Here is a 63016-nt window from a genome sequence, read left to right on the forward strand (position 1 = left end):
CAACGAGTGGTTGTTGGATATGGAATTTATTTCACACGAGTAAGTTATTTTTTAAAGTTACAAAAGACACGAGCTCTAGCGAGTGTTTTTTGCAACTTTTAAAAAATAACTTACTCGTGTGAAATAAATTCCATATCCAACAATTTCGAGTCGTGTGACCTGTTTCTACCACAATAATATCGGCTTGAATCAACGGGAAACGTGGCCAAGTATAATTTCGCGTATGCCAATAAAGTGTACCGGTGACGTCCGGGACCCTGTGATGTGACGTCATTAGATTATTGATGACGTCAATAACAATTGCAGCTTGGGTCAAAGTTCACCGTGTTAGCCAATCAAAATGCGTACAGAGTTTATACCACGTGTGGTATAAACAGATTGTTAATCAACAGCTGTAATGATTAACTGATGGTCTGAGAGTTGAATAACACAGGGTATTGTGGTAGAAATCTGTTTACGTTATCTTTCGAAATTTTGTATTTAAAAAAAAAATGAAAATTCATGTATTCACATGAACAGCTAAATATATACACAACTGTGACTGTTAAAACTAACATAATCTGACACGTAACTGTGTAATGGTCTCTCGTCGGCGCCATACATATATATAGTAGGTACTGACTTGTTGAGTGAGTGTTTTGACTTGTGTAATAATCATAAATGATGTTTTCGTAAACTTTAATATAAATAGTTACATGAGTTAAAACTATGATACAAATATTTCATACTGGTAATGAATGTCTAAATATCGTTTTTAAGATAAACGCGGATACTTGCTAATCGTAAACGATCTTTAATTTCCATAACTATAGTTTTTTTTTTGCATTGTTGTATTGTTCACCCATGATCTTGCATGATGAATGATTTCATAGCGGTCGTATAAAACACCATCCCAAATGATCGACCATAATGAAAGAGGAGGGAATGCTTTTGTTGTTTACAGTCTATAAACACACCTGTTTTCACCCATATATTCTGATAGCAACAAGTGACATTCAAACCGCTCATAACCGGTCATTGCTACAGATAAGGGTTTAAACATTAGATTGACGCCTCAATGTATCCTTTCTATCAGGTATTGGTATACAACAAGTTTTCGTAGATCAGTGATCAAAGGGTGGTCCACACGGTAAGAACATATTATGCATATTTCAATACGTCGTTGTTTGCATACCACGTACTTGTTTATATTGTGACTGTCTGTGTGACTTGTTTAATTTACCTGTGGTAACTATTCATTGACAACTCAAATTGTTCAAACTTATTCGTCACTCGCAGCCAGGCATGGAGTATAATGTGAACATCTGATAAATAATTTGCACATGTGATTTATTTCTCGGTTGTTGTTAGTTTTCAGACAGGGTTAGGTGAATGCAGGCACTAACAGAGACATTGGCTTGTCCTGCCATAGGACTGACCATGAATAGAATAATATCCTACAACCGACAATTGATTCAGCCTAGGATATTGGACAGGAGCCTACACCCCAGGACCTTTTTCACAGGAAGCATATACAGTGCCGTTAATGGTCATGGAGTGTCACCTGACGTTCCAAGCAGTGCCCGAGTCGTCATTGGTGGGGGTGGAATTGTAGGGTCTTCTGTAGCCTTCCACCTGGCCGAGAGGGGGTGGACCGATGTCACTTTATTAGAGCAGGGCAGGTATGTATATATAACTTACCTTGTTGAGAGTGTCTGGTGGCGGGTATACATTGTCTACAATGTAGCTAACACTATGGAAAGTTGTACGGGATCTCCGACTCCTTTCAAGATTTTTTACAATGAAACAAAAGCCGTGCAATATTGGCGTACCGTTGTAAGATTGGCCATGTAAGATCACATACGGAACGGAATCGGGGGTCCCATACGTCTCTTTCTCACAAATCAATGACGCTACTTCTGTAAACAAATGATGTAACAATCCATACCTGCTAAGTAGCTAACAAAAGCAGATAACTCTGCATTACGAAAAGTTGGAATGTATTTTCATTAAAACAAGACAGGTATTAACAAACTGTTGACGCACATACCAGGTACTTACAACCCAACTCGATTTGGTTTCCCAGTTGTGTTATTGAGATGGAAAAATTCGAAGTAGATTTATGTCTACTTTATCACTGTGAAGTCCTGTATGGAAACTCCAGCAAGAATGTATAAACAAAACCCCCAAACGTCAATTTTCACGTATTTCTAGTGATCGTTATATAATCAAATATATTTCACCAAAATCGTTCCAAAGGGAACATCTCATAACGTCAGTATAGAACACTTGTTGAGATGACGTCACAATTTAATTTTGGCGTCATGGTTGTATATATTTGAAGTGCGAAGTTTGTGAATTAAGAAGTGAAAAGAGTCTACATGTTTCCTCATCATACCTTCTAAGAAGCCGAACAAATTGGAATCATAGAGACATGTTGGTTTATTTGTATTCAAATATATGTCTATTGTTTGTAACGCAATTAAGTGTGATTACATGATACTTAAATGGTCATTGCATTAAATTTGGATCAAATGCAAAATAATGAATGTCAGCTATATGAACTCATTTATAGATCAGCGTCTTCAGATACACGATATACAATAATTTGACCTATATGTCCGTATCGCCACGACACACAAGCCTAAGTAAATATAGCGTCGTCCTAGGCTTAATAGATAAACAAAGTTTTTATTTAGCTTGTGTTATCGCGTTCTGCTTAAGAATATGCACTACTTTCTATACCATATTTTCTGACGGAGTTATTCCCCTTTCATGTTTTCAACACCTTGATTGGATGTGTCATCAATCAATCAATCGTGTCCTGGAATATTTCGATTCGAGAAATATAATCTATAAATTATCCCGTAATATGTTTGATAAAGATAAAAGAAACCTCATGTACCCAAAAGGTAACATTTGTCACCAATGATCCGGGTGATCGTCAAACGAGAAATAGTGCTCTGACATTAGATGAAAATTTACAAGTTCCGAGGGCAAAATGGGATATGTGCATCGAGAGAGCAGATATCTAGGGTGTGAAATTATTTCTCAATAGTATATGTCTCCTTGAGTAAAACTCTTGTGACTGGAAGTAAGATGATATCGTTATACAGCATGTTGTTTTTTCACTAGAATTTCACATTAGCAAAACATTTCTAAATTTCATGATATTTCGATTACTGTGTTTCGATATTAATTATAATTCCTGTTATTACTACCTCTATAATGTATGTATAATATGTGATTAAGGGTCACATTCCATATTGTAATAAAACTTTAAAGCCAATACATTGTAATAAATGTGTATGAGAACTCTGACACTAGGTTAACGTGCGGGACGACATGGCACGCCGTGGGATTGGTAGGTCAGGTCCGAGACACCCTGTCGACTACCAAGCTGATGGGATACAGTAGACAGCTCTACAAAGAGCTGGACAAGGAGTATGGCGTGGGTACGTTATATATGATGTCTCTAAGATTAAATCATTGATATTCATTATCGCAATCTATTTGTTATGTTATGTCTCTGTTGTCTCCCGCCTTACACACACTATGCATGCAACGACTGTATCACTAAAGAAAAACTGTAGTAAGCACTAACCTATGTAAATTGATGTACATGTATATTGTTAAAGTCGACGAATCATAGTGAGAGAGCCGGTAAGTTAATGGATTATCAACTATACAGCCATGATAAAACAATAGATACATTTAACTTTTTGTTTATAACGATAACCCATTTTGATTGAGACAAAATTATGAGTTTAATGAAGCAAGCATCGTTTCTGTTTTACCATTAATTTTCTTATATACCGTATTTCTAATTCATTTGTTAAGATGACAATGTTTTCAAAGTTTGGAAATTCTATTATGTTTGAAGAAATTAATCTTCTCGCGCACTGCATTCCTGTGAATTATTTTCATTGTTTCAATATTGTCAATAAACGACAGAGAACAAATAGGCAGATGATTATTGTCCAAATTGCTAGTAATTTTGTAATTTTTTACTGAACAATTCCTTAGAAATGCTTTCCGTTACACTTTACAAAGAGCACAGTAAGCCTTAGATTTAGAATTAAGAAAATCCGTTCTATCACTAAAGGTGATGTAAAGTTATATGAGAGATAGGTTAAAATGGTTATCGTTCCCCCCTCTACAGGTCTGAAGGAATGTGGAAGTATCACCGTCGCTCAGACCCCGGACAGAATGACGCTGTTACGACGAAGCCATGCCATAGCCAAGTAATAACACTCACATTTATATACCTTTTTATTAGAAGTGTTTACTATCTGAATTTATTAGTGCCATAAAAACAATTAATTACAGCTTATATCTATCTTTTCTCGTACATTTATATACTTCCTCAGTCAAAACAAAGCGCAAAATACCAAAGATGACTTGTTGAAAGATTGCGCATTTCAATATATGATAAAAAGTGTTTATAATTGTGAATCTATTATACAGTAAAATTAATTAAATAAATAAATGAACAGAGGTTTTCATATTCCAAGGCATGACTCTATCTTTGTTTTACTTCCATATTGGTCACAGTATTTCCAAGCCTTCTCTTTTATTCCAGAGCTGCTGGTGTAGAATCTACTTTAGTGACAAAGTCTGAAATACAAAAGCTATGTAAATGGATTCGAACTGATGACATTCAGGTAAATTTTTACCTTAGTTTTCCGAAAGTTAATTAGTTAACACTTACCTCTACAAACTCCAACACAACAGAGAGTGATAACAAGTAATAATTTAAAGCGTTAATGAGAAATGTAATAACCAATATTAATGGATTGGAATCGGTAGTCAGCTTACACAAGCTATACAAATCGGTTATTGTGCATTGTGTATGTCAACTTACATACATATGTATGTCTATGTTTATTCGCTTTATACACCAGAGCTTGACGAAAGTTAATGAATTATCCTGAAAGCTTTTATAAATTCTGTTTAACTACGCATTATTTAGACAGAGAGATCTACCTACTATGTTTAAATTGATACTGGAGAAATTCAACAGACATCACCATGATTAAGAAGTGTTACTTGATTTTTTTTAACGTCATCGCTGTAGGGCGGGTTGTGGATTCCGGGAGATGGAGCTCTCACTGCGCCTGACCTAGCCATGGCTTATTCCAAGTCAGCCAAGTCAAAAGGTAATGTATAACTTCCATTCCCCGAAAATACAATGCTGATCAACCCTTCGTGATCTGAATGTCTTTGTGTTATACTGACCAGTAAGACCTTTTGGGAAGAACATCCTTTCATGGGTTCTTATTTTTAGAAGAAGTATCATTCGAACAATAATATCGTAAATGCATTAATTAGAAGGTAATGAAAATGTAACGTTGATGCAATACAATGATGGGCTTGTACGATATAATTACAACATTTACAACAGTTACAACTTCCTAATGACAGATATACCGAAATAACTAATATATTCAACATAGATATAAGATGCAATGCTCTTCCCAGGTGTACAAATCATAGAGGGGGTTAAAGTGAACAAAATTAACACACTCGATGGCATGGTGTCCGGTGTCCAAACCTCACACGGCGACATCAGCTGTGAATACTTCGTCAACTGCTCTGGACAGGTACGACACTTCATTGTACTACCATATGTTATAACATTTAAAATCAAATTTTCAAGCTAACACAATGTTGAGGTGTGCATGGAGTGGGCATATTGAACGAATGCCTTATCCACCTGTAAACATTGAATTACTATTACAGTGGGGTAGAAATCTCGGAAGAATGTCAAACCCGTCTGTAAACATTGAATTACTATTACTGTGGGGTAGAAATCTCAGACGAATGTCTGACTCGTCTGTAAACATTGAATTACTATTACAATGGGTGTAGAAATCTCGGACGAATGTCAAACCCGTCTGTAAACATTGAATTACTATTACTGTGGGGTAGAAATCTCAGACGAATGTCTGACCCGTCTGTAAACATTGAATTACTATTACTGTGGTGTAGAAATCTCAGACGAATGTCTGATCCGTCTGTAAACATTGAATTACTGTTACAATGGGGTAGAAATCACTGACGAATGTCAAACCCGTCTGTAAACATTGAATTACTTTTGCAGTGGAGTAAAAACCTTGGACAGATGTCTGAACCGTCTGTAAACATACCTCAACATCCACTGGAGCACTTCTACATCGTCAGTCAGCCAATAGAAGGCCTCGATAGGATGATGCCAGGTATTCAAACTGTTAACCATACAACATACAGGGTGGTCGGGTGGCACAGTGGTAACACACTTGCCTTTTTTTCTTAGGCGGCCGGGGTTCGATTTCCCGATCGGAAATGAAAAGGTATGGGGTCACCCGCCCGACCACGAGAGTTTTCCCCGGGTTTCCTCGCACAGTAGGACCCCTCGCGGGCTGATATTCGGGCCAACAAGCGTGATTAATATAAGTTGATATAACTTGTTTTGCAATTGTTGTAAAATAAATAAAGTTTACATTTTTGTGTCATCTTGAATTTGATAGAATCGTGATCAATGTTTGTATATAAATCGTTTACACATATATCTTTTAGCTGGAAATCAATATCGTAGTGTTGAAAAATAAATATATGCAAATTGAAGCGATATGATTATTCCAAATGAAAAGTCGAGTAAAACAAAAAAACACTATTTTATGCTTTTCTCATTTTATCTTGCTTCTTCTCAAGGAACATCTGGGTTGGAGTATATGTATACGTGTGAATATGAATTCCAAGAGAATTGCACAATTTAAAAATTGCACTTCTTGTTGCATATTTAGTGGTGAGAGACTATGATGGTTTGATTTACGCACGTGAATGGAGTGGCGGGATAATGACCGGAGGATTTGAACCTAAAGGCAAACCTGTGTTCGGGGAGACCATACCAGACAAATTTGAATTCCAGCTGTTGTCGGAGGATTGGGACCACTTTCGTATGTTTTGTTCATACAAGAATAATCACAGATGTATCTATTAAAATTAGCATCATGATGTTATAATTATCGATGAGATAATCGAGTAGGCATTAAACATTATGAAGCTAGTTTGAGATTATTTTTATTTGTAACGTAAATAACTACTGGTCAATATATTTGTTCATACATGTGGTACATATACCTGTATCTGTTTATAAGTTTATACTGATTTTTTTTTTTATATAATGACATTTTTGTTAGAGTTTGTCTTTACTTTTGTTCTGGTGTCTTGTCCATGTTCTGTCTGTTCCTGTAGCCATGCTTTCCCATTTTTTTTTATGTGAACAAGTCCAATATGTATTTTGTCTTCCAGAGGTACTGATGGACGGAATACTGAATAGATTTCCGATACTAGAGACAACACAGATACGACAATTTGTGAACGGTCCGGAATCCTTTACCCCAGACAATACGTGGAATGTGGGAGAATCTGCCGAGGTACAGAATTACTCGCCCTTATACTTAATTAATGCAAATTTATGTTGAATTGAGTTTTAGTTTTCTAATGACATGATTTAATTTACTAACGTCTGGTGGCACAGTTGTAACGCACTTGCCTTTCATTTAGGCGGCAGGGGTTCGATTCCCCGATCGGATGTGAAAAGGTATGGGGTCACCTGCCCGACTACGTGGGCTTTCCCCGGGTACTCCGGTTTCCTCCCACAGTAAGACCCCTCGCGCGTTTCCATCCAGGCCAACAAGAGTGATTAATATAAGTTGATATACATCTAATTTGTTTTGCAATTGTTATGAAATAATGTTTTAAAATTTACTATTTAATAAACTATAAAGCACTCCCGCGAACGTATGCACATATTTTGTTTTGTTTTTTGTTTGTGGATTGGTGGAAATTTAGATATTGCCAGATTTTGATGAAAGGTAGGTATCTATTGCTCAGGCCACCGTCAGAGGGATTTTATATAGACCTTGCCTTTTCTTCAATCCCATTGACTGTAAACATCTTTGTCAATAAAATTTGTTGAAATGAAATTTGGTATGTAGGTACATCATAGGACACGGTCACTCTCCTAACCTCACTTTCACATTTGAACAAAATGGGTGTCATTTTGTTGCCTCTGAGTCGATATCAGTGAAGATATTGCTCGAGTTTAAGGAAAATTGGTATATAGGGATTTTGAGAGATGCTGAACACAATTGTACGACTGCGGGGCGTTTGGGGGACTTCTGTAATGGCCCTTCATTACAAATAGCACTTGTTGTTATTATTCTTATTTCGTCCACTCTTCCGCCGGCGAAGTTTCCGACACTTTTCTCAAAGACCATAAGGCAGATTTTAATGAAACTTTACATGAGTGTTCGTGTATGACAAGCGGTGTTCGTGAACATTTGTTTTCGATTAGTCAAGCAGTCAGCTGGACAGAGACCTCTGATTGGTCGAAATTTAGATATTGTCGGATTTTTATGAAAAATGATATATACATGTAGGTGTAGTATGAAATCAGAAACAGTATTTGATATCAAATTCTCCATTTACGACTGCTGGGGTAGTTTGGGGGATACATGTTACAGTCCCCGTTACAATATATACTATAGTTCTGTCTTATTACAGGGGAGTTATTGCCTCATAAGCTCATGCTCATCTTCCTATATAGAGTTCATGTTTCGTATTTCATTTTGATAAACAGGATCTTGCACTCCCTTCACTCTGGTATAAAATTGACGACACCTGATTTTATCAGAGTAAAAAATTATCAGAATCATTTCATCTATCTCAAATGAAATGGGAACTCATATAAGACTCTATTTATTTGCTACATTTTAACATTATGGTATATATAGCCCTTGAGCGTTAACACTGTAGTAAAAAGTTCATGTGTGCTATCATTGTGGTTTATAAGTCTTTATATTTATATAATTCCTATCATATCATTGTTGCCTTCTGTAGATAACTATATACACTATAATAAGAGAACAAAGCAATTGCAAATTTGCGTGGTTAGTATAATCCATGTATGTATGTGCTGTACTGGAATGATAGATCCGACAGTTAACGTAAACCCTATCGAATCCAACACACGATCAATCCAATAACGGATTTTACTCTCTATATCTGTACGTCATGCTTGAATAGGTGAAGAACTATTTTGTGGCCACGGGAATGGGTTCCAATGGTATAGCTGGGTCGGGAGGACTAGGCCGACACATGGCGGAACTCATCACCGGGGAGCCTACCTCGGTTAATCTATCATCTGTTGACGTGAAAAGACACGCAACACAGCAGGCTGATATTCATTACCTTGCTGAAAGGTGTGCGGAAGTCATAGGTAAGATTTTACTTTCAAATCGTGCTATAATTATAATATCATTATCTAAAAGGTTATTTGGAAATTGTGTTTGTAGAAATTTTCGATATAACGTTAATGTTGAGGAAAATTCTGTGTAAGATTTGATTTCCTTGCTTTGTTTTTAAATGGATGCTTCCATCCTCTAAACTCCGGGGGTTATGTTTATGTATGATCACTGCGAACAAGAAATAACCGAGTCCTGAACCCTTCTATAGCGAAGTTGTGGATTCGCCTACATGTTCTTTGTGGGCACGTAGATAGATGATATTGATACATGTGTATGTGTTCTTTATTTTATTTATTCCCCTTTCCATAGGTCGTTACAGACTTCGTTATCCCGATGATCAGTACAGAACTGCCAGAGGACTTCTCGTTTCCCCTCTTCATTCAGAACTCATGGCAGCAGGGGCATGCTTTGGAGAAGACAGTGCCTATGAAAAGCCTTTATGGTTTTCGAAAAATAACGGTAACTATACTGTCTGGTATATTTGTGATGAGAAAACCATACAGCATTCATGCTTATTCTTATGGGTAGATTTTATGAAAAGCGTTTATTGGGTAGGAATTTGTCCGGTATATATTTGATACTTTTTTTTCCCTCCAAATAGCTTTTATTATATTCGTACATAATGTATTTTGCGATGTAGAAAAGTGCCGCTAAGTTAACTTTGCATATACTGATCTATGTGAAAACGTTGGTTCGCAAACATGTAGGCATTTAAATTACCATTGATTGCAGCAACGTTGTCAATGCGAGTCTTTCAGAGATAATCTTCCGTAAATGATTACAAAAGTCACTCATGCTTGAGCGCCTTTCAAACTAAACTAAAATATGTCGTTGAACATACATGTTCGTTCAGAAAACCCACGCCTACACAACACACGTATTTAACATTTTGAAGACTTGAGTTGCACGAGGTAGTTAATCGTTTTGTTTTATCGTTCCCAGATCCATACAATGCAGCTAGAGGTACGTTCGGGAAGCCCTCTTGGCTGGAGCCGGTGAGAGCTGAGTACATGGCTTGCAAAGCAGACGTGGGGGTGTTTGACGTCTCTTGCTTTACAAAGATTGAGATCAAGGTACATTTCAATCGTACGCTTTCATACAAGCCTATCTTGCGAACTGTACGTGTTTTTTTCCTGTTTTTTTTTCCCCGCAATAAAGTATACATGCATCATGGTCAAATGACCATATGGTCAACTTTGATATCATTCATGCAGTTTCTACAGTGTGAATTCAAACATTGCTATCTAATACTAGTTGGCCGAAACTATTAGCAAAGGCTAAATATACGTATACCAACATGCGCATATAAGAATTTCATTTCTTCATTCTATGTAAGGACCGTGAAGTATAATTTCATATACAGGACGATAATATCACATATCCTCATACTTTTATTAACATTCTTGTTCAGTGTGTTTGAACAAGTCAAAGAATTATGAATTGTAAAATAAATATTATCTTATCTGAAGTCACCAGGTTGTGAGGCTTTAGACGCTCTGCAGACGCTCGCGTGCAGCTCCATCTCTTCCAAGGAAGGGGAGGTTTCTAAGACAGGCATGCTCAACATTCATGGCGGCTTTGAGCTCATATGTGACGTTATCACAACAAGTAATAACAGGTACAATTATCCGCATGTTGTGTTATTGTAAATGCCTCTACACCCCTATTTATGTTGTTTTCTAATATTGATATATGTTTTAATTAATACATATAACAGGCTGTAAAATCAATTTAGTATAAGCTGCATACTATGTTAGCATTATCTATTAAAAAAGCCTATATCTCTATTAAAGATAAAAGATAACAAATTTATACTTTCAATTAATTATATTTCAGTTTTATTTTACTTTGCCCCTCAACCCAAAAAGTCCGATGCATCACGTGGATACGACGCCATATCCCCACAACCGTTGAAGTCAATGATATCAGTGAGAAATACGCTGCACTTCATCTGATAGGGGAAAATGCCATCAACATTTTATCAGATGTCACTGACGAAAAGATAACAATTAGTCCCCAATCTAGTTCACAGGTATTTATGTTATGTAAGAAAATATTAATCTGTAGACCAAACCCGAAGGAACTTGAGATTAAACGAAATGACATTAGATCAAAGTAATTAATGTACAGTCTTCAAAGTGAGAGCTAGTCTATTGACAACGGAAATCATGAGACGCAAATGAAATAGAGTCAGGATAAATTAACATCATGTTAGAATTTTCTAATGGCGGCTATCAAACTATATGTAGCTTAATATTGTCATCGATCTGTATGTTTCCCCTCGACACCATTCGGCATCTTCTCACAGAAATCATAATATTAGGAGTAAACCCGTGAAGATATCGAATCAAAGACGCATGGCAGTCAGAAAAATGACAAATAACCTCACTTTAGAAGTAAGAAGTTTCTCTGTCTTTCCTTATCATGTTGATCATGTTTTAAGTAACGATCGAGGTAAGCGCCTGCTGTGAAAGATTCTATATCAAATAACGATTGCAGATATTTCCGAAAGAAAGTAAGCTTGGGTGACTAAGCAAGATCTTCGATACCTTCTTCTGATAAGGTTTCCAACGTATTCAGTCTAAAACAAACACGAGAATAGCAAAGCTTTCCGCTTGCATTTTGTTGGTCTGCTGGACAGACTTATCATTGAAACTAAAGTGGATATTGTCTTTTCGGAAATTTAATCCGGAAGGAAAATGGGTCAAATCAAAGTGCACACAATTGTATGATACAGCTTTTTATAAGTTATTCAGCATGCACTTTTTGTCATTAAACAGTTACCAGGTATATCACATGATTAAGTCAACAGCTGACGATTTACTACATATGCTAACGTTTAGGTGCTAAGTATTGGTCAACTCAAGAACATCACAATACTACGACAGAATTTAGCCGGGGTGGCGGGGACCACTGTTCTTGTCCCTTCAGAGGTGAGTACGTTATGAGACAAACATATGTTATAGGTGGAATATGATTTGTCATTTGTCGTAGGGTTTTTAAATAATGTCTATGATATGAATTATAGGTGTCATAAATCGCAGTTTAATGGGGCTCTTTCACTTTTACGAATGCATATCCAATGGATGATGTATACTTTAAAAGAATTACAATGGATTGTTTCATTTTTGTAATAACTACGTTCCATTTTGCTGTATTTTCACTTTAATGAACTACAGAATCGGCAACTTATCTGCATACGCGACTAGTTTGGGGTCCACATTACCTCATGTAGAAAAAAAGAGGTTAAACATGCAAGCATATTTTGCCAAACATGTCGGCTATGTTACAAAGCACTTTCTTGATTATCAGCAAGCTTAGTTTTTCTTCAAGTAAGTACACGAATTTCATGTGGAGAACTCCACATTTATGATAAGTGTATTGTGGACACCCAGATATTTCAAATTCAAATTGAAACATGAAACCAATGCAGGATTCTCTAATATTTATCTGAAGTATGATATTATTGTTTAATTCATTCTGTCTGACGAAATTTGTTTAAGTATATGAAAGAGGAAAACGTCTCTAGTTCAATCGGTGCGGTTTTTTTTTAAATGACGTGGGTGTTATAGATTAAGACTACAATGTATGCATGTCAATGATGGGACACATCAAGTCATTTAGTTTTCCCTAACCTTCAAAGATGACAGAATTGTATATTTAAATACTACAGGGTTCATCAGAGGTTTATGGGATGCTAATGAACACGGGTGAGAGGTTCGGGATAAAAAACGCCGGCCATCATACCCTGCGTCTACTACAGACAGAGAACAATTGTCCCCAGTGGCTGAGAGATTTTACGTCACGTGACACACCATTGGTAACCGGTATGGCGGATATGGTTGGTTATCAGGTAAATGGCTATCAATGTCTGTTAATTTTGTTTTGCTGAATTGATTACTTCTTGTTATCTATGTGTAGCCAGTTGAATTCACATTTCTCCTCTATAATGTCTACTGCATTCATATGGCGCATTAACGCAGTTGATAGCGTGTCTCGCGATATTTATAGCTTTCAAGACATACACTCTGACTCATATATATAAAAAAAACTATTGGGACACCTATCTATGTATATATATATATACGTTTTGAAAATATTCTTATGTAAATTAAAAATTTTCGCGCATTTTGATACAGAAGATTCATAAAAGGACAAGAACAATTCTCGGATAGTTTTTTTCCCCGTTTTCAGTATATCTTATTTTCATTGCATATATCCATCCACATATGTGTGTCTTTTAAGCAATATTCACAGTTTGTGATGAGACATTTTCATCCATTGAATTTCAGAAGGAATCTTTCATCGGAAAGGAAGCAATAGTTAAAGCAAACAAGCCAAATGCCTGTATTGTATGTCTGGAATTACAAGACTTCAGTGTTGAGGAGGATTCTTGGGTATGGGGAGGGGAGCCAATTTACTGCGATGATACGATAGCCGGTTCCGTATCCTCCACTGGATTCGACTTTTCCAGTGATACAGTGTTATGTATGGGGAGTGTGTCGATACCTAGAGATAAGCTAAAGGATAGGTTATTCCAGGTAGATGTCAGTGGCAAATCGTATAAAGCTGTTTTGAAATGACAATTAGAAATTAAGAATATATAGAGGCCTCTTTAATGAGCCTCGTTATGAGGCCTCTTACGGATTTTGCAATAAATGGTATAAAGTGCCAATCTCGACCATACCAATCAATGAGTTTCCAATGGATCAACATTATTATTGAGATATGATGCATTTTATCTTTTTATCTTTCTTTCTATGGACCTTATTTATATAATTATCTCCATTATCTACACAAGAGCAAATGTGGTATAGCATAACATTACTTGCTACAAATCGTTTACCACGACTTAAGAAACGTCAATGGGAGATGTTCATCGTAGTAGCTTAACATAAGATATACAATCACTGTCTAAACAATCCGTGTGGTTCTACCGTTCACCAACGAGACTGACGTACAGACAGACAGGGGTCATCATAACTTTGGCACGGACACACAATTCTAGGTCTTGACGTCATCAAACAGATGAGTGATGATATCACAAAATGTTTCAAACCTTGTAAAACTACAGGCTCAGGTATATCTAAAATAACTGGACGAAAGTTAAATAACTATGCTCCTAACAATCAACTTCCTCTCCGTTTATGTCCATATATGACTTTTATATAATGTATGCTATGCTAACTGCAAAGACGTAATATCGGGTCGTTTTCGGAACTGAGATATACAGAGAAGTTATCATCAGTGTATTCAACAGTGACAATGTTAGTAACCACAGTGACCATGGAGGTGTTACATGTATCGGTTACTGATTACGGACATGTTGTACAGACCTCAGTTGTCGAGATTAATGACAAAAATGTTTTGAAGACTCGGATATTGTAGTTTCTTAAAATGTTCCAAATAGCTCAAAAAGGACGGTTGTGGAAGTGTGTTAAAGGTTTGTTGAAGTTTTCTGCATGGATCAGATATTGTGTTTATGGAATAATCCACTACAGGAGTTCAGATATGGTACTTCAGAAAGTATCCCAAATATCTTAGATTTAGTGGCAATAGTAAGGTCTGATCAATCGACACGTTGATGTTATGGAAGAAATAAGTAGCCTATCGGACAGCAGTTGATAATATTTCGTGTAAAGAAGTATGAAACGGTTTATTTCATCACCTGAAATATAGAACTAATGAAATACAAAATGTAACTGTAAAAATGTATTATTGTATGTACATTTATTATGATACATTGCCAAGAGCATGATTTCAAAGATTTACAGGAAATAACCTGTTTTATTTTTATTGACAGTACATGTACAATGTATTTTGTAACCTTTTACATGTATAATTGCCTCACATTTATTTGCAAGAATTTTGTTTTAAATAAAATAATGTAAAACTGATTATGCAATATGTATCATTTGTTATAATTGAATAGTTTGTCACCTTCAAATTAACACAATTCTTTAGATTAGTACCTTTAGCTATAACAGTTACATATAAACTCTCCTAGAACTTTATGCCGCCAGTAGCAAACATGTCGGTACATCGTATCCAATATCATTTTACAACGGGGACACATGTCTTACGCCTGAAACTTCGTGTAATTGGGTCAAGGTCACTGCACGATTTACACGATGGGTCTAATATTGTCACCCCTAATTATTGGCTCCAGAAGTTATTAATACAGAATTTGAGCATCTTGACCTAGACGAAAGTTTCAGCAGACTTCAATCTTACACCCATAGGGAACCCACTGGCCATATATGTATTATATATACTGTAGTACATATGTATACATGCATATTAGTGGGTTGGTAACGTGTGCCAAGTCCCTGTGCTTACACCTATGGGGCATTTCAACTAAGTCATAATACTATTACGCCATGCTGTTATGAAATACTCACACAATCAACCTGAACTTTTATTTAGGCGATTATTTAACATTATGTGAGCTATAAAATGTACAAAGAAACGCTACCAAACAAATATCATGGGTAAAGGGACTAAGATATTATTAAGACAGATTAAGGAATCAAAAGGATCAACATTGAAGCATATTGGACGTCAAAGGAATAATAAAACACGGTCAGCAATGGGTGTTAATGCGTATATAACAGCACAATAACATGATATACATAGTATGCACTACCTAAAGATGTAGTAGATAAAAATATGATGAAGTGTTTTCAAATAGACCACTAGAGCTCCTAATTGCATACTGTCACAAAAAATTGAAAATATCTACTAATAGTAATTCCGAGCTGGATACAATAGACAAGAATAAACGTATCCTAGGTCAGGACAGAAAAAAAGCTTTTATTTATAGGGAGGAGATAAACAACATGGCGTCATCGTTATTCCAGTGTTAGGTTCTCTTTGCTATCGATCTCTGCATTGGGCGAAAGCAAGCGGCTTGAATAACAGGAGACCTATAGGAACCAGTCCCTCCTTCGGCCAATCATTCTCCAGACAAAATTTAATCAAATTCCACCAGGTCGTTCACAGTACTTTTAATGAGTGCAAAGTCCATCGTTTATACAGAATTAGTTATCCTTCACCCAAGGATGCATCATACTAAATTTGGACCATTCTTTCATTCCTACACACACAGAAAGATTTTAAAGGTTTTGCTACAAGTCCTTTGGACCAGCTGAAGTAATCAGAGGCCCAGCACCACTCACTTGGTATCCATGTGGACTAGGTGATCTAATCAGAGGCCCAGTCTCCCAGCATCACTCACATAGTATTCACGTGTGCAATGTGAACTAATCAGAGGCTCATTGGCCCTACACCACTCACTTGGTATTCACGTTTTTTTATGATTCTTTGACTTTTAGTTAATCAAAGAGTCTAAATCAGTACGTCATTTTTTACCCGTGACCTTGAATGCGTCTCAAGGTAAAATCCTTCTGTAATATTTGTTGGGAGTTATTTCAAGAACCTACCAGGCAATTAGTTTATTTTATGTTTTGGTTAATCAGAGGAGGTCATTTGAGTTTTTAACAAAGTTGACCCCTATGACCTTGAATTTCGTCACAGTCGTTTCTTTTTACAAGTTTAGTTGGGCCTCATCCTAAAATCATACCAGCCAAATATCTTGGTTCTCGATATATAGGCATTTTAGTTAAAAAGAATTCATTTGAATATTTTGATTAGCAAATCAAACCTTTTACTTTGAATATGGATCAAGGTCACTTCTTTTTAAAACTTTGTCAGGTGCCATCCCATGAGCATACCAGCCAAATATCTTTATTCAAGGTTCTTTAATTAATCATCAGAACTTGTTTGAGAGTTTTAACAAAGCCGGCCCCTCTGGCATGCAATAGAGGTCAATGTAATTGTTTTTTTGTTTTGCATATCCCAGGAACCTTTCAGCCAAATATCAGCTTTTAGGTCGCTTGAATGTGTTAACAAAGTTAGCCCCTGTGATCAGAGAATATTGGCCAAGTGTAAGATATGAAATATGAACAAAAGACATATTTCACTGGATGAGAATTATTCCAAAACTTACCAAAATCACATACAAATGGCCATAAGTGTCGAGTCTGTGATTATGGTCAGTTTAGTAGACAAGTGAGAATAAACGTGGAAGACTTATTTCAAATATTTTAATATCATACCTAATGTTTGAGCACAAATGTTTCACATTATATTCAAGTAAAAATGTCATCTTTCAGTTTCATTCTTCATTCTTTTTTTCAAAACCTTCAATATCACTGAAGTCCATTGGTTTATCATATCCCATAAGTTTAATGTAGGCATCTCTACTTCTGAACTTAGATGGATCAACAAAAAATGGTGTCCCTTTCACCTTCATGAAACACAGAACTGATGCCATGCTAGGAAATGTAACATCCTCTGGTGTAAACACTCTAACTTTACGACGACAAAAGAATGTCAGTGTGGATACTGTGAATGTGTTGGAGTCTTTATTATAGTACAAGTCTGTCACATAGCGCTTGGTTAAGGCATGAATCAGCAAAGGTGTTCCCAACATGAAGAAACTCACTCCACTCCCCAACATAAACTGTAGCACTGCTGGTAGCTCCAAAATATTCGGCATAACAAATGGCAGTAGAGACAATGCTATTCCACTTGTTGACACTGAGAATATCTTCACTATTTTTATGCTTTTTGTGATGGGTCCATAATACACTAAATTGCCTTTCTCTGCATCAACTAAAGGTAATCCAGGTATAGAAGTGTTAGGTTCTTTACCAGGAGTAGGAGCATTGTCTGTGCTCATACACCTTGATTGGATGGGAAGACTGTATCTATGTGTAGAGGAACAGTGTGTTGTAGGGACTACAAAAGGTGCCATATGCCTTGTATATACATGTAGGAGACGGTGAGTCTGATACTTTACAGTCATTCTCAAGCATGTTGCCTACAAAGAAAAAAATACCATCATCAGCATCAAAATCCAGTGTAACTTCAGTTGAAAAAATAATGTCAAAAATATATACAAGAGTTCATTGGGTCTAATGGTCACATGAGGTGTAACATACAGTAGGTTTTTGTTTTTGTTTTGTTTTTTTGCCAGCCAAAACTGCCTTATACGGTATTTGTATCTATTGGACTTTTTAGCAAGTCTAGATCTGACTCCCTTGGCCCAGCTCTGACCTTTGTGGTTGGTAATAGATGGTCAATTTTTTATATCTAATTAATCATATTGAACTTCTCATACTTAAGGCTAGTGTAGTCCTATGGTTCAACAAATAATAACAATAAATGTTACAAATCACGACATGAACCCAGAAAGCATGTATTACAGGATTTAGACTACATGTGGACCCCAAATTTAAAACTCCACTGAGATAATTCTCCCTTGATACTCCCGGGGTAAAAGCTAGCTGGCCCATGGTCAGTCATCATATTAGGTAAGTCTACACCAGATAAACACAGTGATCACCATCGCCTGTTTTAGCATGGTGGCCCGCCACCCTTTGCTGGCTACTGCCACACTTACACAATAGCAAAATTCACTTGATCTGCCACGCATGTAATTGATTCCTTACACCCCTATTTTGTATCTATTCCGAGTGGTAAACTGACCCGTTTCTACAGCATCCACTGTACAGGTGAACTAGGCCTAATTGATGAAAAATAGACGGTCGCACTCTCTGAAAGATGGCGAGGCCTTATGCCATTGTTTTGATATGGTTGACTGACCTCTTGATCACAACTATCGATGGTAATGTAACAGAGCACATGATTAATTGAATTTAAATCACTGCCTCCGCTGGGGATCGAACCCGGGACCTCTGGCTTACTAGTCTTACGCTCAACCGATCGAGCTAAAGAGAAGATCTCTCTAGCCAAGCGGTATATTGCGGCTAGTATTTACCAAGGTTACATACTCCCCCTCCAGGAAAGAACTCGTCCTCGAGTTTCCAGGAGTAACAGCGATGCTTGTGGAGCAATCCTGAGTATTTCTCCCGGGTCCCTACATGGGCGCCAATGTAACAGAGCGCATGATAAATTAAATTTAAATCACTGCCTCCGCTGGGGATCGAACCCGGGACCTCTGGCTTACTAGTCTTACGCTCAACCGATCGAGCTAAAGAGAAGATCTCTCTAGCCAAGCGGTATATTGCGGCTAGTATTTACCAAGGTTACAGTAATAAATATACTTAATCAACCATAAAAGGTCTTCTGTTTTGACCATGCGAATGGGAGATGTGATTGTATGGTTTCAGTCTGGACATCAGAAAAAATGTACCATCGACATCAGAAAAACCAATGGTCCGACAAGATCCTATTTTCACAAGAATTAATAATAATGACATGATTAAGGTCAGGCCAGTGAGGAATGTATGTTTGAAGTTTTATCAGGTAATAGAATAAGATGTTATTTTGTTTTAAGGTATATATGGAAATGAGTATTGATGATTAAAATGCATATTAATTTAGAAATGAGTAAAACATTATAATCTAACCTCTATTCTTATTGTTATTATTGGTGTTGTTTCTCAAAACGCCATTACGCCACACCGCGATACTGCACAACCACAAAAATATATGTTGTACAGTTTCATAAAATGTATCACAAGAAAACTCCATTTTATCTATCAGATCTTATTCCAGGTAAAGCTTAGCATCAGATAGTCATAGGCATAATACACAAAATTTCCGAAAAAGTACCGAAACGACCTGACACCTCAGAATTGACCATATAGCTATACATATTAGTCAAATCTGCCGATGCTCACATACAGTAATGACAGTACCTGTTTATATAGCCCGTGTTTCCTCTGGCCCTGACACTATCAGGGCCAGAGGAAACTCGGGCTACTGTTTATAAATTAATATCTATACTGTATGATTTGTAGTCTAGTAATTTAGTAGACTAGGCCTAGACAGAATTCCAAACGGCTGTGCTCAAAGACGACAGATTATATGTTTCCATTTATACCACGCCAAGCATAACTGAATAATTCTATACACTCTTTCGTGTGACCATTAAACATGCAGATTTTTATTTACCTGTCTAAAACGACACCAAATAGGACACGAAACCACTCTGGCCGCCATGTTTGCATGAGGAACTCTTCAATTTTGAAGGTTACGGCGATTGTAAAATGGACCCGAATCCCTTTTCAAGTATCCGGACCACATCACAACGTCATCTTTATCTCAGCAAAATTTTAAAAAAATGTAATATATATATACATGTATGTGTGTTATTTAAAAGTTGTTGAAGTATTCGATCAATCATATTATGATTTGTTTTATATATTTTCTTATTTTTGAAACATCAGATATCGTCAAAAGTTGAAAAACATGGTCATGCATGATGGTATTACACTGATATTCGATGGTTATGATATTACTTAAATGAAAACTTGTGTTGAGCACATACAACAAAGAAGAATGCATATTTTCAGATAATGAAGATGTGAGTATTAACTACATGTACATGTAGTCATGCTCAAAGCATTAACTTGTTTGTTGCATGTGTTTAAATAATTAAATAAATAATGTTAAAGATCAATGTAACTGCTTTCAACATAAAATTGTTTTTAAAACAATAGCTCATGTTAAATTTGTTCAATAAAGGTAAAACTTCACACACTGCTTCCTTATTGGAGTGCTTGCTTGGATGTTCTTTTCGGACTAACAGGTCGAAGGTCAAGGTCATTTTTACTATAAATAAATAATTGTCTCCAGACAATAATTCAAGTTATAGTGAACCAATTTAGTTCAAACTTTACAAACTGCTTCAACATTGGGAATGCGTGCTTAGGCTTGTGTTTGTTGTCAAAATTTGGTTTCCAGACAATAACCAAAGTTTAAGGGATATTCTGATCTGATCAAAAAAAGTGATTGTAGATAGAAAATTGGTTCATTCCAATGATCAAACTTTCCATAGAACGATAAAGCTTCACACAGTGTTTTCTTCTGTCAAAGATACCCTCCAAGATGCCATCACAGCTTCCATGGGCTTGCTTTTTGATTGGAATTATTTTGGACATATCAATTCAGATCACCATTTCTAAAGTGCGTTCAATTCAACAATTTAAACTCAAACTTCACACACTGCTTCTCATCGAAAATGCTTGGTCTTAATTGATTTCCAATCAAATGTCAGAATAACAATAACTGAAAATGACAAAACAGTTTCTGGAAAATGATTCAAATGGAGTGATTAGTATAGTTCATTCATACCCTGTTTAATGAACAGCCATTATATGTAGTTTTAACTGCTCTCAATGAAAACACAGTGACTTTCAATGTGTACATTGTTAGAGGATAACACGACGAGAAACTTATGACAGGCGCCGTGTCGGTTGGCGTCAGAAAAAAAAAATAGCCAGAGACCTTTAGTTAGCTGAAGCACACCCCAGGATGCTTCAGGCCAAAATTGACTAAACCATTCCGTTATTGCAGAAGAAGGATTTTAAAGAATTTGCTATATTATCCTTATCGGGCCCTCCCCTAAGGCTCCTAAGGGGCCAGAACCATCAGTTATACAAAACTGGTTCCCCTTCCCCCAAGGATGCTTCAGGCTAAATATGGACCAAATCCTTTAAAATGCAATTCCTACAGGAGAAGACGGATTTTAAAGAATTACCTTTATTTCCCCTATTTGATCATTTATACAAAATTAGTTCTCCTCTACTTAAGAATGCTTCAGACTAAGTATGGACCAAATCCTTTCATTCCTTTAGAAGAAAGATTTTATATAAGCTATGTTTCCCCTATTTGGCCCATCCCTTCAAACCTATACCAAATTGGTTCTCCTTCAGCCAAGGATGGTTTTTTTTCTATCCATATGATGACATTGAATAGTTGAAATATGACAAAGTGCTGAAGGGCTGGTAAACTTTTCATCTCCGTTTTTACTATGAGTTCTGATGTTTGTCGGCCCATATCAAGCTTTTAAAAGGCCGATAAAACATAATCAAAGTTTCGAGGCCACTCATAGATGCTGTGCATGAGGGATGGAAATATAGGAGAAAAGCAAATATTATATAAATATAAAGTGGCATATAATAAGAAGACATTTTTATTGTTTTTAAATGCATTCCTGAACGTTTTACTGATGATTGTCCTTGTCATTTTAAGGAATTGTATATACTTTAAAGAGGCTGTGGTTGTGTTAAAGTTGTGATGAACGATGAAGTATTACGTTTTTAAACCTCACTTGAATTGCCATACTATGATTAAGTTTAATTCTTTGATCAATTAATCTGTTACTAGTATGTCCGTCATGTTTCTTGATAAACCACATCGCGATTCCCTACATACAATGTACAAGATTCCTGTGAATTACTCTCCCAGTTAATTTTGGTTCTTATGTTTTTTTTTTAAAATTTATACTCAATTTACTGTTTTTATTCTCTTCATGTAATAACTGATAACCACGAGACAAGATCTACTGTATCATTTATGTCCTGAGCACAATCAATAGAGCACTCATCACCTTAATCCAATTTTTTTGAAACAGCAACCTTAGCGGTCACCGGAAGTAGACTTGATTGGTCGACAGATATAGTTGGTATTGGTTATAGAGCTGTCGACCAATCAAGTTTCCTTTCGTTCCACAGTCGATGCATCGTAGATCTTCAAGTTTTATACCTTTATATTTTTCTATTAATACTAACCAGAAGCAGACGCCTGTGCTTCAACCAACGAGAAAAACAAGTAGCGTGTTATGCGTGTGGTCAGGGCCAATTCTCAGCCAATGGTCCATTATAGTATCACATATATGTAAGGACTGTAGGCAGTTTATATTGGTGCCAAGTCCTTATACATGTGCATAGATACATAAATTTATTCTGACAGCAAACATGAAATATGTACAGGATTTACATCCTCTGATTGTCAGCTCGTAATAAGGTTATTGAAATAGTAAATAATTGTTTAGTTCACAGCTTGATTTTCTCTTTGAAACAGTACTTTTGTGGCTCATTTTTCCAATGATCATCAAGTTTATATTCGAATTGTTTAATTAATATGGCATTTACAACATCAAATGGCAGACTATTCCATATATCCACAATTCTTTGCGTGAAAGGATATTTTCTGGCATCTAATCTTGAGAATCCTTTATGTATTTTAAAGTTATGTCCGCGAGTGATTGGCCCTACATTTACGGAAAACAATTTTGCGACTTCCCCGTCATATTTTCCGGAGATGATTTTATAGACCTCAATCATGTCTCCACGAGACCGCCTATATGCTAACGTTGGTAGTGACAGTTTTTGCAGACATTCAGAATATGACAGATTAGACAGACCAGGAACTTGTTTTGTTGCTCGACGTTGAACATTCTCTATTGTTTCTATATGTTTCGCCAGATGAGGACACCAGACGTGGACGGCATACTCGATGTGAGGTCTTACTAAAGCCGTGTATAACATTTTAAAGCTGTAGGGGTTCATGTACTCCATTGTCCTCAATAATACTCCAATGATAGAATTTGCTTTGTTAACCTTTTCGCAGATATGTTTATCGAATGTAAGTTTATTATCTATGGTAACACCGATGTCCTTTTCTGAGTCAACAAATGTTAAGTGTTTAGCACTTTCTTTCAGTTTGTAGATATAGGGATCCATATTTGTATCCGACACGCATCATTTTGCATTTTTCTGGATGGAATCGTAGTTTCCAGGTTATTGACCATTTGTTTAACGAAAATATATCTTGCTGAAGAATTTTACAATCCTGTTCATTATTAATTGCTCCAAATGCTTTCGTGTCGTCAGCAAAAAGATAAGTTCCGGTTCCATTGCTCGTTACGTCTGGCATATCATTTAAATATAATACAATAAGAAGTGGTCGCAACACAGATCCTTGTGGTATATCGCTTATTACTGGATTCCATTGTGATGTTTCACCGTTCACTACGACTCGTAGTTTCCTTCCAAGCAAAAAGGCTGTAATCCAAGAGGAAAATTGGCCAGCAATACCATATTTTGAGAGTTTATGTACGAGTTGCTGATGAAGGACTTTATCAAAGGCTTTTATAAAATCAGTGTATAATAATATCCACACATCGTCCATTATCCCAAATATCTGTCCATCTCTCCAGCTGTAGAACGGTAGATCTACCATTTATGAAGCCGAATTGTGCTTTACTAAATAACCTATTTTTCTTCATGTGGATCATGATTTCTTCTCTGATTAATGACTCAAGTATCTTGCAAACAACACTAGTCAAGCTTACTGGTCGGTAGTTGGAAGCTCCTTTACGATCTCCTTTCTTAAATATTGCCGTTATATTTGCACATTTCCAATCCTCGGGTAGTTTCCCTGCCTCTATGGATGTTTTAAATATTAACGATAACGGATGATTTCTGACATTACAAGCCTCTTTGAGAACCAAAGGATGAATCATGTCCGATCCTGGAGATTTCGAAATATTCAATTCCATCAGTTTCTTCGTTACCGCTTCTGGGGAAATATTGGGTATAGTAATTGGTTCTACGTCTATCATTTCAATCTCCGGCAATTCTCGATCGTCTGTCTGCGTAAGTACACCGGCTTTTTCATAATATGTTGCCGTAATATCCTTCGTATTAGTGCTTGTATATAAATTTGATCGATTCTTCTAATATCGCCTTAAATATTGTCCATTGCCTTTCTACCCTCGCACTTCGAAAAACGTTCTTGCCAATTTATATTTAGTTTTCGTGACAGTTACTGAAAATTTCATTTATCGTAGAAATAACGCTTTTTTCTTACATTTTCTATCTCTGCGCTAAATCACTTATCACTTTTGCCCAGAGGAGGGTTGAATTGAACAGCTTCGATACAATCTTCTTTATCTGTAAGAACTAAATCTATAACGCTTGGATTATCCGTACCCATTCCACAGGTTGGTTGCCTCATGAATGGTCTCCCTTGTGTGCGAGATGTTTTGGGAGGCTGTGGTATGTTCATGTTTGTCTCCTTGTGATAGAGGTAAACTTTTTGCGAATTTTAGCGCTACCTCAATGAATCATACTGCCGAAGACACACAGCAGGACAATTTTGTATTACTTCAAGTGATAATTTAACAAAACAAGAGATCCCAGAGGGATCTTGGCGCCCACCATTGAATGATCTTTATAGGTTCCATGTCAGATTGATCTTTTCTCTACTTTTCCCTTCCTCTAAGTCTTACTAATCTGTGTAAATTCAGAAACAGCCCTCTAGTACTTTTCAAACAAGGGGAACCTATATATAAAATTTAAGATTTAGCGATAATGGCTGTCTGTTTTTTTCGGATTGGTCCCAAAATGCAACACCAGGGACCAAGGGGAACCTACATTTGAAATTTGAGAAAGATCCCTTCAGTACTTTCTCAGAAATAGCGATAACAAACTTCAATTGTCAAAATACAAGATGGCTGCCTGTCGGGCAGGTTGTTTTCTGACTGGTCTCAAAATCCAATATGCATAACTAGGCACAGAGGGCAACCTACAAATGAAATTTCACAAAGATCCCTTCAGCAATTTCTGATAAATAGCGATAACAAACTTCAATTGTCAAAATCAAAGATGGCTGCCTGTCGGCCATGTTGTTTTCCTATTGGTCCCAAGAATTAGATGCAATATGCAGAACTACAGACCAAGGAGAACTTGCAACAAGAGATCCCAGAGGGATCTTGGCGCCCACCATTGAATGATCTTTATAGGTTCCATGTCAGATTGATCTTTTCTCTACTTTTCCCTTCCTCTAAGTCTTACTAATCTGTGTAAATTCAGAAACAGCCCTCTAGTACTTTTCAAACAAGGGGAACCTATATATAAAATTTAAGATTTAGCGATAACGGCTGTCTGTTGTTTTCGGATTGGTCCCAAAATGCAACACCAGGGACCAAGGGGAACCTACATATGAAATTTGAGAAAGATCCCTTCAGTACCTTCTGTAAAATAGCGATAACAAACTTCAATTGTCAAAATCTAAGATGGCTGCCTGTCGGCCATGTTGTTTTCTGATAGGTCTCAAAATGTAATATGCATAACTAGGCACCAAGGGGAACCTATATATGAAATTTTAGAAAGATCCCTTAAGTACTTTCTCAGAAATAGCGAAAACAAACTTCAATTGTCAAAATCCAAGATGGCTGTCTGTCGGCCATGTTGTTTTCTGATAGGTCTCAAAATGCAATATGCATAACTAGGCACCAAGGGAAACCTACATATGAAATTTGAGAAAGATCCCTTCAGTACTTTCTCAGAAATAGCGATAACAAACTTCAATTGTCAAAATCTAAGATGGCTACCTGTCGGCCATGTTGTTTTCCGATTGGTCTCAAAATGCAATATGCATAACTAGGCACCAAGGGGAATCTACATATGAAATTTGAGAAAGATCCCTTCAGTACTTTCTCAGAAATAGCGATAACAAACTTCAATTATCAAAATCCAAGATGGCTGCCTGTCGGCCATGTTGTTTTCCGATTGGTCTCAAAATGCAATATGCATAACTAGGCATCAAGGGGAACTTACATATGAAATTTGAGAAAGATCCATTCAGTACTTTCTCAGGAATAGTGATAACAAACTTCAATTGTCAAAATCCAAGATGGCTGCCTGTCGGCCATGTTGTTTTCCGATTGGTCTCAAAATGCAATATGCATAACTAAGCACCAAGGGGAACCCACATATGAAATTTGAGAAAGATCCCTTCACTACTTTCTCCGAAATAGCGATAACAAACTTCAATTGTCAAAATCCAAGATGGCCGCCTGTTGGCCATGTTGTTTTCCGATAGGTCTCAAAATGCAATATGCATAACTACGCACCAAGGGGAACCTACATATGAAATTTGAGAAAGATCCCTCCAGTACTTTCTCAGAAATAGCGATAACAAACTTCAATTATCAAAATCCAAGATGGCTGCCTGTCGGCCATGTTGTTTTCCGATTGGTCTCAAAATGCAATATGCATAACTAGGCACCAAGGGGAGCCTACATATGAAATTTGAGAAAGATCCCTTTAGTACTTTCTCAGAAATAGCGATAACAAACTTCAATTGTCAAAATCCAAGATGGCTGCCTGTCGGCCATGTTGTTTTTCGATTTGTCTCAAAATGCAATATGCATAACTAGGCACCAAGAGGAACTTACATATGAAATTTGAGAAAGATCCCTTTAGTACTTTCTCAGAAATAGCGATAACAAACTTCAATTATCAAAATCCAAGATGGCTGCCTGTCGGCCATGTTGTTTTCTGATTGGTCTTAAAATGCAATATGCATAACTAGGCACCAACATATGAAATTTGAGAAAGATCCCTTCAGTACTTTCTCAGAAATAGCGATAACAAACTTCAATTGTCAAAATCCAAGATGGCTGCCTGTCAGCCATGTTGTTTTTCGATTTGTCTCAAAATGCAATATGCATAACTAGACACCAAGGGGAACTTACATATGAAATTTGAGAAAGATCCCTTCAGTACTTTCTCAGGAATAGTGATAACAAACTTTAATTATCAAAATCCAAGATGGCTGCCTGTCGGCCATGTTGTTTTTCGATTTGTCTCAAAATGCAATATGCATAACTAGGCACCAAGGGAAACCTACATATGAAATTTGAGAAAGATCCCTTCAGTACTTTCTCAGGAATAGTGATAACAAACTTTAATTATCAAAATCCAAGATGGCTGCCTGTCGGCCATGTTGTTTTCTGATTGGTCTCAAAATGCAATATGCATAACTAGGCACCAAAGGGAGCCTACATATGAAATTTGAGAAAGATCCCTTGAGTACTTTCTCAGAAATAGCGATAACAAACTTCAATTGTCAAAATCCAAGATGGCTGCCTGTCGGCCATGTTGTTTTCCGATTGGTCTCAAAATGCAATATGCATAACTAGGCACCAAGGGGAACCCACATATGAAATTTGAGAAAGATCCCTTCAGTACTTTCTGAGGATTAGCGATAACAAGAATTGTTTACGGACGGACGGACGGAGGGACGGACCACGGACCACGGACCACGGACGCAGGGCGATTTGAATAGCCCACCATCTGATGATGGTGGGCTAAAAATGTTTGAGAAAGATCCCTTCAGTACTTTCTCAGAAATAGCGATAACAAACTTCAATTGTCAAAATCCAAGATGGCTGCCTGTTGGCCATGTTGTTTTCCGATAGGTCTCAAAATGCAATATGCATAACTAGGCACAAAGGGGAACCTACATATGAAATTTGAGAAAGATCCCTTCAGTACTTTCTCAGAAATAGCGATAACAAACTTCAATTGTCAAAATCCAAGATGGCTGCCTGTCGGCCATGTTGTTTTCCGATTGGTCTCAAAATGCAATATGCATAACTAGGCACCAAGGGAAACCTACATATGAAATTTGAGAAAGATCCCTTCAGTACTTTCTCAGAAATAGCGATAACAAACTTCAATTGTCAAAATCCAAGATGGCTGCCTGTCGGCCATGTTGTTTTCCGATTGGTCTCAAAATGCAATATGCATAACTAGGCACCAAGGGAAATCTACATATGAAATTTGAGAAAGATCCCTTCAGTACTTTCTCAGAAATAGCGATAACAAACTTCAATTGTCAAAATCCAAGATGGCTGCCTGTCGGCCATGTTGTTTTCCGATTGGTCTCAAAATGCAACATGCACAACTAGGCACCAAGGGAAACCTACATATGAAATTTGAGAAAGATCCCTTCAGTACTTTCTCAGAAATAGCGATAACAAACTTCAATTATCAAAATCCAAGATGGCTGCCTGTCGGCCATGTTGTTTTCCGATTGGTCTCAAAATGCAATATGCATAACTAGGCACCAAGGGGAGCCTACATGTGAAATTTGAGAAAGATCCCTTCAGTACTTTCTCAGAAATAGCGATAACAAACTTCAATTGTCAAAATCCAAGATGGCTGCCTGTCGGCCATGTTGTTTTCCGATTGGTCTCAAAATGCAATATGCATAACTAGGCACCAAGGGGAGCCTACATATGAAATTTGAGAAAGATACCTTCAGTACTTTCTCAGAAATAGCGATAACAAACTTCAATTGTCAACATCCAAGATGGCTGCCTGTCGGCCATGTTGTTTTCCGATTGGTCTCAAAATGCAATATGCATAACTAGGCACCAAGGGAAACCCACATATGAAATTTGAGAAAGATCCCTTCAGTACTTTCTGAGGATTAGCGATAACAAGAATTGTTTACGGACGGACGGAGGGACGGACGGACGGAGGGACGGAGGGACGGACGGACGACGGACCACGGACACAGGGCGATTTGAATAGCCCACCATCTGATGATGGTGGGCTAAAAACACAAAAAATAAGATTTCCCTCTATTAACTTTATAGATGCAGAATGAAGAGCTATCAGTTTTTTTTAAATAAAAAATCCTGACCTACTTTCAAGGTCACGGAGGTCAAATGTGTTGAAATATTTGATCAACTTTTCAATAACCAAGAGTCCCAGGGTTATGGCATCTGGACATGTACAATAGTATGTTGGGATGATGGACTTTACAAACTTTTTTCAAATGAATGACCTTTACTTACTTTCAAGGTCACAGAGCTTGTGCCATTTGAGCCAAAAAGGAAGTCCGGAGCACTGACATTGTTTTTCCATCAAAAATAAGTGACCTAGCAATGTTTGCTCTTAATGAGTGGCACCCTGAAGAAGTTCTAGGTATTCTTATGCTTGAACTTTGTATGAAGTTTGATCAAAATATGTATAACAGGAAGCCCGATAAGTGTGTACCACTCACTTGCTTCTAATGCAAGATATAAGATGCTCAAGGTCATTCATGGAGATGGTAACCATATAACCGCCTGAAATATAGAAGTAGGCTAGCTAGGCCTATTCATTTCAATTAAGTTTGAAGTCATTAATTTGTATTTCTAGCATATGCATTAATTTGTATTTCTAGCATATGCATAAGTCTTCCTTTAAAGATTTTAGTATATTTGACCCCCGTGATATTGAATGTAAGTCAAAGTCATTACATTCAACAAACTTTGTAGCCCTTCACTCCAGTATATGTTACAGGCCCAATTGAAATCTCTGTGCCTCTTGGTTATTGAGAAGCCATGTAAATATTTTAGCACATTTGACCCTTGTGACCTTAAATGTAGGTCAAAGTCATTCATTGAAACAAACATGTTTTACCCCAGCATTCTACAAGTCCAATTTAAGTCCCTGTACAAAGATTTTAGCGCAATTGTCACACATGTCCTTGACTGTAGGTCAAGGTTATTCATTGGAACATTATTGGTAGCCCTTCAACCCTGCATGGCCGAATATATCAGGTCTCTGAGTTTCTTGGTTATTACAGTGTAACAAGAAAATGTTTAAAGGAAAAGATGACGAAGGACGGATGATGGACACTGCACCATGACATAAGCTCACTTACCCTTTGGCAGAGACGTATATATATCTGATATACAAGTCTCTGCCTTTGGCAAGGATGAAGTCACTACAGAACTGCCACAGATATTCTAAGGTACATATTCAAACAGGACGCCACATACACCTCCTCTCAAATTCATTGTGAGTAGATACGAAGTTCCTTGTTGTAAAACACAAAGTTCAAATCAAATGTTTACTACAGATAACTGTGATAGAGAAAATATATATATTTGGTATACACAGATGTAACAAGACGGGTTTCTGGACACAAAAAAAATGGATTAAAACATAATGGGAACGATTACAATTAACTGCATACAATCTTAAAACAGACTATTTTCAAGCACTTCATAAGAGTTTTTGTAGGTTTATGAAACAGGATAGAATCCAAACTGTTATAATTATAGAAAACCATTTTATATATAAGCATGCAGTATTACATACACTTTTAAACCAGCAAAAGGTACATTTACAAGGTGTTATAATGGAAACTTGAATTGGTTGATCAAATATATCTATTGCATATTGGTAATGAATATAGAATGTATTTTAAATAATTTATTCACATTTTTATAAGATAAAGTGACGTCCTTCTCTCCTTGACAATTCCTCAATCGTCATTGATCAGTTCAAGATTTCTGGGAGTAAACCGATTTTTATTAAATTCAGGATAATAAATGATAATAATCATATAATTGTCTCTCTTCTATTTCTAAGAAATTATCACATTTATGGAAATAACAATTTCAGGGAGTATCAAAGCATTCACCTCCCATCTTCACCTGATGTTATGTGGCCGGTGCTGTAACTGTCTGAGCTATCACTGCCCCTGAACATAGAGCACAGATATGGCTGTTTTCATCCACAGGTGCCCGACTCATTTTATAAAATAATAACATATAAGAGTACATATAATTCTCATTTATATGTACTCTTATATATAATTATATGTTATTATTTTATAAAACGAGTCAGCTACTGCTGGCACCTGTGTTTCATCTCAACAATGGTGTTTAAGGCATGTATACCAAAATGAATAGGAAATAGTATTTAGAAAAAAATCAGTTGGAAACTCCTCCATTATTAAAACATACATATTAAGAAACATCAACCAAATGTTTAAACTACACACAGCTTAATAATTGTTCACAATCTGTTCATCATGTTTCTCCAGTCAATATCGTAAATGCATTTTGATCTCGAAACACCTCTGGTGAAGGGCTGAAGTAAAACTTCCGTTTCCCAACACAGATGACATATAATCCATTTTTAATATTGGGATCACCAACTGTAACTTCCTCTGCAGTGAATGATGTCTCTGTACTTTTCCTAAAGAGTGGTTTTGTCGTTACTGTGAAAACATCTGTTTCAGCATTATGATACATGTATGTTACACGATGCTTATATTCCATGTTTTTCACTGATGGTAAAGCAAGCAGTGCAAAAATGTATGTTACTAATAATGGAAATTTCACCACATCTGGTAAAGTTTTGTTCAATAATACAAAACATAATCCTAAACTTCCAAAAAATGTTGCAGTTATTGATACAAATTCCAACAATCCCACTCTTTTGATGAGATCAGAATCAACAAGTACTAAGTGTCCCTTTTTTGGATGCTTTGAAGCTACTCCAACAATAACTGGAAAATGATTTACATGATGTTTTAAGTACTCTGGTCTTCTCTCTGGAAGCAGGCTGTTCTTAGTTGTGTGGATTTGTTTGGACTGAATCACTGAAGCACACCTGGCGTGTGAAGAGGGGACCATATTTTGGACTGTACATCTAGTTGAAAGTACATGTAGTTGTAACAAGTGACATCGACACTTGGTAATTGGCTTTCTTAGCAAACATGGCACCTGAAAATTAATAAAAAAAACTCATACAATTACTTCTTCATCCAATTACCAAATTATATCAATATATCATGTTCAATGATTTGAAATTTGTTAATTCACACATTGCTATTGTCAAAGATTAAAATGTATTTCAATGCCTCCGCTAGGGATGGAACCCAATACCTCTAGGCGAGCATAATATTGCGGCTTGTATTTACAAGGGTTACACTGTATGGTTGCCTAAACTAGGTAATAACTTTGAAGACATGTGCCACACCATTTTGGCCAAAATTATGCTTTCTGCATTTTCAACTTTATTTCGAATTCAGTAATTTTAAGATAAATCACTAGTGTTATACCTCTCTCTATTGTTATATCTCCTACATTGTGAAATATCATAACCAGTAATATCAATATCTACAACATACTCTATACAGATCCATGTATGATACTGTTTCTGTGTCATATGATCTATGAACAAAATCTAAAATATGGCAAAAAAAAAATATAATATGTACATCATTATGTATATATTTACAAATGTATATAGAACACTTAAACTAATCCTTGTAGTTCCAAATTAAATATATCACAAAATATGGTTCTGGCAGTATTATTGTGTTCGTTCCTTCATGCCCAGCAAAACATACATGTAGATATATATAGTTTCTGGCTGTCAGGATGAAAATTCATCAAATGTAATTGTTTTCACATTATTCTGGAATGTGAGAAAAGCCATGACACTAACAACAGCTGTTATGGCAGTATTTGTTGGACGTGAATGTTTGACAAAATGCTTGATTTTTTAATTGGTATACATGTAACTAAAATGACAGTTACTGACTGTTAGTGTGGGAATTCATTACAACAGTATTCTTTACTGAACCAGACAGAGGAAAACTGCATGCTTTGAGGTTTAGAAAATCATGTTTATTTTCATCCCAGACGTTAATTGGGTCATTGCCCAAAGGAGAACAAATGCATTATTCTTAATCATAATCATTATATGATTAATTAGCTTGACCTGGTACATTTCAACAGGTGTATTAGATAATTTACATGTTGTTCATAATTTATGTTTTAGTGCATGTTGATGCACAATATGTTTTATCTCTGCAATAACAGCTCTTCGTGTAGGGGCTACATGTATCTGTAACGCAGTTGCGTTCCGCTCTTTTATTTTTGGACTCATTCCGGAAAATTGTAACATCCGGTTACGTTAGATACCCGTGCTGCTGTGGGGTCAATCAATTTTCGTCCGGGTGTCAGCAGGGTAAGTGGTGTTTACTTTTAATCTGTGAAATTAATTAGATAACCATCACCCATCCTTTCCTAAATTTCATATTAATTTGTCTGCTGGATATTATTTGCCACTATCGTACATGTATTTTTATTTTCACGTGTAGTATTTTGATGTATTTTCGATGTATAGAACTTTGTTTAATTTGAGTCTCATGCGCCGGTGTCATGTCGGAAGTCAGGTTGTTGCTTGAAGGAATTGTTCCATTTGGAGAGCACTCGCAGAGTGGCTAGAGAATATTTCCGCCTCTCGGGCTGTTTCTATACCGGTAAGGCGAGGTATGGTTGTTGGAAACCTCGTTAGTAGATACGGGAGAAAAGACGGGTGGTTAGCAAATGTTGTATTCTGACCGGACATGCCACGTGCTTGAGACTCGGGGTAAACTACATTTATTTCATTTATATGGTTAGTTGTGATTAAACGATAGTTGGCATATGTTTTAGCTAGACGTATATAATTGTGAATTCCTCACTGTGCCTCACGGGTATTATTTTGGTACTTAGTTATTTTTACACATGTTAATAAATTGTTGAACTTTATATGACTTATAAATTATCATTGCTTGTATTTAATGTATGGTGATGAAAATAGAACTATTTTTAACATGAGCAAAGGGTCATGTCTAGTCTTTTATTAAAAAAATAACCAGAAATGCCTATATATAAAGACTTTATATATAGATATTTCTGGCTATTTTTTTAAATATAAGACTTGACATGGCCCTGTGCCCAGAGAATGAGAATATAGCAAGGGTTGTCTCCCTTCCTCTGATTTTGACTTCTTACAGTGCGAGTTTTCTAGCTAGTTGACCTCAGGTAATATGAATTATCAATAGCATGCTATTGTGCAGAAACAAATACAAATATAGTTGACTGTTCAGTTAAGTAATCCATGTATTATTTCCAAAGTCAGATTTCACTGATGCAATGTAATAATTTTCTAAAGTACCCAACGTTATACGTTACTACAGCCGGTGTCCAGACGATCCTAGACATTAGCTGATTAGGCCTATATGGTATTCCCTTTATGTCGCCTTGTCAGGGGGAATGCCACAATTAACACAAAGCTATACTGGTGTCACTTCAGTTATTTATGGATATTTATATAATGCATCCAGTGCCATACATTTGTCAACCTACCTGTCCTTTAAATTTGCCCATCAACTTTGGAAGGGAAGAAACGAGAGCCGCCATGTTGGGAGTTACTAAAATGCGGAACGGAGAACGGAACGGACACTGAGTGCGGCAGACATTGGCCAACAGTAGTTTTACCATAATATAATAATGGGAACGTATAATTATAAGTTTTGAACCATTTGAAGTGCTAATTAGTAAAGGGGAAACGAATATGTAATGAAGGAGTCAGTAATAAGGTATGGATAGGAAATAAAATGTTATAATATAGGTAATGGGAACGTTTAATTATAAGTTTTGAACCATTTGAAGTGCTAATTAGTAAAGGGGTAACGAATATGTAATGAAGGAGTCGAATAAGTAATTGAATAAGGAATAAGTAAACTTCCCGGATGTTAATACAGCTACTTGCTTTAATTGTTTCTTGCTAAATGTAACGTTATGTATGTACTCGAATTTATTATTTATTTAACAGATTTTACATCTTCATAAGAAGTTAAACTGCTGCATAGGGTCACAAAAACTCAATGGATGCAATATGTGTTTCCTTAGTCATTAAGTGCAGCCCCTAATGAGAATAAAAAGCAAAATAGCGCCCCATAAACCCTTTTTATTTATCTATAGTGGATTTTACGTTCTAGGAAACGGACATAGCTTTTAAGAAGAACCAAGATATGTTGAATATCGATTTGGATTTTTGGATGTCGATACAACATGGAATTCTCCAATCTCTGTCCACTGTGTGCGATATTGTAATTATTTTCTCTTCTGCGTGACTGCTGGTAGATAAGGAAATACCTGCTTCTGCCTGCCACCGGAAAAGTCCCTTGACTGCTTGCAGATGAGAACCACTGTGACCACGCGGGCACGTGATTGGCTTGGTTGTAGCGGTGTCGATTAATTGTCTTGATTACCAGAGGCTACATGTACTTGTGGCTTTGTCCTGAATATTTTGGAAATGAAGAAGTGTATTAATGTGGTCATTTAAGCATTGAACGGCTTTCAGTTGGCATTCATATTGACTATGAATGCCAACTGAAAGCCGTTCAATTCTTATATTTACCATCTGCGATTTTTTTATTTGTCATGCGATTTTTGTTTTGAAATTTTCAAATTAAAATTTCCCGCGCTTTCCAGTAGCTGAGATCACTTCCTGTTGGCAGTTCATAGGCTGGTGAACTCGCAACTGAATTGGTAGGGTTATATAGTGGCAGTGCCATACAATGGTAAATATAACTCGATGAAGTCACCAACTACTATAAGGAGACCCGCCTCAAAATGACACCATGGCTGTTCACTGGGCGATAAACCATGGCCAACTGCAAACAAACAAACCAACACAGTGTCATAGGAAACGACTTTCCCTATCTGGGATCGGGGTAGTTTTCCCGAAGTCTCCTGTTTAGGGGACAATGGACAGTCCAAGCAAATAAGGAATGCTGTAGTCTGTATGGACACATCAAGTGTCGTACCATACATTTACATTGTACGTCCCGAAAACCGTTAATATACCAGTAGCCCGGAAGGTTTCCTACTATCTATTCATAGAATATGTTTTTGTGTGCGGCTGCCGTTGATGGTATCCGCGTATAACAAAGGCATTTCGAGGACAGAGTCAGAACCCTTTTGACTTTTGTTTCTTAAAGGAATTTTAAAGATATAATTGATATTAAATCATGACCACGTCATCAACACACAGCGGTTCTTGAGATGTCTACTACCACATACAAAAATCCGGAAACTTTAAAGCTTACTTACTTTTAAGTTACATAGTACGGGACTATTTAATACAAATAAGACTCACTTTGTATTTCTTGTAACTGCTATGTCACTTTTTAACTCTTTGAATAGTGACACGGCTCAAAACATACACACGTGCTTTACCGGACTTGGCGTTCCTTTGAAATCCAATATGTAAATTATGAAACTTATTGAATAATTGGCTTTTATACATCCCTGTGTAGGTTTTGATATATCTTTCTACCCATTTTATTGTCACCAGTTGCCTCCTAGTTAACTGACAAGCCATAGAAGGACAAAACAGCTGTATGATGTCCCTAGCATCGATCACCGACGAGCCATAGAAGGAAGAAACAGCTGTATGATGTCCAGAGCATCGATCACTGACGAGCCCTAGAAGGACGAAGCAGCTGTATGATGTCCCAAGCATCGGTCACTGACGAAGCCTAGAAGGACGAAACACGTTGACTAATACAATGTTAAACTTTGACCTTTGTGGCGTAATAGAATTACTGAATTTATGTCGATATGTCAACTCGTTAATCATTTGCTCTTCACCGACATCTATATAGTAACAATGATATGACAACCAATTCGCCTAGCAGTAGCCTCTACCAGTAGCCTCTACCAGTGTGCCTTTACCAGTAGCTCTTTTGATGACAGAATTACAAAACCTTTTGATAGATTTGTCATTTTGTCTGTAACTGGCACCATGGTAACATCACCATGGTAACATATTAATATCAACCGTGAACATGTTTTGTCGTGATGGAATGAAAACTATATGTGGATGAGTCAATTCGTCCACCACTGTCTAATCCGTAACAGAATAAGAAAGTCACTTGTTCAATGTTGTCTCTAGGATGACAAAATAAACAATCCTTCATGACTACGTCAATCCATCTAAGAAGACGGCGGACTCGCCCTTGCCATAGCTGTTTGTATTGTAAAGTCTTGAAATCGCTGGTTGTTATTAAACTGATATGATTTCGGATTTATGATCTTCGGGCATGCTGCGTCAAAACCCTTGGACATGGTGAATCTAATTTAGAATATATGCATTTATTTACATTCTTAAACGTATTCAATATATCAAATTTAAATACGAAGGAGCCAATCGTAACTGAATCTTTAATAATTGTCTAGTTGGTTCGTCACATGGGACCGTACCTTAGAAAGACACTAATACTACAAAAACGTAACGTTTTAAATACATGCTGAAACTCGTTCCATTTTTATTTTAGAATATATGTACATGTTGAAACAACTTCTCTTTTTGAATACAACTTCTATTTTAGAATACGTGTTGAAACAATTCCTATTTTAGAATAAATGTTGAAACAAGTTCTATCTTAGAATACATGTTGAAATTACCTCTATTTTAGAATACATGTCGAAACAACTTCCATTTTAGAATGCATGTTGAAACAACTTTATTTTCCCATGAAAATGATTATCGCCCCAGAAAATATAACATTCATTTTTAAATGATTAGACGAGATAGGTACTAATTCATGAAAGGGAATACTCTGAAGCAGTTAAGAAAGGGCGTAAACAGGAGTCATGATATCGATGTGTGTGTGATTTTTGAGCGTAACGGTATGCAGACATAAATAAAACTGGGATGCGCTCTTCATAAACCACTTCATTAAAATACAAGGCGTTTTTGCATGGTTATTGCTCCATAACATTTAATTGATAAAACGAAATCACATATAAAACGAATCTTATATAATACTCATGTACATTCTTTATTCTATCCACGAGGAATATATGTCACTCGCGTATTCGACATTACATGTTGTAACATATATTGTACATGTAGTTACAATTAAATAACATCTGGCGGATTGAATTTTGCACGATCTTCACCCTTTCATCAGAGCAGCTGAAATAAGAATGAAAGTAATTAAATATATATTCTGGTCACAATATGTTACACTTTGTAGTTGAAGCCATGTTGTTAACGAAAGGAAGATGATAAGAGCATTTTTTAAAACAAAGAAACATTTTACAATGTATCTTCTTTTTAATTGTAAATATGAAATATCGAACGCATTATATAGATGAGTGAATATTGTAATACTTGACAAACCGTTATCGGATGCATGTAAGAAAAGAGAAGAGGTGTAGTTATCATGTAGTATTTATTTCCTTACCAGGAAGAAACCATTTTAAATAACATACAATGCTGTCGTATATGTTAAGCCCAATGAGGTACGCAATAAATATGCATATAACTTATAATTTACTTATATGATTTATCTACAAAATTATATACCTGTTAGGAAGATGAAATTATTGTAATCCCTCTTGGGGCTATACATAAGTACAATGTAGGTAGAATTGCACTTTTTTGTTTCCGGTATTAACATATAACAACCTGATCTTTTGTAGAGGGTCATAAGAATCACAAACCTAAATGTTGTATTATTTGGCAGTGGTTGGCGTTAGAAAACATAGAGAACAATACCGTATATTCATGTACAAAGGAGAATTATTCATGAGAGTAGTATGTCCGAGAATTGATTAAACTAAACTAAATGTTCCTAAACAATCAACCGACAACAATTGCGCTTTGTAAAATGGCGATATACTTACATAAGATACAGTCTTCTTGATACGCCTTATCCAGATAAAATTCCTCCACTTGCACGAGGTGATCGTCTTTGCAGAAAATAAGAAATACATAAACTATTACATAAGACAGTCATAATTATGAATTAGGAACAAACAAGTAATGCACATTCTTAGTGTAATAGGAAGGAGTTATGGAAAATACCCAGCTCGTGCTCGGGCTCGAACAAGCGACCTCATTCTCTCAAGGCAAACATCCTACCATAAGGCTAAAGGGGAATATTCTCGCTGGCTAAGCTAGTTTTTTTACTCTCTACTTTTGCACTTGTTGCTACTCCCTGTCTTCGCCCCCCGAAGAGAACCACACCCAAGGCTCTATATCTCCAAGAAAGCCTCTCAATCTCGTATGTCTTTCACGTGGAGTGGCCAATGCATTGGCACCAAATGTGTAAAGAAAAATACCCTCGAAATATCGACATTTCTCTCTCTCTTTCTAAAAAGAAGAAAAAAAACCTGTACTTACGATTTAAATCGAACTGCTCAAAGAAAGATTCCCTCCAAGTTTTCGAAACTTCCTCCGTGTTGTCTTTATCTAAAAAGAATTTTTCAACTTCCTCTTCAGTAACCAGGCCATCTTTATCAGCATCATATGCGCTCAGGCTGCACGGAATGACTATCGTGCCCTGATAGAACAGACATATATACATAAAACTAGTGATGAATTCCGGTGTGACCTGATTGCGGTTTGTGTAATGTACATGCTTTATGTAGCATGAAATAGTATACAACTTCCCATTTCTTAAAGAAAAAGACAATTGAACTGTTTGTAGAGTATCGTTGTTTTTCAAAATATATTAGCCGAAACAAGATCCCACAGTGTTTTAAGGAGCAGCTAAATATCAAATCCAGTAAAAACAGTGATATTTTACAAGTATATTGATTCCTACTATGAATCAATTTAACAGAAGCAACTTGATCAACTTTTAGTATATGTATCATGGCAAATCGTGGGCCTTGCTGTAGACATGTAATTTGTTTAGTTTCTAAATTTCAACAAAATATGCACAAAATGTAAGTTTCAAGCGGCCAAATTAGCTCATTTGTATCGCATATGAATTTCACAAAGTGACCATCCCGTTTTGCTCACAAGTATATATAGCACACATTAAGAGCACTGGTTTGTCCAGATTTGACTTTAAATATAAATTAACACTGATTATATTTGACCTTGAATTGCAATTTGCGGTTATGAATAATGTCACACAAATATGACACATAAGGATGTATTTCATACATGTACATCAAAATCAAGAACCCTAGACATGGCAAGAAGACCATTATTAGGAAAAAATGTTCAACCACTGATTTTGGGGTATATTATATACAAAAGAAGCATAATTATGAAAAAGGCCAGAAACTCACCAGTTTAACAACGTTCTTCCTACTATGATTAAATGTCTTAAACGTATGATACAGGAGTATGTGTATTGATTGAAATGCCTCCATTTATGCCATATTTGTGTAATATTATTCACAGCCATCAAAACAAAATAAATGTTTACACGTAAATTTAGTCAAATCGGCCTAATAGTGGTGCTCCTATTGTTTGCTATAGACACTTATGAGCATAACGCCACGGCTACTTTTCAAGTTTGATTATTTGTGTGACTTATAATTATTTCATGCTACAGCTTACCACAAAGTAGCGCTATAAAATAAACTGTTAGCGTCTACATCAAACTATTGGTGATTTTAAGAAACCACATGTCCAAACAAACATTTTGGTGTATTTAACGGCTAGTTTTATGCAAATTTGGAAAAAAAAACTTGTGTTTTTGAAATTCCACATTATTCTTCTATATAGATGGCCCTTAATGTTGACATTCGATGTTCGACCAAAATGGAAAAAAAAAAAAAAAAATGATGTAGCACATTTAATTCCATGTGTTCGATAAGTGTATAAACGAATTAATTGACCAAAGAAATTTAAAATTGCATAAAACTATTATGAATACAATGAATTATTAACACATGTCAGAATACAATTGGATGGACAATGCACACTACATATATCTTTGACCACATGCATGTCGGTCACATCGTACTGTTGAATCTTACGGCGTTGATTTTCAAAAGTCCTCCAGTACATGTAGACAAACGTCCAATGAAGATAAGAAGAACAATCCTGGTAGACAGCATTTTCACCTGTAAATATTCTGATCATGAGTAAATATGTCAAGGTAAAGTGTTCAACAGACATTATTTATACTTAAGTAAACTTTGCCATTAAACATCAGCTGAAAATGCTACAATGAAGGCAGCTTTTACTTGTGTAAAAATGTATAAAATGGCACCTACGTTACAGAAATATATCTAATTAACACTAAAATATGACAACAACGTTATAGAAATATGTTTTCAATACATCATAGATACTGTTTGAAATAGTATTGGAATAAATAACAAAACATATAGCTTACCTTGATTCAGAATGGAGGACAAACGAGGTGTCCAGAAGGCAAAATGTGTAGTATAGTAACGATTACGCTGATGGTAGTGTTTTATACTGAACTCTTGATGAACAGAATATTTATTATTGCCTTCAGTTTACAAAGTCTTTTATAGAAGATGCTTTGATGTATAGCATGTACTAACATGTAAAGCGCAGTATGGCGATTTTCATTTGTTTAACATTGTCCAAGCTGTTTCTGTTATTAAATGTTGATGCTCAAGCCTAACATATTGGTAATTTTGTAGTTCTATGATGACCCGGACAGCTTTCTGACATACGGAGATCAAAGCGGATTATCGCCACTGGTGCAGCTGGACATATTGATGATAATCGATCTAGGATGTTTGTAAATCTACGGGAATTTATCGTATCAACACGAAACGCTCATCACGAAAACACACCTCATGCGAGGCGTTCTGTTGGAAACTGCATTTACATGTATGAACATGTGTCATAAGAATTGCATGCAAAAACTTGTTTTGTTGTTGTTTTTTTTGTTTAAACAGATTGTTTTACATGGAACACCTGTGTTTGGATGGGGTTTCGCCTGGACTTTTTTCTGGTGTTTATAATTTGTGTCAATTTCAAATTATAGTGATCATATGTTTTTATATGGGTCTAATGCTAAACTTGCGTTTGTTGCTATTTTGGTCTTGTTTTTTTTTTAAATTTATTTATTTGTTTGTTTATGATCTGAATGGGAAAGTGCAATAGACTCATAATTCAATAAATTCTATCTTAAGAATCCATTTTCCAAGAATGCATATTTAGTCAGGAGTGGGACCAACTCAAATGCCCCCAAGGATCGATCAAGTCCCACTTTCTTAAGAAATGATGGCACTCCCCATTGACATTTCAGACCAAATTTGATTGTATTTAAGATTCAGATTGCCTAAAGAGAAGGTTTTGTTATAATAACAGTTGATGTCGTGTTAAGTTATGTTACCGAAATTGATTTTGTTATACTAATGGTTGAGGTTTGTAACCTCTTATTTAATATAAAAGTGGTTCAATTGTCACCAGATTGTCGTATTTTGTTATTATTGTCATTATGTAAGCAAAATATATTGTTTATTTTTATTTGAAGTTCAATATATTAACAGTTTCTCCTTATATCATTTTAAATTTTGTATCTACTTTATTAACAGTTTGTCCTAGTTTTATTTTTTTAATATTGTATCCAATTTATCAACAGTTTGTCCTAGTTTTATTTTTAATTTTGTATCAACTATATTTACAGTTTTTCCTAGTTTTATTTTCAGTTCACTTTACTTACAACTTGTCATAGTTTTATTTTCAATTTTGTATCCATATTTTCTATAGCTTGTGCTAGGTTTTTTTTTTCATTTTGTATCCACTATAATAACAGTTTGTCCTTGTTTTATTTTTCATTTGGTTTCCACTATATTAACAGTTTTTTTTAAAAGTTTTATTCATAATTTGATTTCCATATTACTTTTTTCTGAAGATATTAATATATAAAGATGATATTTACATATATTGTTTTAGTGGATTTTGGGATCAAAGTCAACGGTTTTAAACTTATTCAGTTCCTTTGGAAACCAGAATGAATACTATAGGGCAAATTTAAGGTCGCTTTCCGAATCTCATAAAGAAATATTCCAATTCCATGTACAATATATAGAGGATATTGAAAGGTTTCCCGTTTAATATAACATATATTTCACGAGTATGAAAGAATATCGATAATTTCACGAGTGCGAACATTTTTTATTGCATTTTATACACTTAAAACAAAAACAAAAAACATCGAAAAATTAATCGTGTCAAAAAGTTCGGGATCAGTAATATAATTCATGACGTCAACTCTTTGTGACATTACTCCACGTCAACTTGACGGCGCCATTTTGAAAGGACCGATCAACGCAATTTAAGCGTTTTCTGCTGTTATCGGAGAATCTGTGCATGAATAGCTTACGTCAAGTGAGTATATTGTCAAAAACTAGTCTATTTCTGAAATACAGCAAAATAGCCAATTTATCTCTATTTGCTTTGATTGGAAAAATCAGCAAGATTAAATGAGGTGAATATAAAACAAAGTTCGCTCGGATTGGTCAAACACGAACAACTTATATTTTCACTGCAAAATCTTATATTTTCATTGCTCATCGCTGCAGTGAAAATATCAGTTTTATTAGTTTGATAAATTTTTATATTTCACTGACAAAAATGCAATAAAAAGATTCATTTGAAAATATCATATTCCCTTATGCGAAATGAAATCATGCGTGTTCGATTACTGTTGATATGCCTAGTGGTTCTGTGGTCACACCCAGTCCTTATCTTGCGAATGTGACTTAACGCGATTTTGACCTAGACTTGTATTGCGGGTGTCGTCGATGAAACAGAAGACGCTAACTGTACCTGAGCACCTGATCTTATGCTCCTTGTGCTTTCTCAAAAGTTTCCATGCAGATCTATGATTTTTTTTTCACATTTGCTTTCCTTTTGAGTTGAAATAATTGTTAGGTTATCATGTCGATATTCTTGGTTGTTCTTCAAACGTTAGACGCCATTTCTCGGATTAGATCTTGATTTCCATTGCATGTGTTGTCGTTGAAACAGAAGACGCCTACATTTCCGGAATACATGGTCGTATTCTTCTGTTTTGTCAATAGCTTTGGTACAAATATACATCTTTTGTATCATCTTCGATATTCTTAGGGTTACGTTCACTTTCGATCCTCGCACCCCTCAAATTTGTCATAATTAAGAACCCCATCAACTGCCATCGCGTGAATAAAACAAAAATAATAGTTTGATGATCTTTTGATGTACATCAAACAGGTTTCTGTGTCGCTAATGGACATGCTTGGCGCTCCTCTGCATCCTTCAAAGGAACTGCATCAATTTATCGATTGCTCATTTTTTTTCTAAAAAGCTTGTTTTATGCCTTCGATTTTGTCGTGATATATTCCATTCAGGCGATGCAGAGAGCGAAAGCGAACGAAACTACCCGATTTCGAGAATGATTGCCGGTCTCTCAAACTGCGTGTACACCGATATCGATCCCCTTATTCTCAACATCTCATAAATCTTTCCTGTATTATTATTTTATTTTACATTTGATACAATATCATGAGTTTCAAAATGAAGAGTAATGACAAAATTGTAACACTAAATACTGGCCATGTCGTTTACGTATTTTACACGATACATTCCATAGGGCTAAGTTATTTGATCTGGTTTAATCTACCCTGATGTTATGGTTTTAACTGTGCTATCGGTAGTTAGTGCTTCTCGGAAGATTGGATGTCTTACCTGTAAAAAAACCGAAACATTTATGTATAACATATAAAGATGAACAGGATTTCTGCTCCGTTATTAATTTCTGTCAAAATCAGGTTTAAAACCACGGATGTCAGATATATAAAGACAAATATAAATAGTAACTATAAATAGAACATGGTCTTAAGTCAACACGAGTATATATACACTTTAACTCCGGTACATGATAAATAACTTACAGACAATCCTTCTTGTACTCGGTAACCAAAGATAACTCCTCCATTTGAAGAACTCCATCTCCTATGTAAATACATGTATGTTTATATATTGAACAACTTCATTCATCTCCATATGCTTACCATTTACTCTATGCTTTTCGTAGATATATTGTAAAAAGGACAATATAATATTATAATGGCGTACATAGCTTTGGTAAGTCATTGTTGTTTTAGATAAACACAAATAGTGATATGATCACTTTATACCTTGACTGGCCCTATAATTTGTTCTCTATGATATGTCTGATTCTAGAGTTTTAAACTAGGGAGAGCTAATCTAGTAGTTCTATGAGAATTCTGCGGAGCAATTCTTAACAAAAAGAGTAGGGGCTTGTGGCCAATCTATAGATATGCATATAGCTGTCTGTTGACAAGTAACAAACGTAATAAAAAAATTTGCACGATGTAATATAATATAAAAGTAGTTCTATACCATCTGTATCGAGGTTTTGAATGATAAGATCCGCATATTCAGCATTATTCAGTACTGGATTATACTCTGTTATGTAGGCCTGCCATTCCATTCTGCTGATGACGCCATCTTTATCAATATCGTACTTGTTGACGTCACAGGGTAGTGTCAATATGTCCTCAATCTATGGAATAATGTGATAACAATAAGAATAAAGTTATTTTTACACCACTTTATAGTAACATTAATAAAAAATGATCGGCTTCACAAGTTCCGTCGAAATTGCAATATATACCATCAGACATGGCCATCACACCCCAAGAAATCTGAAAACTGAATTCCTTGGTCGAAGATGAAATGCTATGGTATTGCACGGTTATGTTAATACCGCGTCACTTATGTGTGATAAATGTTTCAATTTCTGTGAACATACCAATATTCACTACTATTTGGCCTTATATTCAGTCCCTTTGTAGTGCCCGAAAAACCTACCAAAAGTGACCTTTGCTACCTGAATCTGTCAACCAAGTGGTCACTATCCCAACCAAGTGGTCACTATCCCAACAAAGTGGTCACTATCCCAACCAAGTGGTCACTATCCCAACCAAGTGGGCACTATCCAAACCAAGTGGTCACTATCCCGACCAAGTGGGGACTATCCTAACCAAGTGGGCACTATCTCGACCAAGTGGGCACTATTCCAACCAAGTGGGCACTATCCCAACCATGTGGTCACTATCCCAACCAAGTGGTCACTATCCCGACCAAGTGGGGACTATCCCAACCAAGTGGGCACTATCCCAACCAAGTGGTCACTATCCCGACCAAGTGGGGACTATCCCGACCAAGTGGGGACTATCCCAACCAAGTGGTCACTATCCCTAACAATTAGTCACTATTCAATTTCAACATATTTTATTGACTGATGTTATATCAATATAGGATTGGACATCAGGCAGAGCCTATATAAGTCCTCTCCTTACATAAAACAGGTAAACAAACTTAAACATATTTACATACAAGTAACAACCAATATGGATTATACAATAAGAAGGGACTATCTGCTTAGATTGTTCTGATTTTTGTAACTTCTTAAAAGATGATTAAATTGTTGTGAGATGTATAGATATGCCTATTTGGTCAAATTGAGCTTATTCCCCCTACAGCTACAGGCCGACAGTCCATATGTATATAACATAATAGCCATCCACTGATGGGGATCAAAACCCAATTTCACCAAATAGGTATATATAGTTTATGAGTTGAGTTACATTAAAGCTTACATATCATATTTTCAGTCTAAAATTGCTGCTGTAGAAGTTACCTTGTTTTAGCATGTATATTATATAAACTATATTACAACAATGCCAATTTCCATTCAGTCCATTCTCCACCATTTGTGCATTAATACGGTGTTAGAGGTGTACTGTATATGCTACATAACTAAATAAGTTTCAATGAAGAATAAAAATAAGAAATAAAAAATAAAAATTAATAAAAGTTAAAAATTAAAAATGGGGGATGATACATGTCAAATATCAAATCTTTCAGTTTCATGTATGTACTGTGTTACACATTTTAGTATGTCAATATTGAAATTATTGTTACATAGATTACTTCCTTTTAGAAGAGCATTACTATTATAGCGATTGTGATCATCTTGAGTGTTTATTTGTGCTAAGCTTTGAATTAAATGTTGTCTAGAATTATCAAATAAAGGACATTCAAACATGAAATGTTGATTATTTTCATTTTCATAGTTACATACTCATGCTGCTGATTCAACTAGGTGATCATTATGAAGATCTGAGTTTAGGTTTGAGGCATTGCTTCTTAATTGGCAGAGTATTATGTTATATTTTCTTTGTCCATTGTACTTGAATATATTACTTACCTCATATATGTCATTATTATTATTATTATTATTATTTGTATATTTAATTAGTTTTTTTAATTGATTTAGTGTATTAGCATTTAATACTTCTCTGTCTAGTTGATTAAACTCATACAGAATTGGTGGGAAAAAACTTTTTGAGTAACTTTCAGTTCTGCAAAGTGGGGGGTTGAAAAGACTATTATTTTTAAGTGGATATCTAATGTGTGTGTTGTCATGAATTTGTGGTTCAATAATATCTGCAAGGTATTTAGGTGTTTCATTGTTTAATATTTTGTACATTAATACAAGTTTGTGATTCTTTCGTCTACAGTCAAGTGTTTCAATTCCAGTTTCAATGTATAATTTATCATGGGATGTCCCCCTTCTTAATCCTGTAATTATTCTCAGAGCTTCTAATTGGATTGATTCTGAACAGATTTTGGTTTGGTTTGTACAATTATCCCAGATTACATCCCCATATTCTAAAATTGGTCTTATGTATGAGGTATAAATGGTCAATAGGCTTTTTCTATCAACTTTGTGTTATAGCAATCTTAGTATGTTCATTCTTTTATATGCTTTATTAAAAGTATTGTTTATATGAGTGTTCCATTTTCCATCATTACTAAAAGTTAGTCCTAAATGTTTATGATCCACAACACAATTAACTATATCATTAGCAAATATAATATCTGGATTTATTACCTCCCTTTTTCTCGAGAAAAGTACTGATTCTGTTTTTAATGAATTAAAATTTATATCCCATTTTATTGCCCATGTATTTATATTATCTAAATCATCAGTTAACTTTTCAGAAATTTGCATTTGGTTATTGTCTATTATTTCATATAATGAAGTATCATCAGCAAAGAGTTTAATTTTGCTTGCAATACAATTAGTGATGTCATTGATATATATTAGAAATAAGAAAGGACCGAGCACTGAGCCTTGGGGAACACCTGCATTTACAGTTCCGATTGTTGAATAAAAGCCTTCTGTTGATACTCTGTGTTTTCTACCAGTCAGATAATTTTTAAACCACTGCAGTACTTTACCTTTAATACCATATTTTTTCTAGTTTGTAGAGTAAAACTTCATGCCAAACTCTATCAAAGGCTTTACTGATGTCACAGAATATAAATTTGATTTCATTATTTCTATCCAGGTTACTTACAATAGTATCAGATATTTCTAATAATTGGTTAATAGTGGAGTCTTATGGTAGAAAACCTGACTGGTGTTTTGTAATTATGTCAAAGTCTTTCATATAATTGAACAGATATTTAAGTGGTCACTATCCCAACCAAGTGGGCACTATCCCGACCAAGTAGGCACTATCCCAACCAAGTGGTCACTATTCCAACCAAGTGGTCACTATCCCATTACCACAAGAATAGTTGGTCTATTAAATGATGTTATAGTTTGTTGAACACTAAAGCGCACAGAGAAATAATAAAAAAAGGGTTTTTTGTCGAAAATTACGTAAGCCTTAAAATGTGCATTGTAAAACATCACTGCGCATTATGAAATACAAATATTTAAACAGAAATGTACGTTAATTTATGAATGACACAAATAGATGCATAGGTGTTACCATGCATGGGGAATGACACTTTGGTTCCATGCGACATGTTCTTCAGCTTGCCGAGTAAAACCGTGAGCTATACCAGACACACACAATGATTCCTAACATAGACAGCGAATTTTACCTTAGTTATCTCCTTGCTTTTTATATAAAAACGAATATCATATCAACACATGGTCGATATATTTTCAATTATCTGTATGAGATATAAATAAACATAATTAAAAACTAGCATAAAATCAGTAATTAAATACTTCAAAAGGGTTGGGATGTCAGAGAATAGAATTTTCAAGTTTTAAAGTTTTATTCAAAACTTTGGGCACCTATCGATATGATTACGATTCACATGTTTTTATACTTACAGAGCGATTTGTACGGGTTTTAGTTTTCTTCCTGTATTTGATTACGAGTCTGGTGTTCGTTTTTCTTTTGGTTCTCCGAGCATCTACTTCAGTAGTAATCACCACGACAACCACTAACAACAACAGCCACATTCCTATCGACTTCATCTGTAAAAAGGTATCAACAATATTTCACGTGTGGTTATATAAATAAAATATTATCAATCCAAATCCTAATGTGTCTGTGCAATAGGATCGGATGTAGGTATATCATTGGTTTGAGTCAGAATACTGTCCTGAAATAGTATCTGATAATGTCAACCCTAACCACGACGGCCTTTCCTATGAAATAATCATTCACTTTAGCACAGTATCAATTTTGGTCATAAAAAAAAAATGTAGTAACTTTGTCTGTAATATAATATCAACTTTAGTCAAAATTCAGAGCGTAATTGTGTCTGTTTCCAGAATACAGTACTAAGGCTTAAATACCGTATCTCTAGCAAAAACAGGTAATATTTTACATTTACATTAGCTGAAATATGTTATCGATGTGATGTGTAGTGAATTTTGAAATTATTCCCTGCGACTGTATATATAAAGTAATATAAACCTTAATTCTAAAGACTCCATATGCGAACCTATATAAATCTTAGTCCTAACGACCGTATATACAATGTATATAAAGATATATAGACCTTATTCTTAGCGATTGTATATATTAAGTAATATTAACCTTATCCTAACGACTGTACAGTATACATATGTGAAGTACTTTAAACCTTAGTCTTAAAGATCTAAGTTAAATAAATATAAACAACATTAAAAATTGTTCGTATATATCAAGTTATATAAACATTAGTCCTAGTGACTGTATATGTAACGTAATACAAACCTTGGTCCCAAAGACTGTATATGTAATCAATATAAGCTTTAACCCTTGCGACTGTATAGTATATTTTGTGTCTGCGTATATCTGTATTGCACTATCAACCTTAGTCTTAGCGATTGTATATTTAAAGTAATATAAGCCTTAGTCCTAAAGACTGTACACATAAATTATTATAAACCTTATTACTAATGATTGTATATAGCTACTGTAAAGTACTATAAATCGTAGCCTTCATTCGAGTAGTATAAGACCTAGACATAAGAACATTATGTGTAAACGATTTTCATCCCTAGTAACCATAACGATAACACCAGTAAAATACGAAAACCCATTGAACACGGGAAAAAAGTTGTTGCAACATTGTCATAGCAATAATAATAATAATAATTAGCTAAGGCTGATTTTGGAAACACGACACACATGAGTGAAGATCAACTTACGTTAAGGATTTAATAGAAAGGAAAAAGTACTTACATTGTAGAAATGCTTCTTAGTCTTCTTTGTCGAACTAGATGTATTTGTGTTTTAATCTAACTTAAGTTCGCTCTTTTATATGTTTGAATGCGGACATTTAGCGAAAAAATTGTCAAAATCTTATTCTCATCTGATAAAAGTATCCTTTTTAAGTGATGAATAATGATTAAAGAGCAAAAGCTACGAACACAGATTTCTAGGAAGTGTCCTAACAATATGTGATATATAGAGACTTGTTTACAATACTTTAACTGGTATTTATTCATAAAACCGGATACCCATTAGTCTAGGAATATACAATCCATAATCATCAATTCTACCTGTTGTATCAGGTAGAGTACATTAGATGAAGATTAGTATTCCATTGTTAATTAATATCGATCGGACATAACAAGAAACGACAGAGGTTCATAGACAAACGACATATTATATGCTTACAAGCAAACAAATTACAACCAGAAATAACAAACGTGATGAAATACTACGACATTTTTAATTACATTTTTACCGGTGAAATATCGAAAAATATTCATTCTATAAAAGTGATATTTTAACTAGTGAAAAATATCACTTTTCTGATTTGACCAATCGAACCAAACGACAATGGGGAAAATAAAAGCTGACCCGGTATCTTTTAATACAAAATGTAATAAACAGAATATCTAACAGTATATCATGTGGCTAATATTTTGAACATTTTCACTCGTGCTGCGCACTCGTGAACAATATCTAAGTATTAGCACCACTCGTGTTATATATTTGGTATTACGGAAGAGACTGTTAGATGTCCTGTGTATATAATGACAACAGAGCATTTGCCTTTGTTTTAATAGTGAGAGACTGCTGGATATTTTTAAAGATGAAACTTAATGTAAAACTGATGGTATTTCAAAACGGTCACTAAATATACACTGCAAAGTTTGTGAGAATATATTTACAATCAGTGGTGAATTGATAATATAAACTATACATAAATCAACTGAAGACTACTGAACTTTATTTTTCCTTATTATCAGAAGGCTACGCAATTTATTTTGGCGTTGCGCGTATTAATACAGGTGCCCGAATAACACGGGGGTTATATGTATGCAGATAGAATGAAAGTTAATGAATTTATATAAAATATAAGTGTTGTACATCGGTGACACTTGTACATTCCGATGGCATTTCATTGTTCCAAATTATGTTTGCACTTCTTTACAAAAAGAATGTATATTGCAGTTTTAAGCGTTTCTTATTCGCTTTGTCAGTTTTGAACTAATGAGGTTATGCCAAACAACATCAAATTACTAGGTGAGAAGGTGTAAATGTTTTTCCTTTTTTCTTTGTTTTTCTCTCATGAAAACGGCAAGTAAGTTACATTTCGCATTAGTCACCATAGCTGGGATCAGCAGACAACGATGAGGACGGTAGTTTTACCAGCTTCGAAGAATAACCAAAAACTTTCTATTCGATACACTATGTCTACGGAAATAATCTTCAGGAACTTAATTAAATCAAATACGATCCATTGTATTTATTTTTACTCGTGTTAGGCCGAATCCACATGTTCCTCACACGATTTGGAATAAAACTCTCCACAGTCGACCCTATTGTTGCATCATTTAATGTTGACTTAGCAAAGTAGATCGTTAGTCGAATGACCAACTTTCCGTCTAGGTAAGCCTTCGATTTTAACTCAAGGCCACGTCACAACTACTTTATATCTTACACCAAACATTGAATTGACTCCAATGATAACGATGGCATCACCTAACATTGAACTGACTCCAACGATAACGATGGCATCACCTAACATTGAAATGACTCCAACGATAACGATGGCAACACCAAACATTGAAATGACTCCAATGATAACGATGGCATCACCTAACATTGAAATGACTCCAATGATAACGATGGCATCATCTAACATTGAATTGACTCCAAATATAGCAATGACAGCACCAAACAAGTGTTTTAAAATTAACTGGTGAAAGATAACACAGTGGTATATATTTCACCAATAAGATGTATTATATAACATGCTATTATATAGCTATTGAAATCATTTTTTTCCGACCTAAGGTAGATTCTCAAAAGCCATTCTTAATAAGACAAATGGGCTTTGCCTTTTCTGTTTGCATTATTAAAAATCATATATTATGGCGACAAATGTTCAGCTGCAACGGACCACTGAATATCATATCTGTGCATATACGAAAGAAAAGATTTTAGTCGCTGATTTTAGATGATATCCAAGCTAAAATGTGTTAAAACTATGATGATGGATTTTTACAGTTTTATTTTGATCGATCAAAGCAATTAATTATTCAGTTAGCCGAAATATCTTTTAATAATCCAGTAAGAAATTTTACGGTCGTGACCACGACCTAATTTCCATATTTTATTGTTTACAATGATTGAAGGTTGTTTACGATCTCTGAGGTCCTTGTTGTTTTCCTGTTGTAGGGACACCTGTTTGCTTTCTCCTTCAATATATTTGCTGCTGTGGTGGTTAATATATATTTAAGTGTTCCCGTTATACAATGTATAAAATCATATTCGTTTGACAACATGCCATCAATTCATCATATAACCTACCGATATGGCATGCAGGTGCGAGTCCAGTCGCATTTATTTAGCATGATGTGTTATTTTACATATATGATAATTTGATTTATAATGCAAATGTAGCCATGATGATGCCTTGTAAAGACATGTCGATAAAGATGTTAAATATATACAGCGACGAGAATTATGTCATATATCGCTATCGTAATAAAGTAATTAATCTCATAATTGCCCTGTTATCAGGTCTCATACCATCTGTTACATACGTTTTGTTGTGAAAACGGTGCTATCATTGACTATATGTTACACTTGTTTTAAGTATGACGTCGAGTTTCATTTTGTCAAATGCAATGTGTCGTCGACAAAAAAAAAAGCGTAAAATGAAAATATTACCTTTCAGATTTCGTATCATTCTAATAAAATGCTGTCTTCATGATTTCTTTCATCGGCATGTTTTATTCATTTGATACACTTTATTACTATTTTTTCCTCATCATACACGAATTATAAGATACCATTTGTGAAGCGGGGTATAAAGAAAAGAAAAAGAAAAAATCCGACTTGTTTCATGAACCTCATAAGACATAGAAACATATGATTGAAGATCGATTGAACAGTTTGGCACGTGTCATGATAATAAAAGCGGTCAATGTTAAATTAGCAATTTGCAATATAGATTATCATCAAGCTATTTAGAATTATCTGTAACTCATTAATGATGCATTAAATCACTAAACGGATTGTTTTAGCGCCCCGTTATTGACATAGTGATTTGATGAACACTCTAGAAACTGTACTATTTCAAATATGCAGTGCAGTGTCAACTTTTCTATACTTTTCAGGTGTGTTCAGTTTATAGACAAATGTATATTGCATGTATAATGTATAACAATTATAAATTATATTTTCAATCAGATTAATTCGGTACTGTATGCCGCCTTAATGTCACTGTACAAGAATAGCCATCGTAACAAAGATCTTTATTTACGCTACACAAAGTAGTATACAATTTCTGTTTTCAATGCAAATAAGCAGATATTTAAAGTTTCTAGATAAAATCTGTATATTTGTAAATTTTAGTTTCCAGACATAAAGTAACTGCCTTATCTTATCAAATTTTATAACAGAGCAACAACATGCATTCAGGGCATTTTTCTCAGTCCCTGAATGATATCAATTGAAATGAATAACCACACATCTCCAAAACCTATTTGTAAACACTGTTTCTCTACTATTTAATAACACGTGCACATACATGAATACGAACCTCAGTAATGATAACAGTTACAAGCTGATTCCATGAACATTTCGATATCCGTTTTTAAATGATAAACAAGATCTCACTCTACGCACAACTCTGCCCAGTTTCATCAATATTCCTTATCATAAGGTTTCCCATATGGAAGCTTTACAGAATTTAACTCTAATAATGTTTTCCTTCGGAAATTTTTCTTAAGTTAAGGAACATTGATGAAACCAAGACCGGTAATACTACACTCGTTTCGGGATTTTGTCATGTACATTCCATTATCCATTTACACTTCATTTAAACAAATCGAATGATCATATTGAAAACCGTGGTTACTGACCATCATGTATTCGTCGCCATTTTAGTATTGCTCAAAATAATAATAATTTTATAGCTAACATATTCTACCATGATAAACACGAGTTTATGATCATTGATACATCATCCTCGAATGAGGAAAGTCCGGGTTAAGACCAGTAAATAGTAGTGTACAAAAATATTCAGTATCAATCTTAGTTTATTACGGCATTTCCTCAATATCTTAGAGTTCAGAGCTTCTGCTTCTGCTGAATATTGCTACTCTTTAATCATCATTCATCACGTAATAATGATACGTTTTTCAGATGAGGGTAAGATTTTGACAATTTTTCGTTAAATGTCCGCACTCAAACCTATAAAAGAGCTAGCTGAATTTTCATTTAAACATAAGCACATAGATTGACTTTGAAGACCACTATAACATTAATATAAGGTAAGTACAGTAGTTCTATTGCATCATATACGTCAAGTAATGCTTATTCATGTGTGTCATGATTCCGAGATAAGATTGTCGTGTGTTTATTCACTTAACTTTAATTTACTCTTTTAAAATACAATAATCACCGTTTACTTAGACCATTGTCAGATATATAGTTGGGTATATTTTGCAAGTGTATGTTTGGGCTGTTAAAAGTACGTCTCGAAAGACATTATATTACAGTTACAGTTTTTAGGACTAGGGTTGATACTGTTCACGGAATACAGTGGCTAGAGTGTGGGTTGATACTTATTCTGGGATACAGTTGCTAGGACTACGGTTGATACTAATTCCAGGATACAGTTGCTAGGACTACGGTTGATACTGATTCTTGGAAACCATGGTTAGGACTAGAGTTTATACTGTTTACAGGATAAAGTGGTTAGGACTACGGTTGATACTTATTCTGAGATACAGTGGATATCGCGTGAATTGATACTAATTCCTCTTACAGTTGCTAGTACTAGGGTACAGTGATTCAGGTTTTTATGCAAATATTATTTTGCCTTTACATGAGTTAACAGACAAGTTCGATAAAGTTATAAGGTAACAGATGTGATACGATAATGTTAGAAATGAAATATAACAGAAAAAGGTGGAAACATAAAATCACAGTATTCAGAATAAGGGTTTATATAATGTTGTTAGGACACAGGCTTAATGCTAATTCATAGCTATAATACACATTAGAGTTATTTTTATGTAACAAAGTGTATTTTACAATATAGACACGAGTGAAATATAGTTGATACCGTTTTACAGATGAAGTCGATAGGAATGTGGCTGTTGTTGTTAGTGGTTGTCGTGGTGATTACTACTGAAGTAGATGCTCGGAGAACTAGAAGCAAATCGAAAACCAGACTCGTGATCAAATACAGGAAGAAAACTAAAACCCGTACAAATCGCTCTGTAAGTATAAAAACATGTGAATCGCCAGGCGCCAGTGTAATTCTCTTCTCTGACATCTTAACTCTTCTAAAGGATTTAATTACTTTTTAATTTGAATTATCAAATAAATGATGTTCATATATCATATACCATTGGAATTATATTAACATCAACCATGTGTTCATATAATATTTATATCGAGATGAATTTTCTTCAACGTACAGGTTTCATTGGGAAGTGAATTGAAATAAACATTATTTGTATCAATGAGATATTATGAAGTATCACTTATACAAATATAACATTGTAAGGTTAGAAATCAAATATGTAATTTACTGGACGATACGCGCAGAAATAAACTGAGATTTTTTAACCTTAGAGACGCTAGCCTTCCCGCGGGATATGTAATATCTCGCTAGTGACAAACGAGGATACACCAATCACGCCCGTTTCTATATATATTCCCGAACCTGCAATGTTCTTGTATTGATCGTTTACTATGGAGCCTTTTTTTGTTAATACTTGCATCACTGCCGACATAATATTTTTCTTCATTTCATATCAGTAAACTGAAACACCACACGCCAGTCTGAAGTCACCATGTCACCTCCTACATTAATAGAATGTGACGTCACATCATGATAACTCTAAAGTATGCCGCTAACAGAGTGTCTGTTTTATAAGGGTGTTATAACACAGTTCGTTTTGAAATATAACACTACTTAATTGATAGGTTTATCAAAGGGAAATACAATGGAAAAGAGGCCTTATAGTTCATACAGAAATGTTTATGGACATGTATTAGCGTACAGCGTAGTTTTAATACATCGTCGATGCAAGCCATCACAGACTGATGAACAATTGACACGAAAGCACGATAAACAATGGGTTATCTTGATAGCATTGTCAGGATTTGTGTGATCCGTCGCATCATTCAAGTTACAATATTTAAGCAGAAATAAAATGTATACTAATAACAAAATAAATCTACCTATATCAAACGTTATTCTATAGATCGAGGACATATTGACACTACCCTGTGACGTCAGCGAGTTCGACACCGATAAAGATGGCGTCATCAGCAGAATGGAATGGCAGGCCTACATAACAGAGTATAATCCATTGCTGAACTCCGCTGAATACGTGGATCTTATCATTCAAAAGCTCGATACAAGTGGTAAGAAAAGTTAAGATACATTATGACGATTTTGCTGATTTATTCTTAGAAGTCTTATATATTTTTCTTTTCTTATTATTCTTATTTTACCTGATTATTGTTTTCTTTAAATTTTGATAATTATATTCATTTACTTATTCATGATCATTTTGTCTTTCACTACATAATTATATTATTTACTATCGTTTTCATGACACTTACGCAGATAATATTTGCAGAGAAAATATTGTATGTTATTCTGTAATTTCCTCGTTAGTACAATTACCATCAATATTGTGTATTTATCACGACCTTATATTAGTGTTCAAAGTTTGAATAATGTTTCTAACATTGTACCATCCTTACAAAATATATAGGCGACGGAGTTCTTCAATTGGAGGAGTTTTCTTTGGATACCGAGTTCAAGAAGGATTGTCTGTAAGTAGCTTACTGATACTTTATATTTGTCTATTATTTGTGAAGATGTGTGTACTTTTTAGCTATTTGCGTTGGTATGATATCTTAAATGACCATGGCTGGTGATAGGATGTTAAACAATACTAAATCAAACCAATCTTTTTTTTTAAATATTTGTTAGTAATTATTATTCTTCAGTCACTTCACCATGCATGTAGGGCGTAAGTATTGCACGTGTTGCCTGCCCCGATTGCATGATTTTACATTATTGCTCCGTTTTCTTTACAGTCGGGAGGATGACATCGCTTATGAGAACAATATTTACTATTAGAACGGATGAAACTATGATACACCATCAGGAAGATGACAACAGAACCATTCACTGCAGCCCTGATAGTCATACATTGTGTTGTGATAAATACGCATATAGTGTTTGAATTTTTCGCAAAACAGTTGTGTCATTAAACAAATTTGAAAATGTAAACTGCATTGTTTTTCCATTGCGAATAAAGCAAATACATAGTCGATCTGATGAAAACCAGAATAGTGGACGTCTATAGTAGAGACACCACAGCTAAATATTGATGGTGTGTCGATTTTAATTTTGTCTTCAGATTATATTTTGATAGTTTTGTCTGGTTGAATTGTTTTTTAATATATACATATATATAGAGTCTAGTAAGTAAAGGTCTGATATAGGTACTGGGTCCTTACAAAAAGATGTTCGCTGGATGCATATTACTAGATAAATATAATCTGTCACGTAGTAATAACTACAAATGTACAGTACAGACAATAAATTGTCGAATTTTCGAGGCAATCCGCCATTTTATCAAGACACAAGTAAATTATAAACATTCACATACAGATATACAAAATAAACAACAAACAATTTCGTTATGTTTTGTTAATGATCCCTTCGTCGATAATTCATTCGCCGAGAGCCTATTGTTTTTATTTAGTAAACATACAAATAGTCCATGGCTTACTAATCCAGAATATTTGACCCGAGGTGGTAGTAATCAACTTCGGCCTTTATAAAGCGTGTTGAGTACCACCACCGAGGGTCAAATATTCTTGACTAGAGCACGGTAAGCCATGGGGTATTTTATTTTATTTTTTTTTAAATATATTTATTCAGTTATATTCACCATTTTGATTCCGAACAGAGTGTGACTGGTTTATTTCTTGTGATTTTTTTTTGTAATTTCCTTTAAAATTGATCGAGATGACTTAAAAAAACAAATACCTAAATTCTCTTCGCGTACTGTACATCCTTTTTCGTATTCTTGCTGTCAGCAGCATCCCGTAATTGCTCCAAATCGCTTTCCTAATCCAGACGAAATTGACCAACAGTGTCGTCTGCCATGTTTACTTTTGAAATAAGCTCTCTTCAAATCCAAACGGCATATAAAAATGTATATACAATATAACAATCTTATATTAACGCGTCAATCCATTCCGGAACGGTGGTACATGTACATGTATATGGTTTATAGAGTTCGTATCATATTTCCTGGTCACTTTCAAGAGATCTTCAAGACATTGCTCATAGTTTTTCATGCAAATCCATTAAGATGGTGCATATGGTTCTCTACTAAACTGTATCCTAGAACAAGATAGCGGTGGGCCATACTCGGTATCATCTGGTTAAGTCTTTATGCTGGTAGTAGAACATAATCTGGCTAAGTCTTTGACTGATGTAAAGGAAGGCAGTATATAATGTGAGTCGAATGCATGCATTTGCATTGGTTTATATCACAGTATCAGCTGGGTAATGTGCTTACTGTTAAATCCTAAGATCCTGGCAGCTGTAGCTATACCCATTGGAGCCTTTGATGTATAATGTAAGTCTCTGTGTGGGAAAAGTAAGACCTTTTAACTTTGATGATGTCTTATTCTGAGAGCAAGAAGACTGACAAGTATCATTTTCATATGAGGCAACATTGACCAGAGACCTTACCAACACAGACAAAAACTACCTTACGAGGTCCTTCAGTTTCATTTTAGATATACTCATGAAATTAGCTGAATAATATATATCCATGCTCTTGCAATCTTTAAAAAAAATAAAATCACAGCATAACTAGCAATGACAGCTTACCACTAAACCATAAAAGCATGGTGATTCCATCTTCTAAATTACGCATTTCTCGTTCAACGGTTATAGTCTTACATTCTTACTAGTACTGCCCATGCGACATCCAGCGGTCTGTACAAATATCACAATGTCTATGATAGCTATCAGGTTTAGCCGGAAAAGACATGGTTTATAACATCTTACTTTCGATGTGATATGCTAAAGGAAATGTACGAAATATCACAATGTCTATGATAGCTATCAGGTTTAGCAGGAAAAGACATGGTTTATAACATCTTACTTTCGATGTGAGATGCTAAAGGAAATGTACCAAATATAACAATGTCCATGATAACTACCTAGTATAGCCGGAAAATACCTGGTTTCGAAGGATTAGCTTGACAAATTGCCATCAAGATGACTAGATATTTTCGATTTGTGTGATACGAAGATTGACGTTTTGAGTGTTTGCTGATCTGACTCGTTGCTTCGGTGTTACTTCCCCGGGTAACATTAGGAAAACCGGACATATTTTGACATAGATTTTGAAAACTCCAGACATTTTGACATAGATTTTGAAAACTCCAGACACCCGTAATGATATTTATTTCAGTGTGACGCCACATACTTACAGATCATATTATAATATAACGCTTGAGATGTTAATTTGTTTCCGGATCATTGAAGTTTGAACTAAATCAATAACATAATATAAAGTGAACTAAAGGTGTCATTATCTTCTTTGTAAGTACTACTCCAGAGTAACAGTTCTTATTTCGAGTCATGCTGTATTTGGAAAGTTAATCAAACACTTCTTTTAAAGTCAATCTTGCTTAAGACTGGTTTTCATAGATTTTAAAATTATCAAATAATTCTAGAGTAAAAATCTCTGAAGAGATCTCAGTGTCTATTGTCAACATTCTGGACTCATTCAGCTTCTGTCTGTATGGTAAAACACTCTCGATACATGAAAACGATTAGCTCAGAACATCCAAAATTGACGAAAAGAACAGAAGAAACAAAATATGTTTAAAGGGAGATAACTCGTTATAACATCAACAGAATACTAACCAAACATAAATTGGAATATATTATTTGACTCCAATACATGACACTAAATGAGTTCCTTTCGTTACTACCAACATCCGTGAGTTTCCCTCAGTACTAAAAGAACAGGTTTACGATACAGAACGTCTAATCAGTCAGGCTTACAAGTGAGTGGGATTGTTGCCGAAAGTAAATCGTCTGTAAAATGCGGCAATTCAAATTTATTTCATTCATTTTTTTGACCAATTTAAAGGCTAAAGGCCACCACATCAAGATTTTGACATTTTCTTTTACCTCTTTTGAGTTTCCTTAGTTAACTTCTAAGTATCAACATTAAAGTCTTTAGCATCACTGACGAGTTCTAGAAGGACGAAACAGCTTTGTGGTGTCCCTATCATCACTGACGATTCCTAGATTGATAAAACAGCTGTATGATGTCCCTAGAATCATTGATGAGTTCTAGAACAGCTGCATTAATATGTTAAGAGTGTCATACATGTGTTTCAAACTCGTCAGTAATGCTAGGGACATCATACAACTGTTTTGTCCTTCATAGACTTGTTAGTTCATAAGCTATTAAGAACAAAAATTGTGGAAATGCTGATGGGTAGCCTGTTTGTTTATTGTTACAAACAACAATTTATAACCTGGGGGGTGGTAGAGTGGAGGGATTCTTAATGTTATTGTAGGAAGTGATGATTACAAAATTGAAAACCCTCCAATTCTAACTCAACTGGTCATACATACTTAATTTATGTTTGTTTTTGTTCTCGTGGCTCAGAGCTAAACTAATTCATACGTTCCTTTGACAATCGTAATGTTAAGTCAAACCCATTGACAACATTCTCTTATTGAAAAAAAATCGTTCGCGCTGTATGTTTAACTATAAAGTAATAAAAAAAAAAATAGCGTGATTCTTTTAATTTTATTAATAACAGAATTATTTCGTCGAATGTTCCACATGCCGTGGGCGTATTCTAACATGAATATCTGACTAAAGGTTCTGGTTTCCTCTTTTGTGATGTCATGTTCCCATTCCGTCTGTTCTGTTGATTATGTAACCTTTATTGGGACGCCTGGATTATCCTCACTGTAAAACAGGGAAGAATAAACTTTATCTTATCAAGATATGATGTTAAGATTCCGAACGATACAAACAGAATAGTACGCCTACCTACACTAATGCTTACACACTACTCCAATAGTTTTCTAGATTTCTCTAGTTCTAAGTTTGAATATATACTATCATTTATATATTCTTGATTACATATTTAATATTCCGACGGACAGGTCCACGTACAACTATGCTTATAGCAACATTAATGATGAAGTCCACTAGATATCTGTCAGGGATGTTTGTATTTAATGCTTTATTTTTAGATACATTTGTATGTATGTAATTGGGATGAAAACATAATTAAAACATAATTGTTCAACTTAAGCACCTTCAAAACTGAATTTAAACTGTTAGATATGGTTTTAAGAAGTGTTCTGGTCGACTGGCGATTCATAATGAGCAGTTTGATTTCGTGAATTTTACTGATATACTTATTTTAAGCTATGAAAAATCTCCTTTTTTGTTTTGTTTTTCGTAAAATCGTCCAAAACCTATCAGTAGGCGGACGTAAAACAGACTGCTGGATATTTTAAAGATGAAAATGAATGTAAAACTGATGGTATTTCAAAACGGTCACTAAATATACACTGCAAAGTTTGTGAGAATATATTTACAATCAGTGTTGAATTGATTAATATAAACTATACATATTTCCACTGAAGACTACTGAACTTTATTTTTCCTTATTATCAGAAGGCTACGCAATTTATTTTGGCGTTGCGCGTATTAATACAGGTGCCCGAATAACACGGGGGTTATATGTATGCAGATAGAATGAAAGTTAATGAATTTATATAAAATATAAGTGTTGTACATCGATGACACTTGTACATTCCGATGGCATTTCATTGTTCCAAATGATGTTTGCACTTCTTTACAAAAGAATGTATATGCAGTTTTAAGCTGTATATTGC

The 63016-nt window shown here is 35.2% G+C and overlaps 5 protein-coding genes across 6 annotated transcripts in view; 2 read left to right on the forward strand and 3 right to left on the reverse strand.

Moving 5' to 3' along the window:
• Nucleotides 1-1013: 1013 nt before the first annotated feature.
• Nucleotides 1014-15131, forward strand: LOC117337950 (pyruvate dehydrogenase phosphatase regulatory subunit, mitochondrial-like). Its single transcript, XM_033899108.1, has 18 exons — nt 1014-1129; nt 1351-1661; nt 3307-3434; nt 4142-4223; nt 4562-4643; nt 5057-5138; nt 5461-5582; nt 6083-6197; nt 6765-6917; nt 7273-7397; nt 9052-9244; nt 9582-9731; nt 10215-10345; nt 10742-10890; nt 11109-11304; nt 12116-12205; nt 12946-13125; nt 13565-15131. Exons 2-18 carry the CDS (start codon nt 1372-1374, stop codon nt 13853-13855), a joined length of 2559 nt encoding a protein of 852 aa, XP_033754999.1. The 5' UTR covers nt 1014-1129; nt 1351-1371; the 3' UTR covers nt 13856-15131.
• Nucleotides 15132-17362: 2231 nt separating this feature from the next.
• On the reverse strand, nt 17363-20348 carry LOC117338239 (transmembrane protein 70 homolog, mitochondrial-like). Its single transcript, XM_033899502.1, has 2 exons — nt 20256-20348; nt 17363-18156 (listed from the first exon to the last, which is right to left on the reverse strand). The coding sequence occupies exons 1-2, from the start codon at nt 20301-20303 to the stop codon at nt 17449-17451; spliced, it is 756 nt and encodes a 251-aa protein (XP_033755393.1). The 5' UTR covers nt 20304-20348; the 3' UTR covers nt 17363-17448.
• Nucleotides 20349-30675: 10327 nt separating this feature from the next.
• On the reverse strand, nt 30676-34942 carry LOC117338040. Its single transcript, XM_033899200.1, has 2 exons — nt 34870-34942; nt 30676-32451 (listed from the first exon to the last, which is right to left on the reverse strand). The coding sequence occupies exons 1-2, from the start codon at nt 34921-34923 to the stop codon at nt 31753-31755; spliced, it is 753 nt and encodes a 250-aa protein (XP_033755091.1). The 5' UTR covers nt 34924-34942; the 3' UTR covers nt 30676-31752.
• A 3393-nt stretch (nt 34943-38335) lies between these two features.
• On the reverse strand, nt 38336-41611 carry LOC117338052. The gene is made up of 4 exons (XM_033899217.1): nt 41299-41611; nt 39704-39863; nt 39205-39270; nt 38336-38491 (listed from the first exon to the last, which is right to left on the reverse strand). Exons 1-4 carry the CDS (start codon nt 41377-41379, stop codon nt 38472-38474), a joined length of 327 nt encoding a protein of 108 aa, XP_033755108.1. The 5' UTR covers nt 41380-41611; the 3' UTR covers nt 38336-38471.
• A 14552-nt stretch (nt 41612-56163) lies between these two features.
• LOC117337540 overlaps nt 56164-63016 on the forward strand; it is a 12225-nt gene continuing 5372 nt past the window's right edge. The window contains exons 1-4 of one of the 2 annotated variants that reach the window (XM_033898564.1): nt 56164-56306; nt 57300-57462; nt 57819-57879; nt 58147-58342. In XM_033898564.1, coding sequence (XP_033754455.1) covers nt 56175-56306; nt 57300-57462; nt 57819-57879; nt 58147-58189 — 399 coding nt within the window. In that variant the 5' untranslated portion in view covers nt 56164-56174 and the 3' untranslated portion in view covers nt 58190-58342. Of the gene's footprint in view, nt 56307-57299; nt 57463-57818; nt 57880-58146; nt 58343-63016 lie in introns of those variants that run through there. The other variant, XM_033898565.1, reaches the window with a different exon arrangement.

Source organism: Pecten maximus, chromosome 11 (assembly GCF_902652985.1).
Source record: "Pecten maximus chromosome 11, xPecMax1.1, whole genome shotgun sequence".
Lineage (NCBI taxonomy): Eukaryota > Metazoa > Mollusca > Bivalvia > Pectinida > Pectinidae > Pecten > Pecten maximus.

Coding starts and splice junctions, on each gene's coding strand:
- LOC117337950 (XM_033899108.1), top strand. CDS start 1,372: ATGCAGGCACTAACAGAGACATTGGCTTGTCCTGCCATAGGACTGACC. Junction 5,583..6,082: donor TCGTCAACTGCTCTGGACAG/GTACGACACTTC, acceptor TTACTTTTGCAG/TGGAGTAAAAACCTTGGACA. Junction 12,206..12,945: donor CTGTTCTTGTCCCTTCAGAG/GTGAGTACGTTA, acceptor TAAATACTACAG/GGTTCATCAGAGGTTTATGG.
- LOC117338239 (XM_033899502.1), bottom strand. CDS start 20,303: ATGGCGGCCAGAGTGGTTTCGTGTCCTATTTGGTGTCGTTTTAGACAG. Junction 18,157..20,255: donor TTTGGTGTCGTTTTAGACAG/GTAAATAAAAAT, acceptor TTTTCTTTGTAG/GCAACATGCTTGAGAATGAC.
- LOC117338040 (XM_033899200.1), bottom strand. CDS start 34,923: ATGGCGGCTCTCGTTTCTTCCCTTCCAAAGTTGATGGGCAAATTTAAA. Junction 32,452..34,869: donor TGGGCAAATTTAAAGGACAG/GTAGGTTGACAA, acceptor ATTAATTTTCAG/GTGCCATGTTTGCTAAGAAA.
- LOC117338052 (XM_033899217.1), bottom strand. CDS start 41,379: ATGCTGTCTACCAGGATTGTTCTTCTTATCTTCATTGGACGTTTGTCT. Junction 39,864..41,298: donor GACTTTTGAAAATCAACGCC/GTAAGATTCAAC, acceptor CTGTTCTATCAG/GGCACGATAGTCATTCCGTG. Junction 39,271..39,703: donor TGAGCAGTTCGATTTAAATC/GTAAGTACAGGT, acceptor TTTTCTGCAAAG/ACGATCACCTCGTGCAAGTG.